The sequence below is a fragment of the Ursus arctos genome, unplaced genomic scaffold, assembly GCF_023065955.2.
Source record: "Ursus arctos isolate Adak ecotype North America unplaced genomic scaffold, UrsArc2.0 scaffold_16, whole genome shotgun sequence".
NCBI lineage: Eukaryota > Metazoa > Chordata > Mammalia > Carnivora > Ursidae > Ursus > Ursus arctos.
The window spans coordinates 7,114,402-7,186,490 of NW_026622830.1; the positions used below are offsets into that span (position 1 = coordinate 7,114,402).

The window sequence follows — 72,089 nt, forward strand, 5'->3', positions numbered from 1 at the left end:
CCCATCTCTCCAGTTTGCCAAGTCATTCATCTCCGCGTTGCTCTCAACACTCTGCTCTTTTTACTGCCAACATCTCATCGATCACTCTCGTCTGTGTGTGTCACTGCCACCGTGCCGCTCAGGTCATCTCTCTCCAGCTTGCTTTTTCATTTCTGATCCATGCCTCCAGCATAATTTCTATCTGGACTACTGCATTTATGTCCTAAATTCTCTCTCTCCCTTCCTTTCTCACTCAGCACTCGGCAGCCAGAAGGATCGTGATTTTCATAAACCTGACTCCGATCATGTCTCTCCCTGGCCTCGTATGCTTCAATGCTTGAGACCATCTTGGGCAGATGTCCAAAGTCTTTGTTATGGTCTTCTAGGCTCTGCACAATCTGTCCCCTGCCAAACCCGTACCACTGCTCCTCAGTCACTGTGCGAGGCCACACTGGCTCTCTCCAGATTCCATGGGCTCTTCCGATGCCTGTCACCTCCTGAACACCCTGCCCTGCAGCCAGGTAAACTGCTAAGGGGCCCATCTTCTAGGTTTCCATGCTCCTTTTTGGAGGAAGCCTTTCCTGCATCCCCATCCTGCACCTGGGTTCCCTATTACGCGCTCCCAGTGAACTGTGTGTTCCTCCTTCAGATCGCTTAGAACACTCTAATAGTCATGGATTTAAAGAAGACAGGGAAGAACAAAGAATCCATTGAACCCCCAACCAAAACCTTCCAATATCTGAACGAGTACGGTGTCTGCAGTATTTTGGGTGATGGTGTTGATGGGATAGTTGCTGTGGAAAATTGAATAAAGTTTACTTACTTGCAGATAGACTCATTTAGATTTATGAATTTAAAATGTATACCTTTTTATACAGTCTTCTATAATTACTGTGGTTTGGATTACAACTTGCCATTTGAGATTTTTATTTCAAGCACTCAAATAACAAAAGGCGACCGTTTCTTACATTATCTCCAACACTGCCAGGTGTTCCTCCATCATCAAATTGTTAAAGAAAACACACAAAACATATGTTTTCCATTGTTTCCTGCATAATCTGGAGCTATAGAAATGCAGGATGCTTACACTCTCAGCAGAAATGAGTGAGCATGAAATATTCATAAGGCTGGTGTTTGTGATTATTAAGTAAAGGCCAATTCTGGTGAGTTTGTCATTTTAAAAATATGTAGTTATTTATTAAACTGAATATGTGCTAGTTGATAGATCTCATTATAATAGAAGCTGAGATAGATTCCTCAGAAGTATAGTGAAGACTCCCAGAAAAAAAGGAGAGGAAACCCCAGGAGATGTGGATGCATTCAAGATTTAGCACATCCCACACATACCACCTTCAAGGTCTTAAAAGGGTACTGACATCGTATTTATTTCAATGCCCAGTAGAGAAGGAGCACTGGGGGCTTTGGTCTTTGGAGGTAGTCACATTGAATTTGAGTCCTCCCTTGTCACTTATTAGTTCCCATGATATCGGGCAAGTTACTAAATTTTGCTTAGCTTCTGTTTTCTTTCGCTAACCTGCAAAATACCAACAGCAATAGAAAGAGCCTCCCAGGGTGACAGTTAACGGTATATGAGAGGTAATGCAATGCCAAGTAGTCATCTCAAATGTCTCCCACCTAATAAGCACTTACGGCACGTTACGTATCGTTTGATTCTTACTGGTTATTGTGCCTAGCATTTCTCCTGCAATTGGCATTAATTCTATCCAAGTGGAAACAAAGTGGGGCAATCCCTGGGTCGAATCTGCTGAGGTCAGACCCAGAGGACATAATATATAGATTTGGATTCCCAAGAGCCGAAGTTCAGAGATGACTCTGCCACTTTTTATCTTTGGGACTTCAAATTACGGGATCCCACTTCCCTATCTACAGCCCGAGGATTATGGTTGATTGGCTTACATACATTTAATAAGATCTGATGAATCAAAATATTTTAGACACTGTGTATAATTGTTCAAAACATAGCAGCTCTTTTGTTATTTAAGTCTCTATTTAATGTTTATGGAGCAGTTGCACTTCAAAGGGACCATTTTGAATTGGCAGCGAGAGGAGGGATGCCTCAAATGTCCTCCATCCATAAGCCCTCTCCTTTTCTCTTCTCAGTAAGAAGAAAATAAGCTTTGGTGTTCAAAACCCAGCAAATCTACCATTATAACTTGATTACTTGATATTACAAGCACAAAGCACAAATGCAAAGATAGGTAGTGAAATATTCAAAGTTTGAAATACAGCTTGCAATAGAAAAATGTTGGAAAAAGACCTAAGGCATCATTAACAGTGGACAAGATACATTAACATGATATAGTCATTTGCAGGACTAGTATGCAGCTCTTAAAAAGGATGAATGAGAGGCAGTGATTTCATCCTGAGAGGTAACACTGCAGAGTGGTTTGGAGCACCGAGTCTAGTTCAAATCACATTCCAATTCCCACTGTGTGACTTTGGGCCAGTCACTAAACTGCTCCATACCTCAGTTTCCCTCTCTCTGAAACTGGGTGATGCTAGCACATCTCCCATAGGCTGTGATAAGGATCATGTAGAAAGAACTCAGAACAATGTCAGGATTAGAACATGGAGAATATATGTGTGTGTTCCTGTTGTCAGCACCACCATCATCATTACTGAAGTCACCAATCTCAGAGATGTAGTATTAAATAAAAAGTCAAGATGCATAATTACGTCCACATGCTACTATTGATATAAAAAAAAGCATATGGCGGAGGATGGAAAATAGATAACGTGTATGCATAACACATGTGTCTGACTGGGTGACATGGGATAAAGGGAAGAACTGTGATAAATTTGAAAAAAGACATTTAATCTGTTTGGGATTTTTACCAAACACACACATCATCTTTCCAAAAACAACAATAAAATCAACCTAATAAAATGAATACATACAACCATTAATTAAACGATTTCACATTTTTAGCATCTCTTCCATTTGGGCCACATCGATGAGCCCAATATTTGTTTGTCTGTGTGTGTATGTGTGTCTGTGGTGTGTGTGTGTATATGTGTGTCTGTGTGTGTGTGGTCTGTGTGTCTGTGGTGTGTATGGTCTGTGTGTATGTGTATCTGTGTGTGCGTATGTATGTCTCTGTGTGTGTCTTATGTCTCTGTGTGTGTGGTGTGTATGTGTCTCTGTTGTGTGTATGCATGTGTCTCTGTGTGTCTCTGTGTATGTGTGATCTGTGTGTGTGTCTGTGGTGTGTATGTGTCTGTGTGTGTCTGTATGTCTGTGTGTGTACCTCTGTGTGTGTGTGTGCGCATCTGTGGTGTGTATGGGTCTGTGTGTCTCTGTCGGTGTGTGTGTCTGTGTTTGTGTGTGTATATGTGTGTGTTTGTCGTATGCTGGCGTCTCAGTGTTCCAGGATCCATTTCCATGAAGGGAAGGCAGGGTAAAACCTGTAAGCTCTGCCCGGATCCTTGGCAAACCTGGAACACTCGTAGCAGCTGAATGTGCTGGCGTGAATGGGAGCCTCTCAGGTGCAGGAGGCATGAGTGGTGGAGGACGGGCTCCTCTGGCAGCACGGACTCCGAGGCCCCAGCGCTCAGGTGGCTGGATGTGCGAGGCCCCAGAGAGCTGCCTGAAATAGGGTCAATTGGAGTCTGTCTCAATAAATTTCCAAGTTGGTTTTATTAAAAAGAGTTGCTTCTTTGGGGCCTCCACACCTATTAAACTGAGGGGAAAAGAAAGTTGAAAAAAAAATTAAAACCACCCTCTCTACCCTCCTCGAACAGCACATCCATTTATGTAAATTGTTTTTATAAGTAGCCGAAAGTCACTTAAAGCATTTTATTTAATCCGTGTAGGCGAAGCCTCAAGGTTTCAAGCTTTTGTGTTCGTGCTGTATGGAAGCTTTTCAGCGTTGCATGGCTTTCAAAAGGTGCTTGCAAGCTTTTCCGAGAGGAACTGTCGGCACACAAGCCGTCCGGAGCCAGGGATCTCATCCTCGAGACAGGAGTCTGGACATGCTTATTTGCAGCTTTAGCAGCAAGGCAGGTGATCTGGAGGCCCGTGCTTCAAGGCACCGCACCCCCTCTCCACCATGGGTGATACATGTTTCTTGCCTATGCAGGTGGAAGACGCTGCCTGGATCCTGCTTCTGGGGAACAGGAGGATTTGCAGGTCCTTCCGGTCCGGGCTGTACGGGAAGGGCAGCAAACCCTTGAACTCTGCTCAAACCCGCCTTTGCACTAGCTGTGCCCCCTGATCTGAATGTACTCCCGCTTCCTACTGCGGTCTGGAGACACGGAGCTTGGTTCTAATAGTGGCTCTGCTTCTTACCACCTATACGGGCCGGATTTTCTAATCTGCACGATGGGAATAAATAAATTCGCCCAGTAAACATCTGAGTCATTATCCTGTTCAGGACTTGGACTGGTGCAGTAGCTCTAGGCACTGGTGACAGACGCACAAAAGAGAAGCTCAGGGAGCCTCTGTTCTAGAGGATCTTCACAGAATATTCTTTCCTAGGTTATTGATAATGATGAAAGCTTCTTCCTGAGGTTATAGATAATGGTGGGATTCTCTTCCTAGATCAATGAGGGTTTATTTTATTTTTTATTTATTTACTTATTTATTTTTAATGTTTTTTTTTTTTTATTATGTTAGTCACCATACAGTACATCCCCGGTTTCCGATGTAAAGTTCAATGAGGGTTTAAAAGGATAATGCTTACTTCCAAAATTTCATGTGTGAGAATTAACCAAGAAAATGTGATAAAGCTGTTGGTAGTGCCCAGCACTAAGCAAACATGGGTATTTCTCATCTCAGTCCAATTTTCAGTGTCTCAGAGAAGCCAACCCACTGGTTCAAATCCCTCTATTACAAGCTTTCAGAAAACCTGGTACCTCTCCTTCATGGTACGATCGCAGTGCTGATTTTATATTAATGCAGGTAATTATTTGATTAATTTCTGACTCTCCCATGGGACCTTGAGCTCTATCAGAGCAGGGAAACTGGATTTTTGTTGCTGTTATTATCCTCCATTCTCTTCCAACGGCATTGTCCAATGCTGGGAAATACTCATCTTTTCAATGAATAAATGACCATATTGACCCTCTCTCTCTCTTTCATTTTAGATCATCAGACCAAGTATTTCCCTTGGGCACCCAAGCCAGGATCGAAATATCTACATCTAAATGTCTAAATATTCAGCTTTACTACAAGATAACTCACTGTGCATCAACTGCAGGACTAAACCGGTATCATGCAGCTTGAATTTCTCAGGGTAGTGCTGGTATTTCTCTGACCTAGACCCACTGCCTGATCTCGTTGGGATTTTTAGTTCCTGCTACATCTTTTGTGTTGTTAACCATATTGGGAATATGTTCAGCTCCATGACTAGCTTTTGATGGCCTTAATAGGCTTGAAAGGGGTCTTAGGATGGAGAAATTGTCCCCCAAAGTCTTTTGGTGCCCCCCTCGACACATTCTTTCATAACATCTACCTGGCAGGTGCACTGGCCATACAATGGATTCAGCAATAATTACCTCTGAAATCCTAAACCACATACTGTTTTAGCACCTGGGAGGGATTTAGCTGAATGCCCAAGTTAGCTTGAAGCTCAGACTGGAGAAAAAAGAAACACCTGCTTTTGACATTTTAACAAATCCATGGGCATATTCTGTGTGCTGTGGGAGGGCACAGCCCTATCTTGCTACCCCTGTGTTCTATACTTCCTTTCCACTGTGACTTATTGTCTTCCCAGGGATTTGCCCACACTCAATTTTCACTGCCACTCCAAACAGCATTTTCATTCTGGTTCTATGGAAGACCAAGGTCGTGTCAGAGAATAAAATCAAATTAACAGGGTCAAGTATTCAGGACAATGAAGGCCAGACATGAATGTGAAATTGTTGACAAAGGGGAGACCTTCAAGGGTTTATGTAAACAGAAGGAAGAAAAATGCAGATGAGGACAGGCTAAAGGACTGGCTGACCAAACCTGAAGTCTCCATAAAAAAACATGCTGGCACATAGTAGGCACTTGAAGTTGTATTTGAATAATTTTGTAGGGACCAACTGTCCCCTTTGGCCCAGACATATGATTTTCAGTATTAAAATCAAGGAAGTCCCAGGAAAACTAGAACTTGTTGGTTACCTTGGATTAGCATACACTTGACTTTGGAATTTTCTGACAGCCTAGACTCATCCAGCTAGTACCCCAGGATAACCAACATCTTGTATAGGAACACACTTCCTTCACTCTTCCTCTCCTTCTGACTTAAATTTCAAAGCCCACGCCCATACTGTGTCCCTAGGGACAGCGCCCTTGGAGATGGGAATGATGGACCAGGGAAGAAAGAAGTGTCGCCCTTTGATCTATCCAACATCTTCTTTCTTTCCTTTTATTCCCTTTCTGGCAAAGCAATGTGGATCCAGACATCTAAGAGCTTTTAAAATATAATTTCAAAGATCAGACTGATTGTCTGAAAAGCCATCAAATGCACTGTCCAAGAGCTGTTCATGCCCAGAGAGCGAACGAGACGCCCATGACACCATGGTCTCACTACTATGGGATCTGGAGATGTAGGGAATCAGTGAGAGAAGGGACATACACATAACTCAAAACAGGAAACTGTGCAGCTTCGACCACTGTTTTGATCCTTGCAATTAGGAAACACTTGAGCCATCAAAGGCAGAAAGGAAAACTGAAGAAGGCAAAGAATGGAAGTCACAGGAAGAGATGAGTACAATTGCTACATGTATAGTCCAAAAGGGGGAAGAAAGGAAACTGCTCAAGGTAATGTGAGGAAACGGATCAGATTCCCTCAGGGCATGGGCAAAATGAAGCAGAGACTCCTACATAGGAAGATAATACAGACAGCAAGGGCCCGAAGCTAACCAGGTTCCGAGCCTGCTATCAAAGGTCCCGTGCAAAACAAAACAAAACAAAACAAAAACAAAAACAAAAAAAAAAAAACACCTGGGACCAAATCTTGTAGTTGGGTGGCTCAATCCACTCCAGGAAGTCAAAACAAAGTGGGTGTTCTGGAGGAAGCTGCAGATAAGAGTATGTGGCTCTCTTGCAAAAGTAAGCAAGGTCTCTGTGGCTGGCACACTTCTAACACTTTGCTTATCTTGTGTTTAACTGGACCTCAGCAGCATCACCAGAGGATCGGGAAAAGGGAAAATGGACTTAAGTTCAGGAGCACTGTCCCCCTGCCATGTTCCCCCAGGCTGCAGTGGACAGGATGTGAGACAGCCACTTTTTTTTTAATGATTTTATTTATTCTAGAAAGAGAGAAAGCAAGAGCAGGAGGGGCAGAAGGAGAGGGAGAGAGAGAGAATCGCAAGCAGACTGCACAGTGAGCACAGAGCCCGACGCGGGGCTTGATCCCAGGACCCTGAGATCATGACCTGAGCCGAAACCAAGAGTCAGACGCTTAACTGACTGTGCCACCCAGGTGCCCCCAGATGGCCACTTTCATAAGGGAAAAAACAGCAGCAGGAAAACCCTCACATGCTTTCTTAGGTAATAACCATTTACAGCTGAGAAACAGACCATGCATCAAATCCTCAATTCTTAGCAATCGCAGCCAGAGATCAAGGTGCATTTAAAGTGTTGTCTGAAGTTACCTGATGTGTCCTCAGTGAGTAGATGCCTGCACCGTGCCTTGCACTAGCCTGCTTAGTGATCGTAGGATATATATTCTGCCACAGTCATATGCAACATTCAACGTACATGTATTAACTACCTGCTGGGTATGGTGAACTACTCTAGGGACTGGACGTAGAGCAGTGAACAAAACAAAATTTCTGTCTTTGTGGAAATTACATTCTAATGGTCAGGACAGGTTAAACACAAACATACGATAGACGTTTTATATAAGTTCTGCAATAGAAGAAAGAATAAAGCAGGGTAAATTAAGTTTGGTGGGAGCAATATTTTAGGTAGGTCGGTCAGACAAAACCTTTCTGGGAGGGATTGAGCTAAGATGCAGATCCCAGGATATATAAAGATGATCTCAGGCAGAAGGAACAGTGAGTGCAAAACCCCTCTGTGCTTGTCATATTGAAGGAACTACGGGGAGACCACAGAGGCGGCAGAAGCTTGAACCAGAGGGAGGTTCATGGAAATGGTGACAAGTGCTCAGGGCTAAGGAAAATATATTTCGAAGGTAAAGTTGGCATGGTGAGACTTCTTTCTTTCTCACACAGAAAACCCATACACCAGATTTCCCTCCTCACGATGACATCAGTGACGCACACGCTGGTGTGGGTCCCCTCGAAAATTACCTGAAAATGAGCGTGATGCTTAAAAGAGTAAAGGTGGAGAATTACCTCGTGACATTATGTTTCTACTCTTTGATTCATTCATGCATTCCTTCTTCCCCTCATTCACTTTATAGCTATTTATTTAGCAACGAATGCGTCTCCCGCACTGTGCTGAGCCCTGGGGGAGAAGCATGTATGAGGCACAATCCCCGTGTTCAAAGACTGAATCTGGCTGAGGAAGGCACACAGATGATTACAGAACAATAAGGTAAGTGCCTAGTAGTTTATGCGAAATGCTCCATGTTATTTGAGGAGCGAAGGTCAATAGGGGAACTCTTTCACAGAAAGTGAGAATTGAACCCAATGATATCAATGAAAGGAGGAGGAGGAGCTTATCAGGCAAAGTCAGGGAGGGAACCAGGGTGGGGAGAGAGAGTGGGACATTGGATTAAGAGACTGAAGGGGTGGAGGGTGGCATTTGGGCATGGAGTAGCAAGTACAAGGAATATCAACAGTCTGGTGCCGCTAGAATGGCGTTTCTCAAAATCACTAATGACTGTATTCCTTGCCAACAATGCAGATTTTCAGGCCCCTCCCTGAGAGATGCTGATTCAGTAGCTGCATAGTGGGAAGTGGTGTGTGTATTTTCAGTACCACGAGGACTGGGACCCACTCTTCTAGAGGATAAAGAAGAGCCAGAGGTGGGCAACTCCAGAGATAGACAGGATGGAAAGAAGGGGCCGTGCATGGAATGTGTGTCTGGACAAAACACATGGACTTTGCATGCCAATAATTAAACTTCATGAGACAGTTTAAATGAGGAAGGAAAAAGAGAGGAAGAGATAGGGAACAGGGGGAAAGGAGAGGACTGACAAAGGATGATTATATTTTTATTTTGGCAAGAAAGAGAGTAAACCCTTTCAAACACCACACACACGCACACACACACTACCCTTTCCTATTATTTCAGAGAAAAAAAGAGAACATTTTAAATACCCAAAATTCAAAAGATACACTCTCACAAAAAATAATAAAAATATTACACTTGCTTTCTGTGCTGTCCTAACAACTCACCACAAACTTGGTAGTTGAATGTAATACAACGTTGTCATCTTATAGTTCTGTAGGTCAGAGGTCCGAAAGGACCTTAACTAGGCTAAAGTCAAGGTGTTGGCAGTGGTACATTCCTTTCAGAAAGCTCTAGAGGGAAATCTCTTTCCTCACCTTCTCCAGCTCAAGAGGATGTTCACATTCATCAGTTGATGGCCCCTCCCTGTGTCTTTAAGGCAGCAATTACGGGTTGAGTCCTTTCCTCCTCCTCCTTCTTTTTTTTTTAAGATTTTATTTGTTTATTTATTTAGAGATCACAAGCAGTGGGAGGAACAGAGGGAGAAGGAGAGAGAGAATCCTAAACAGGCTCCATACCCAGCGTGGAGCCCAATGCAGGGCTTGATCTCACAACCCTGAGATCATGACCTGAGCCCAATCAAGAGTCAGATGCTTAACAGACTGAGCCAGCCAGGCACCCTGAACCCTTTTCATATCAAAACTGAAGGAGGTTCTTAATTTTTAAAGATTGAAGTGATTACATTGGGCACACCTGGATAATTCAGGATCAATTCTTGGTCTCAATATCTTTCATTTCTGCAAAGTCCTTTTTGCCAGGTAAAGTAACATAATCACAGGTTCTGGGGATCAGGAAGTGGACACTTCCAGCAGCATTATTCTGCACTTCATAAACATGCTACATTGAACAAAAGATAGCTTTATGAGAAGGTCCTTCCATTGTCCTTAGAATCTTCATCTTATCCTGCACCAGCAATGGCTGCATTAGGAAGGAACCTTCCTGGTCTATAGGAGAGCACTGAGAGCAAGGGTTCATTAGCATCCTGCAAAGGACTTTAAAACTGAGAGTAACAGGGTCACATCTCTTTCAGTGAAAAGAATTCTGCTAACTCAGTTAGCTCAGATAACTTAGATACTATACAGTTATTAACCAAAAAGAAGTGACTTCCTTTTTTTTCTTCCCAATAAAGTTGGTAAATTCCTTCAGTGTTATTTTATTTTTTTAATAAAAAAAAAGGTTTATTTATTTGATATATATAGAGAGTGCACACATAGAGGGAGGGGCAGAGGGAGAGAGAGAGAAAATCTCAAGCAGACTCCCTGCTGAGCACAGAGCCCAATGCAGGGTGATTCCACAACCCTGAGATCATGACCTGAGCTGAAATCAAGAGTCAAACGCTTAACTGACTGAGTCACCCAGAGGCCCCTCCTTCGGTGTTATTTTATAGTCAATCTAAATTGATGTTCTTAAGAATTAAAGTTATCAGTAGTTCTGCCCCCAACTTAGTTGCTAAAATCTTTGCCTTAGACAGAATTTGGAATTCAAGTTTGTAACATGCAGTAGTTTTGTGAGTAAGTGTCCTGTCTGTAGATTTTGCCTTTTTGTGAGGAAGTCTCTGTAAGTTTGCACTGACGAAGACAAATAAACCCAGTTACCACAAAAGCTGGTCTGTGCAAGTAAGTTAGTCACTTCTTCCAAAGAATTTTTTTTTTAAATAACATCTCACTGCATAATAAATGAATCTGAAGGGAGTAACGGAAGTTCATTTAGAGGCAGGAAAACGAACACAGTGATACATGACAATATTTAATCGCAGAGAGAAATGACTGAGCTCAGCATAAAGTCTGGTGCCTCTCAATCACTCCAGAGTTTGCAAGCTTTGTTTTATTCCTTTGTGACAGATGGAGTTTAATAAAGTATATTTACTTTTATGGTTTCGTTTGACTTTGGTTCTAAGTCACATTCATTTGTAGAGGTTCAGAACAAGTCACCCCAAAATGTTCCACTTTGGCATGCATATTATTTTGAGTTGAAAATAATCAAGGCCCAGAGTCTCAGGAATAAACTTTGACCTGCTCCCTAACTGCCTAAAAGAACTTAGATAGAGGACCTACTCCAGGAAGAGAGCTATCACCATAGATAATTGCAGTAGACTATGAGCTAGGCGTTCAGCAAAATTTATTTATTAAAATTCTTCTCTATGTTCCATTGCTTCTACATGGCCCAGCCAACATGTGTTTACCAAACATTTGCTCTTTTTCATCTTCCTATGAATTCTTTTCCTTCTCTTTCAAGTCCCAAGCCCTCACTGCCTTCTTAGTTCAGGATGACATATATGCATTATTTTGCTGTCTTTGGAATCTCATGTTTATATGCATCGGATTTTCTCCTGTTAATCTGTCTCACGCCAATTGAATTCTTAAATCAGCAAGAAGAATCTTAAAGGGTATGAAAAGATGCTTCCTCCCCAACACCTTCAACACTTCGGTTGACTCTTGAACACTGTGGGGGTTAGGAGTACCAATCCCAACATGGTTGAAAATTTTCATATAACTTCTGACTCCCCTAAATTTAACTACTAATAGCCTACTGTGGACTAGAAGCCTTACTGATAACAGTCGATTAACACACATTTTGTCATATTATATGTATTATTTACTGTATTGTTACAATACAGTAAGCTAGAGAAAAGAAAATGTTAAGAAAATTATAAGAGAAAATACATTTACAGAAAAAAATACATTTTTTGTTTTAAAAAATCCGTGTATAAGTGAACCCACACTTCAAACCCGTGTTGTTCAAGGGTCAACCACATTTTTTCTTAGTCCAAGAGTTAAAGAGGGAGCACAATCATGGAAAATATTAATTCCCCAGGCTGATATCACTAAGAGTTACCTGTTTTGGATTTAGTCAAAGAGGAGACAACCAGGAATGTACAAGGTCTATGTTCAGTGCTTCCTTAATGTTTTCTGTTCTTAAGTTTGTCTTTCAGATGAATCAGAGAAGTCCTTCCTGTCTTTCTACATACAGACTGTAAAATGATCTACTGAAAATTTTCCCCTCTTGGAAAATTCGACTTTTTAAAATAAACTATACAAAAAAGTACAAGGGAGAATAGATCATTCATATCACTGCTACTCATAATTAACCACTGTTAATGTTTTGTCCTATATGTGCTCAAAATCTTTTTTAAGAAGTGATAGGGTTCCAGTTCTGAGTAAGATGGTATAAAAACATTCTACCACCTCTCTCTCCCTGGATGCAGTCATAAAACCTGGAAAGAACACATGGAATAGTTTTATAAGAACCCTGAAAAACGTCAATTACCAGTGGGAATATATATATAAAATAGAAAATACATATATGTATTTTTTTCTTCTAGTATATGTAAGACTTGAAACATTGGAGCCCAAAGCCCAGAAGTTGGCTCAGTCTCCAAAAAGAGGGCTTTAGGTAATGCCCTTCCCCCCCACCACCCTGTAATCTAGCTTGAGGATAGGAATAAGGTCCCAACACTCAAGAGCAGATTGCCCTCCCTAATGTAGGTGGCCCTCACCAATCAGCTAAAGACCTAAAGAAAACAAAAACAGAGCCCCTTCAGCTGGTAACAGGTAACTTCCCATGGCTGCCTGATTGGATCTGGGCTATTTGGTCTCTTCCAGCTTTCCAACTGGAACTACACCATTGACTCGCCTACATCTCCAGCTTACCACCTGCAGTCTTGGGATTTCTCATACTGTCAGCCTCTATAATCATGTGAGCCTATTCCTCTCTCTCTCTCTCTCTACACACACACACACACACACACACACACACGATTTGTTCTGTTCTCTGGAGAACTCCGATTAAACACTGGGATTCCATTCATTAGGCATTTGCTGAAAGACACAACTATAGTGATAAGATCAATTTTGAAAGGGCTCAGAGACTGGGGGGTGGTGGTGTTAATACAAATGGATAACACGAGGAAGTTTGGAGGGTTATGAAGCTGACATGCCTTCATCGTGATGGTGGTTACACAGATGTACATATGTGTTAACATTCACAGAATTGTACGCTAAAGAAAAAAAAAAACGATTTTACGACATTTAAAAAGTAAAGTTTTAACACACAGGATGGTGTAAGTTTAGGGTGAACAGCATCAATTTCATCTCAGTAAATTTAGAGGAAAAAAGTTAAGTTTTAAAAAGAGAATGTCATTCCACTGTTTTTCCTAAAAAAGGATGCTTATTATAAAGATATCATTGATGAAGAAAAATAAAAATGTGAATTTAAAATCAGGTCCAAATCCAACCACGCAGAGATAGCATAAGTGATCTGTATAAACATCATTCCAGGTATCTTCCTACAAACCTGCATGGATAGATGGATGAATGGGAAGATGGATGGCAGAAAGGGAAATACTCTAGAGAAATGTGATATTACAGATGCTTTAAAAATACAAAATATTAAATATTTTTTTAATTTAACTGAAGAAATAAATAAATATAAAATTAGTAAAATGCAAATTAGTGATTTTATTCCAAAATAATAGATCCTCTCAATATTCCTAAAATTTAGAAAAGATTGAAAACATTAAGGAGTCATATTTTTAACAAGATTTTATTTATTTATTTGAGAGAGAGAGAGAGAGATAGAGACAGAGAGAGTGGAGAAAGGAATAGAGGGAGCGGGACAAGCAGACTCTGTGCTGAGCTTGGAGCCTGATGTGGGGCTCCATCTCAAGACCCTGAGATTATTACCTGAGCAGAAATCAAGAGTGGGATGCTTAACCGACTGAGCCACCCAGGTGCCTCAGAAGTAATTTTTTTTAACCTGTACTTTTATAGTTTTGATGAGCTCAGTTGTATAAACAAGGACTCTCACACTTCTATTATTCGTGATAGTATTTTTACTTTTGCAGGTTTACTATATGTATACTCTAAATATGTGTGTAGTTGTTGATCATTAACTTGGTATTTGCATTTGAGTAAGCGCACACTTCTGTGTGCACGGTTAACCTATATGCACACACACACGTAACTGTCAGCGCTTGCCACCAGTCAGTCCCTCTGCCAGTCCTCTCTCTGAGGTTATTTATTTAGATGAAAATCTTAAATGGCGGATGGTATTGCCAAGTAATTTTTTCAAGGAGGAACTCATGGGAACTTCGGATGGAGAAAGTTGGCCCGTTACCTTTATATTTCCATAACTTCTTGATTGTGTAGAATGTCTTGCCTGATATCTTCAAAACTCTGGTAACATCTCAATTTTCTTCTTAACAACTGTTACCACTGTACCTTGCCTGCTTGCTAATGCCACAATCTTCCATTAAAGCTAGAACTGATGGATTCTGAAACATACCTTCCTTAAATGCAGAGTTTCCTCATGATCCTATTAGAGCCTATCCCCTACTATGATGAACTCACACAATCATTCAGGACAACCATTGGAGCATGTACTCTGTGCCCCACAATGTAAGCATGAGACACATAAAGAATGAAATGATCTTGGTCAGGCCCTCAGTGAGATCCCGTGTCGTGAGGGGCACCGTCACGCAAAAGGAAATTATACTGTAAAGAATAGCATGTTATAGGGCCTGCAATAGAGTTATTTGCAGACAGCCGGAGGAAAACATGGTTTAGTCTCATATTCATTTTTCTTATCACTTTTTATTACCCTTTTTCCTTCTGCATGGAAAAAAGTGTGATGGCAGACCAGTAAATTATAATGCCAATCAAGCAGATCAAATGTCCCTTAAAGGGTTTTCTCAGCCTTGACGCTACTGACGTTTTGGGATAGATGGTTCTTTGTCATGGAGGGCTGTTCTGTGCAGGTAGGATGTCAAGCAGCGCCCAGGTTTGTACCCAGTAGATGCCAGTAATACCCCTCCAGCATTGACACATGTCACCTGCGGATGCAAAATCAGCCCTAGACAAGAGCCACTGCCCCAAATCAGCCCTCCTTTGACTCTCTTCTGTTCGTTGTTTTGTTGTATTAATTGCCTTACAAAGTGGAGACATCTGCTGGTGAGTTCTTTTTATCTTTTTGACTCACTTATTCACATCTCATTATTCCTTTGAAACGTTAGGAGGGTAAGATTAATGAATTTATTATCTTTAAGTGTCCATTCTGCTGCCACTCTGAGAAATGATACTATTCTAAGTTGATAGTGAGGGGGTCCACATTCTCTGGTTATCAGCTGTGCTCTTCAGCAAATCACCAGGACTAATGTCATATCTAGAGCTATGAATAATTGTATGTATTATTATTTTTTATATCGTTATCCCATTTCCCTGGATAAATACAACATAGCCTATATTTTGATTGATATGCCCCAGGGAGTTACTGGTGCAGAAAGTGGTGCAGAGTGGGGGTCCTGGCAAATAGTCACATTATGCTCAGCAGATAGATCAAATCCAGGCAACCTCATTCTTGACACTGACAAAATAATTAAAATAAAATATAGCCTGCAGGGTTTCATCTTGAGATGTGTGGATTGAAACTAGAAAAAACAAAACAAAATTGCCAAATGTTTAAATGAAGAACAACATTTTGACACATCGATGCATTTAGATCATGTTTTAAAGGAGATATTATTTTTAACTTCATTTTTTTCTTGTAAAAGTATTCAAATTCTTTGTGATCATTTGCAGTTAGGCATATAATTCTGTAACTATGTCAGGCTAGAAGTTATAAAAAAGTGAAAGTGAGTTTTTTTCTTTCATTTCATAAACTAGAGGCAGAAGAAACTACACAAGAAATTTAGAGATTGAGTTTATTTTACAATCATGGTGGAGAACACTGTTCTGTGGACTTCACATTCATTCATTCATTCATTCATTCATTCATTCATTCATTCAACTCTCATACCAAGTTATGGAGGTAATATTTATTTTCATTCTTATGCTACAAATGAGGAAAGAAAGGGACAGAGAGGGTAAGTATCATGTTCCTAGTCACAAAGGTAGGCAATAGCCCCGCCAGGGACTGAATCACTCACTCTTGGGCTCAGACAGGTCTCTGCGGTTAATCACTCAATCACTTCATGCAATTTCTCAACAGAAAGAAGCTAAAGTTTGGGGCATCTGGGTGGCTTGGTTGGTTGAATGTCCAACTCTTGGTTTCGGCTCAGGTCATGATCTCATGGGTCTTAGGATCAGGTCCTGCCTCAGTCTCCGTGCTTAGCGGGGAGTCTGCTTGAAGATTCTCTCTCTCCCTCTGCCTCTGTCCCTCCCCCCACTCATGGGCACCCATGAGCTCTCTCTAAAAAATAAATAAATAAATCTTAAAAAAAAAAGAAGCTGAAGTTCACATATCCTTAATAACTAGAAATCATAATTCTATATAACCCTATCACCTATAACAAATCTATCTTGGGAAAGCTAGAAAAGGTCATTTCCACTTCAGGGATGTGACTGAGAGTAACCTAGAAGCACCTATAAATCTCACGGTGCATGGGAGTCTCCCTGACAGTGAGGCTGAGGCAGCAGCAGGGCTGAGGAAGGGACCAGAGTTCCCTCAGCTTTACCAGCACTTTACCACCAAGTCAATGCAACAGGTCCTCCATGCTATGCTCTTATAATTTTGTATCAATCAAACTGCACTCATACCATCGGGCCCCCTGCTGTGCTTAAAATAGTGCCAATAAATGTCAGTTATTTAAATTAATTTAATGCACAAATGATATATCAAGATTCCAGCTAGTGTAATTGTTTTCAAATTTAACTTTTTGTTTGCCATCATGGTGGATCTGTACATGGATGTAAGGAATGTTAGAAAGACATCTCCTGTACTCTCGGCCCAGTTTCTCCTACGGTGACTTCTCGTAGAACTCAAGTACAGCATCACAACCAGGATACTGACACTGATACAGTTAAGACACAGCACAGTCCCATCACGACCGCTGTCACTCCTGACACCCTTTCCTACATAGCCACACTCACTTTCTTCCCGCAACCAGAACCTTCTGGAACTCCTGGCAACCACTTGTCTATTATCTATTTCTATAATTTTCTCATTCATTTCAAGAAGGTTATATAATGGAAATCATAGAACGGATACCCCCCTAGGATTGGCATTTTTCACTCAGCATGTTTCTCTGGGAATTCATCTATGTGCTGTGTACACCAAAAGCTCATTCTTTTTTATTGCTGGGTAGTTTTCCATGGGCATACACAGTTTATTTAACCACTCGCCCATTAGAAGACATCTGGGCTATCTTCTGTTTCGGACTGTTATAAATAAAGCTGCTATAAACATTTACACACGGGTTTCTCTGTGAACATAGATTTTCTTTTCTCTGGGATAAATGCTCACAGGTGCAATTGCTGGATGGTTGTCTGGTAGTCACGTGTTTAGTTACTTAAGAAACATCCTGCCAGCAATATATGATGGATCTGATTTCTCTGCATCCTTGCCAGCATTTGGTTTTGTCACTATTTTTTATTTTAGCCATTCTAATACATGTGTGGTGATGTCACATTGTGGTTTTAATTTTTATTTTCTTGATGGATAATGTCAAACATCTTTTTTGTGTTTCTTTGCTATTTGTATATCCTCTTTGGTAAAATGTCTCTATGTCTTTTGCCCACTTTCTAAATGGATTTTTTTTTTTAAATGTTGAGATCTGGACATTGATTATATAGTCTTCAACTTTCATTCAGTTATATAGCTTGCAAATATTTTCTTCCAGTCTGTTGCTTGGCTTTTCATCCTTTGAAAGGATCCCTATCAAGAACACAGTTTTTGAATTTAGAGGAGGTCCAATTTATTGATTTTCCCTTTTATGGGTTGTGTTGTCAGTATAAAGGCTAACAACATATTGCTAGCTCCAGATCCTTAAGATTCTCTTTTTTTCCCCTAAGTTTTAGAGTTTCAAGTTATACATTTACAACCATGACCTATTCTGAGCTAATGTTTGTACAAGGTATACAACATAGGTCAAGGTTTTGTTTTTGTTTTTTGCCTGTGGATATTCAATTACTCCAGTACCATTTATTGAAAAGGTTTTCTTTCCTCTATTGAACTGGTTTTGCACTTTTGTTCAGAATCATTTGGGCACATGTAAGTGAGTCTGTTACTAGAGTCTATTCTGTTCCATTGATCTATGTGCCCATCTCTTTGCCAATACCATACAGTCTTGATTCCTGTAGCTATATAACTCTTGAAATGAGGTAACCCATTTATCTTACTTTATTCTTCTTTTTCAAGATTGTTTTAGCTATTCTAATTTCTTTGTCTTTCCATGCAAGTTTTAGAATAATTTTGTCTATGTCTACAAAAAACCTACTGGGATTTTGCCAGGACTTGCCCATGAATTTGGAGAGCACTAACATCTTTCCCATGTTGAATCTCCCAATACATGCGTACGGTATGAGTCTGTTTTAATGTTTGATTCTTTCATTAGTATATTGTATTTTTCAGTATACAAGTCCCATACATGTTTAGTTAGATGTACACCTAAGTTTTTGATGTTTGAACAATTATAAATGGCATTGTATTTTTAATTTCTGTGTCCGTATGCTCATTACTAGCATAAAGAAATACAATTGATTTATTGTGTATTTATCTTGTATCCTGTGATCTTGCTGCTGAACTTATATATTATAGAAGAGTTTTCTTTTTCTTTTCTTTCTTTTTTTTTGGGGGGGGAGAGAGAATAGGCAGGGGAAGGGGCAGAGCAAGAGGGAGACTTAAGTCGCCATTTTAGTTTTTGCTTTATGTTTGTTCTCTCTTTTTCGTTCCTCTGTTTTCTTTTTCTTGACTTCTGTGGCTTATTTGAACATGTGTTAGAGTTTCATTTTGATTTATCTGTAGTGTTTTTCAGTGTATCTTTTTGGATAGGACTTTAGCAATGTCTTTAGGTCTCACATTATATATACATAACAGTCTATAGCTGTCATCATTTTATCAGTTCGATTATATCTATCATCTATTTTTATACTTATTACCTTTATAACCCTTTGTCCTCCCCCATTTATAATATAGTTACCTAAAAGAGTTTCTCTATATACATTTAAAACCATATCAGACAGTGTTACTTTTGCTGTCATAATGAAACACAACTTAGAAAACTCAAAGGAGAAGGAAAGCCTACTGTATTTATGTATATTTTTGTTTATCATATTTTTTTCCTGGTGTGCTAAGATACTCTCTTTGATAATTTTCTTTCTGTTTGGAGAAATGCCTTTAGCCGTTATTTTAGGGTAGGTGTGCTGATGACAAATTCTCTTCATTTTTCTTCATCTGTGGACATCTTGATTTTCCCTTCATTTCTAAAGGATATTTTTGCTGGATATAGGATTCTGCAATGACAGTTCTTTATTTTCAGCAATAGAAAAATGTGTGACTTCCTTCTGACACCCATGGCTTCAAATGAAAAATCTGCTGTCATGTGTATTGTTCCCTTCTAGGTAAAGCGTTATTTCTCCCTCTCTGATCTAAATTTCTTTGTCTCTACTTTTTGGTAGATTTGTGTGGTATCTTGGTGTGGATTTCTGTTCATGGGGTTTGCTCAACTTATTGAATCTGTAAGTTAAGTCTTTAGCCAAACTGGGGAAGCTTGTAGTCATTATTTTAATACTTTTTCAGCCCTCCTCTCTCTCGCCTCTCCTTCGGTGACTCCTATGGCACCAATGTTAGGTCTTTTGTTATAGTCCCACAGCTCCATGAGGCTCTATTCATTTTTTTTTCAGTTTATTTTTTTCCTGTTGTTCAGACTGTACAATTTCTATTGTCATATTTTCCAGGTTTCTGATTCTTTCATCTGTCCCTCCCATTCTGCTATTGAGCTCAACTGAGCTCTGTTTGCTGAGATTTTCTATTTCTGTATTGAGGCTTTCTATTTTTTTCATTTGCTCCAAGCATGTTCACTGTTCTTCTTATCATTAGACTTGGGTTACAGGTTTTTAGGGAGGAAGACCAGAGGAGTAAAATGTCATTCTTATCCTATCCAATCAAGAGTACATACAATCAACATGATTTATCTCTGTTGATGCCGACCTTGATTATGTGGCTTACATAGTGTTTGTCAGTGTTCTCTGCTGTTAAGTTGCTTTTTATTTTCTTGCTTTCTGTACTGTATTCTTTGCAAAGCAGTCACTACAGGCAGCTCCCAGTTAAAGGTAGGGAGTTATGTTCCACCTCCTTGGTGGGGGGTAGAGGGAGAGAGCATCTGCATCACATATTTGGAATTCTGTGAATGTGCCAAGCATTTTAATTTCAATGTCTCCTAGTCCTCATTATAATTCTATTATCCCATTTAACATATGAGAAAATGAAGGCACTGAATAGATTAAGTTACTCACCCACAGTCACAAATCAAGGTGCATTTATATTATAGCCTGAGACTCCAATTCCCCTTTTAGTATATTTCTATATGCTCAAGTGAATTGCACCATGGAACATCCACTTTGGTTCTTTACTTCCATTAACTTGTCTGATTCCCGTCAGATAAAGAATGTCCCCCACCTCTGGCAGAGGCTGTGGTCACTGTGCATCTCCCTCTTAATCTAAGGTTGGCATTTCCATCATGGTTCCTGCATGAGCTCCTCAGGATGTTGCATAGCCCTTTATTACATTAGACCAACACTGGACCAAAGACCCAGTGACATGGTTTGGTGTTATAATTAACGAAGGGTAGAACCGAACGTACCTCAGAGACTAGTTGGTTTGGTTATGAATATTTAAAGCTAGAGGTCTAAAAATGATGGTGGAAACCACAGCTTTATTAAGCTGCTGCATTTTGGGGCTTCCTTGCTTTAATTGGCAAGAAATGCTCACCTATCTCACACGGTAGTATGACCTCCAGGTATGAGACAGAATACACAGGACAATACGAAGCATTTGTTGTCTCCAGATGTCCCATCCATGACCGCGAGTTCCCATTTCTTTTGGCAAGTATCCAGAGCTTCGCCACTTGTCCTGCTTACCTGGCATCTTTCCTCCCCCCTGAAACATCAATCCTTCTACACCATTGTGTTCACATTGAGGTACAAAACCTCTTAGATGGAGAATGTGGAAGCTGTAGATAAATAGTGAGAGTCACATCACTATGGCTAAAGTGACATAAAATGTCGATCTTGGTGTGAAATATGAGTAATCTCCGAAATTTATGGTCATATCAAGGGCTCATCCATTTTAATACCCTGAGTATAATTCTTATTTGCTGATCATCGAGGGCTATTGTATACAACACTCTGCCTGTGTAAAGCATTTTTTACTTTTCAAAGGACTTTTGTAAGCTTCTTTTTATTTGCTCACCTAACAGCCCCCCAAAACACGAGAATCGGGGATTAGTAAGAGCTTCTCAACCCTGAGTGAACACCCAAATCACCTGCAGAGTTGTAAATCTTTTTCTTTTGGCCCCACCTACAGAGAGTCTGATTCCATGGGACTTTTGCACATGCCATTTGTTTTCCTCGGAAGGTCCTTACCTTTTACCTCATTAATTTGCTTCTCTTTGGCCTCATTCTCACTCTAGGAATTTGTAAGTTGAAGGCCACTATTGTAAGTGCTCCTTTGAAATATTCATTTTTCTTATAATGATGATTTGTTATGTTTGTCTCCACTAATATCCTGTCAAGGACATTTAATTTTTACTTCCCCAATTCCTAGCACAGTATCTGGTACATATTAAGTAATTAATAAACAGGTGCTCAATGAAAATATGCTGAATTAATGAATGGACAAATAACAGGTCTGAGACAGGACTTGAACAGCTATATATTTTTTTAACAGTTCCACATGGGTGATTCTGAGTTGAGATTCTACCTATGTGTGTGTCTCTACTGTAGAGATGATGAGGAAAGAATTTGGGTTTTTGTCACCCAGGGGAAAGCAGAGGTGGAACGGAAGCCCAGAGCTGGCTGTCTCTCCCGGGATCCATGACTGGATTGTCCTCTGTCTACTGCATCCTTTTCAATTCAGGACTTAGTCTTCACACCTTGTGCTGTTTTCCCTATTCTCCTAGGGAGAGGGAAGAGACCCTCTTCTGTTATTTTGGGAGAATCCTCTACCCATCACCATTAAATATTTATCACATTACATTAGGTTGATGAACTCATCTGCAAATCTCACTAAACAGTGAGCTATAGGAGAATGAAAACCAGTTATATTACCCATGTCTGTATCCCTACCACTGAGCACAGGGCGTATGATGAATTTCTTAAGTAATGTTTACTCAGTAAATGGATAGAAAAGTGAATATATGGATGAATAATTACAGCAAATTGTAAAATGTATATACATGGGGATGTTTTGGACCTCTTTAATGACCACTTTTCCCCTATGAGAATAGAAGTTCAACGGAAATAAAAATGTAAGAGAAAATGCACAAATGCACCCACCATGGATAATGGCATATTTATGTGCCTGGTGTTCTGTCTCTAACTTGCATCGGATCAGTTAGGCGTCCACAATGCCTTAGCAAAGACAAGATGAGTGGGCCATCTGGATATACTTCACCAGAAGACGAAGAGCTGAGATAGTTCCAGCCTAGTAAGAATGTGATGTTCCCCTTCCAATTTTATGTACATGTTATATATTATTTATTTATACTTCAACCCAATTTTTAGAGGTCATGCTGGCTATAAAAGGTAAGCCACTCAAAAGCCTGTGTGACTCACATTCCACCAGGCTTCTATAAGGTTTAATGGGGTTCTATTTCAGGTGAGCAGGTAAACGAATACCCTCTTGCAGGATATCCCAGAACACTGCCCAAAGAACAGAGATGCCACAGTTACAGTCTGTAATCGGTAACAAGGGGAGTTCACATTCAAAAAGCAGTCACTGGCATGATCTCAGTTAATTCTCCCAGCAGATCTATGAGGCAGGTACTATAGTCACTATCACGGTATTGCAGAAAAGATATTGAGGTTCAGAGAATTTAACGATCTTGCCCATGATCACCAGCAAGGAGTGGGGGAGCTGGGTTTAAATGAAGCCAGTCTGATCTCCAAGCCCATTGACCTTAGCCACGACATTAACCAGTCTCTCTGAATATCGACCAATACATTATCATCTAAAACTATGAGTGAAAGTAGGAGCCCCAAATTACATCAGACACATAGAGATTACTCAACAAGATTTTTACAGGTAAGTAACCTACCAACTAGTAATTAGCATATTAAGTAAGAGAGGCAGGATTAAACCCAAGTGCACTGCTCTTTGAGGTCTGCATACTTCATTGTCTGATGCAGGCTTCATATAGGAATGGCCCTGAGATAGTTATTTCTTTCATGCATATCAAGTTGCCCCCCAATAACTGGTATGTTGGAGCTATAATGCAGACGTGGGCCATGTTAAAATACAGATTTGCCCCATCCCAGATCATGTTTGATATTCCAAATGTTTGCCTTTCCTCAACAAATCCACTCCTGCAGCAGTCCTCATGGCTCAAATACTATGACAGACTGACACAGCCATGAATAGAGTAACTGCCAAATTTACAGACCAACAAAGAGGGCCAGTATTTTGATTACTGGTGAACCAAAGAAAGTATCACCAATAAAATAATATACTGAAAGATGGCTGATGAAGGGAAAGGGTACGGGCTGGGGTTGAATGAGGGAATTTCACCCTCTTCTGGCCACATTAAGCATAGTAGAGCTAAGACTGTCACCATTGTCACGGCATCAACAAACACCTGGTCTCTCAGCCTAACGTGATCTGTCTTGGAGATGTACTTAGTTCACATTGTCATGCTTTTGAAGAATAGAAGCACTATGAAACAAGCACCTTTTTTCTTTGTTTTTAAAAGTTGGGAGAAAAAAATAAAAGATGTCATAAGGATTTAAGTGTCTTTACTGCCTAACCCTTAGCCCTTTGATCCCAGGAATCTGCCCTTCCTGGCCACTATAAAAGATATATCATGGGAGGACTGTGTCTCCATTCCTTGCCCTCAACTCCAAGATGAAGGTTGCACCCATATAGCCCTTAAAATATCCTGTTGATCAAGTCAGAGATATCCACTGGAACCTGATGACATTTAGAAGTCCTTTGACTTCATGTGGTGATGAACTCTCTAAATGCAATACCCTGTGGGACAAGGTGCGTGGGTTTAATCTATCCTAGCAGAAAATCCTTCTCAGGCTTCTAGGGGTGTTTCCTGAGATGCAGTGAACAGCTCCAAGTCTCTTCTCTGAATGCTCTGCCTCCCCTCCCCCATTTGCACTCCTCTGGAATCACAAAGACCTCTTAAACTGATTCTCTCACAAAGTGGGGGTTGGAGGGACAACCGTTTTATTTTAATACAAAGGAATTTCACGACCAGTCAATAGGATCAGAGACAAGGGACTTTCCCAAGGGACTTGAAAATAGTGAGAGCGCAGGAAAAATATAAGAGAGAAATAGTAACAGGGAGATAGGGGAAGAGGCAGTATATCTATCAGTCAAGATGACGTTAAGAAATTAATACAAAAGGAGCACCTGGGTGGCTCAGTCAGTTAAGGGTCCAACTCTTGATTTCGGCTCAGGTCATGATCTCGGGGTTGTGAGACTGAGCCCAGCATCGGGAGCTCTGCATGAGGCATGGAGCCTGTTTAAGATTCTCCCCTTCTACCTCTGCTCCTCCCACCACCCCCTTCTCTTTCTCTCTCTCTCTTTCCTTCTCTAAAGAAGAAAGAAAGAAAGAAAGAAAGAAAGAAAGAAAGAAAGAAAGAAAGAAAGAAAAAGAGAAATTAATTTTAAAAAATTAAGAGTAGTTTATAAAAGACAGAATTTACCTCTCATGTCATTATCCAGGAATTGGCACTGCAAGGTGGTTTCAGGGTCCCAGCCTACTACTCTCTTGTTCATTTACTATCTTACCCCAGGGTTCTTTCTACATCTGACTACCTTTCCCCATGCTACTCGTTACCCCATGGTTGCTAGAGTTCCAGTCACTCCTGCAACAAGGTGGAATGAAAAGGGTAAAGACTCTATCCCATGTGATTCCTTTTTAGAAGACTTCCTGCAGATTGAGTTGGTCCCTACTTCCTACATCCCATTGTCAGAACTTCGTCATACACCATAGGTGGCTGAGCAGAGGTGGGGGCGTGTAGGCACTTGAGTCAGCCATGTATCCTGATGCTATTTTGGGATCTATTACTGGGGAAGAAAGGGAGAACAACTAGCATGAAAGAGAAGCAGAGAAAGAGAGAGATTATCTCAGAAAAATACAGGGTATCAGTCTGGTACCCAACCTGTGGAGTCGGTTAGGGAAACAAAACTGAGTGAAAGTAATATGAGAAAAGGATCAGAAATGAAGAAATTAAAGATTATCTTGGAGACTACTTCCTGACCCTATCATCTACTTGATTCCCAGGTGTCTTATACTCTTGGTTCCTTGAGATAGCTCTACCACCATCTGGAAAAGATAGCTTTCAGCTTCAGCTAGCTCACATGGCATTTGCTGCTTGAAATCTGAAATCTTCAACAGACACAGTCTTTATGATCTGAGAGGTTGATCAGTACTTGAAAACTAATGTTGCCCTTTGACCTCCAAGAATACTTTGGCTTGGCTTATTCGTGAGAGGAGAGGAAGGAACGATGCGAAGAGAGCCTCAGGCAGCTGTTTGCATGACCTGCCAGAAAACTTCTGGTCTATGTCCCTGGAGAAATATCTGTGTCTTCAGCAGTCACTACAGAGACTGTCTGGGTCTCAAATCTCATCAGGAAGGGCGTGGCAACGTTATTTCCTTAAGTTTCTGGCTGGGGTGTATAAATCAATGACAATTATACAAGCTCCATACAACTTTTGAAAGCCATAAGTAGAATTTAAGTTCACAATGGCCCAATACAGAAGAGAAATTCTGATATTTCATTTTCAATGTCTGCTAATTGCAAACTTCTTTGTATAAGTACCACACGAATTATTACTTATTAACCATCTTTTAACTTAACTACATCAGACTGCTTAGTGATAAGCATATATCTACCCTATTGATATCACCAGTTGTCAGAGTAGTATATCCATTTAGTAAGTGCTTAATAGTTTAAAAAAATATTATAGCATTATTTGATCACCGAATCAGGACGCTTATCACAATACATCTTATCAAGGGAAAATATCAGTTGTATAAGAATTCTAAGAAATTAAACCAACGTATCAAAATAAGTTAAAATATTCATTTTATAGTTGCTGAATTTGTATTCAGTACCAGGCAAAGAAAATCCAGGGGAGACCAAACATAGTGCTGTACAAGGGAATCTGGAACGAGGGAACATTTCTCCCCTATTCCCCAACCTGCACATTTTCCAACTCTAACCCTATATTCTTTTAATTCTAACACACCGAAGTTTTAAAAGGGAAACCTACACAAGAGTTTTAATAGATACCTTTATAATGGACATTAAGAATTCTTACTTAGTCTTGAGAAAGCATACAAATATGTACACAATATACTTTGTTCAACATTTATGGTGATTTGCATAACCTTATATATATTCATGTATCGTTTACAAAACCCATTAGTTCAGCAATTATTCAAGGCCCTTCTGGGTACCAGGCACCAGGGGCCAGGGATATCAAGGAGATTAAGACAAGCCCACACCCATCAAAGGCTTGTTATCTCATGGGGAAGTCAAGCTTAAAAATGAATCACAGATGATAAAGTGTTAAAAAACATCATGATAGAATTGGTTCACAGGTGATGTAAAGAAGAAGGGATGTCCATTTATGTTGTTTTGTCCAAAGGTAAAGCAAGGGCCACTTCTAGATGATTAGGTGTTTAATGAATGAGTTTTAGTGGTGACAATACACTTGATGTGGAAAGCGCATGATGGATCACTCTTATTCTGGGCCTCTTGGTACTGTCAGTGCAGGAAGAATTTCCCAGCAAGAGCAAGATTCAATTGAAGAAAATTATTGTTCAGTGAACTGTTGCTCAAACTTGACCCACAATCTTGCAGCTGGGATAGACTCACTTCAATGTCAGACAGAAAGCTTCTTTTACAAAAGAGGAAAAAATAAACCTTTGGCACAGTGAGCCTTCTCTGTATGAACCCAAGGAAAGAATTTGACTGTATTTTAAAATTTCTTTGTATAACTGGAAAGAACTAGCAAGATTCATACCACTGAAAATATGTACAAGTCAGTGAGACATAAAGGTTAATCATGATCCTAGTACTCACGGAATCAAAATACATCTTGCAGCGTCTATATGCCATGTTTGTACTTAGGCTGCTATATAACCCAGAATGCTTCCTCTCTCGACCATGGCCCAATCCAGCTTCCATTTGAGCCTCACTGCAATGCCACCTTCTCTCCCAGCCTTCCCTGGTGCTCCAAGGAAAAAGTATAAAACACCAGCATACCTTACCATTGACTTTATCATAAAGTGATATTTTACCATTAATTTAGAATTATTCTCTCAACAGTAAACAGTTTTTTATTTTTTAAAAAATTTTTAAATGTTTTAATAATCTTTTTTTATTATATTATGTTAGTCACCATACAGTACATCCCCAGTTTTTGATGTAAAGTTCCACGACTCATTACTTGCGTTTAACACCCAGTGCACCATGCAACACGTACCCTCCTTAATACCCATCACCAGCCTATACTGTAAAACTACCATATCCCAGTTTGGGAGGATATAGTGGCAACCGAAACAGTGGGTTAAGGACTTATGGGGCTAACATGTTAGACCACCACATGTAATTTAATAAATTAAAATAAAATGAAATAAACAAGGTAACTCAGATCATTCATTGTGACAAATATAGCAAAGCAAATAGAATAAGGTGGTAGTAAGTGAGTGGGTGTAAATGGGGTCAGGGTTGAGGTCGATGTAGAAAAGTGAGGTCAAGAATGGCCTCGCTGCTGGGGCGCCTGGGTGGCACAGCGGTTAAGCGTCTGCCTTCAGCTCAGGGCGTGATCCCGGCGTTCTGGGATCGAGCCCCACATCAGGCTCCTCTGCTATGAGCCTGCTTCTTCCTCTCCCACTCCCCCTGCTTGTGTTCCCTCTCTCACTGGCTGTCTCTATCTCTGTCAAATAAATAAAATCTTTAAAAAAAAAAAAAAAAGAATGGTCTCGCTGTGAAGCTAAAACGGATTATGCTTTACTCACACAGGTCTGACCTCTTTACTGAACTATAAGATTTTTATATTTCAATAGCACCCAGCTCAAGACTTGGCCAATTGAACAGACTCAGTAACAACTGCTGAGATGAATCATGTTAGATAACCCATTTTCTCTGTGGTCTAAAGCAGAACTGTGGAATGCAAGGCAGGGAAGGAGGAAGCATTTAGGCCTCAAGGTCTCTCCTCTCAGAGCTCCGACACCAATTATTGATTAATTTGTATTGTGTGTTGAGATTTGAGAAATAAGCTGGAAGCTTGAATAAGCTCTGAATAAGCTGGAAGCAGACAGATGGAAATCAAAATTTCAGCCTTTTGATGAGGCTTTTACATGAATGGCCTTTAGTTTGGAGAGTTTCATATCAATTGCTGCTGTGGTTAAGCTCTGTAGCACTTCCTGAGCTGTGGTCCATTCCAAGAAGTTTGTGTCTCAAGAGCAGAGCAGACACTTCTGTAGTTACCGAGAGTCACCTTCTATGCCCTCAGTGGACACGCACAGACCTGACTGTTTACCCAAGAGTGCTTACAATATGGACGCAAAAATACAACCACACAGGCATGTCCAGAGAAGAAAGAAAAGTAGAATCACCCGTGCTCAGACCCGAACGGCGTCAATCCAATGAGTGCGGAATTAGGACACAGACCAGGTACTGTGATTCCTGCCACTTTGGAAAACAGTGTGGAGGTCCCTTAAAAAGTTAAAAATTGAGCTACCCTATGATCCAGCAATTGCAATCCTGGGTATTTACCCCAAAGATACAGAAGTAGTGAAGAGAAGGGCCTTATGCACCCCAATGTTCATAGCAGCATTGTCCACAATAGCTAAATCATGGAAGGAGCCGAGATGCCCTTCAACAGATGACTGGATTAAGAAGATGTGGTCCATATATACAATGGAATATTACTCAGCCATCAGAAAGAACGATTTCTCAACATTTGCTGCAACATGGATGGGACTGGAGGAGATAATGCTAAGTGAAATAAGTCAAGCAGAGAAAGACAATTATCATATGGTTTCACTCATTTACGGAACATAAGAAGTAGGAAGATCAGTAGGAGAAGAAAGGGAAGAAGAAAGGGGGGTAAACAGAAGGGGGAATGAACCATGAGAGACTATGGACTCTGGGAAACAAACTGAGGGCTTTGGGGTGGGAGGAATGGGATAGGCTGGTGATGGGTAGTAAGGAGGGCATGTATTGCATGGTGCACTGGGTGTTATACGCAAGTAATGAATCATGGAACTTTACATCAAAAACTAGGGATGTACTGTATGGTGACTAACACAATATAATAAAAAAAGATTATTAAAAAATGAAGTAATGGGACAGAGGACTAGCTAGGACACGTAATAAAGGGGATTCAGGGTCAAAGGTTTGCCTTTGGTGATAAAAGAAGCCTGGCAAATTAGTCAGTGAAGCACACTTCACCATTACTCATGCATTTCCTCTCTTGGGCATTCCTGCAAACCAATGGTCTTTTAAAATCCACTATTGAGCAACTGTCAATGTCTCACACGTGTGCTTTTAAATCCCTGTGACAGAATTTAGAGTGAATTTGTAACTGGCATCAGAAAATAAAATAGAGTAGGTTGTTAAGGAAATTGACATTTCCGTCATCGATTTTTTTTGTTGTTGTTAGATGTGTTTAGTTGAAGGTCTTCTGCAAATTCTATTAAATCTAACAGTTTTATCTTTTCTTAGGTATTTATTTGTTCCCCAAGTAAGATTGAGGGAGAATACAAACTGAGTCCTGGTGAGAACAGTGCTGATGTTTCCATTAGATATCAATTTCCCCTCCTTCATACTTTTGATACAGTTTATTCTTTTCTTATGACATTTATCACAGTCTTTTCTGAGATATAGTCATTGACTTAGCCTTTCTGCCAGAAGGCAGTCCTTCATTTTTGGTTGAAAACTGTGACATAGATTTTTATAACCCCTTCTGTCTACCTGAGCCTTTTCCAAACAAGGTGGTTGGCATGGTAGTTTCTAGAAGGAAGATACATGTAGCCATTGGCTAGGTTAGTGATGCTGATTTCCCAAAGACAGAAGAAGGAAATTCACTGGTTGACTAACAATTTTAGATAAAAGAGGCTGGATATGGTTTGTAAATGGAATGATGGTGAAATAAAATAAATTCAATAGAAATCATCTCACTGTGGGATCCCTAAATCCATTCATTAAATAGCAACAACTTAATATCTCCCTTTTTTCTTTTCTTCCTTTGTTGTTGTTGTTGTTGTTGTTGTTGTTTTCCCAGTCTGGTGGACAGTAGGTGTTCATCTGATGAGGGTATTGGAGTAAAATAAAAACAATAATCAATTAAAACCAAAAATACAATGAGAAGAAGAATGGGATTTTACTTAGTCTCAAATCATCTCCTCACAGAATATTATTTTGTGAATGGGGGGGGGGTACTTTGTAGGGGCAACAGTACTAGGTATATCCCATCTTAATCAGGTGATCAGAGTCAGTACCACCAGCAGTGGAACAAATCTGCATCACAAGCCATGAGGTAGGAAGCAAGTAGAAGAAAAAAAGCATCACAACTCTGATAACCTGTCCAGCAAAGGAGGAGGAAGAGGAGGAGGAGGTGGGGGAGGGGGAGAAGGAGAGGGAGGAAGAGGAGGAAGGGGAGGAGGAGGAGGAAAGGAAAAAAAAAAAGGAAAAAAGAAAAGAAAAAGAAAAGAGAAATGCATACCTGGGTCTGGTCATGAAGAAATATCAGAGAAACCCTATTCCACAAAATAACTGGCCTGTCTGAAAATGAATCTCAAGGGAGGATTAGGAGCCTATCCCAGACTGGATGAGATCAGAGAGCTGACAACTGGCACCATATCTAATCCTGATTGCATCCTTTTTCTTCAAAAGATATATGGGAGTTCTGTACACTCTTCTCTCAACTTGCCTGTCAGTTTGAAATTTTTCTCTTTTACAGGTTCATACATCTGTTCTCACCTATTGTTCTGATCCCTACACAGCAAAGTATTTTGGGGTCTATTATAGTCAGCCATTAATAGTATAGTTCTAAGTAAACATCAAGCGTGTTAGCGTGTCTTAAGGCCCACCTCATTTAGCCCTCTTCCTGCTCCCCGTCTTGTTTTACCACGTTATCCATGCTCAGCTCCTTTCCATACCGCCATTCATGTAATGGGGTCTTTGCAGACCCCAGGATGGTTTTCCCATCTTTTCATATGGCTGTCTTGTCCCTGTGTTTCAGTTCCTTCATTCTCAGACTACATATGACCTTTACAGAGGTCTTCTCTAACTACCCCATCTACTGAAAATGACCACCAACTACCTTCTATCACATTACCCCATGTACGATTCTATAGAAATTACTGATTGATTACGGTCATTTACCAGTTGATTCAGGTGCTTGTTTCTGTCTCATTATCCTTTAAGTACTATAAGGATGTCACTTCTTTCTCATTTATATCTACATCTCCAGAGTCTAGCATAATACTGCCGATCAGGAGAAGCTCAAGAAATATTTGCTGAATTAATCAAGTCTGCCCCAGCATGCTTGAGATCTGACATTGCTTTTCCTCATTGGTTTCATTCAGCTCTATACCTCCAGTACCTCATCTCATGCTCAAGTGCATATCTGTTAAATGAATGAATGAACAAAGAGATAAATGAAAGAAGGTAGGCTTGGAATGAAGAGGCTGTGTTTAACTTGAAGAAATCACTGCTAGTGGTTATAATTTTAGTCGATTAATAACTCAAAATTTTAGATATTTTGAGATAAATTTTAGGGCAAATACTGCCCTTTGTTTTTCTCAAATTATCCCCTACAAATGATATACAACTCTGTACTGGAGGAGAAAGGATACAAAGAAAATGTTTCTCATCTTTCAGTTACCGTAAAGTTCAGACATACAAAAATATCGTAACTTTAAAGTTCTGAAAACTTCAATGTTCTCACTCTGAAATGAGGCCAGGATGTCTAAAATATCTGATCAGAAAGGCTGAGAATGTATTTTTTATTTTGTTCGGTACTTTTACAATGAAGAATAAATTCCCAGGGCTTAACAGAACATATTTTAACAAAAGAAAGAAAAGTAATTTTCTAAAGCATAAAAAAAACCTAGATAGACATCTTATCCAGATTTTAAAATATTCATACTCTTTAGAAAATATGTCAGAAGACATGTAGTAGATTAAACCGTCACTCAAGAATTACTCATTGAGAACTTACTATGTTGAAGACATCGTGAAGGCACTTTGGATAATGGGAAATGCATGTGGGAGAGACATGACAGTATGCCCTGATTTCCTGGATCCAACCCCTGGATGTTCCAATTACATGAGTGAGTGAGTGCTTACTTAGCTTGCTTAAAATGAGTTTCTGTCATTGACTATTTTGAAATCATCCTAAGGCAGTCTTGGCTATTACCTAATTTCCAAGTTTGGGTTGTGGGGTATTGGTTCACAAATGTAGGGTGAAAGGGTCTTAAGTGGAATGTCAGAGAGGTCAACTTGGCACCAGTGCTGATGTCTGGAATGCACACCACAGAGGACAGTAACATTGCAGATGGAGCATTCTAACCACCCCCATATCTATAGCTCTTTATATATTTTCTTTTAATCTTCAGTCTTAATGGAGAGGAGGCAGAAAGATATGGCAGAAAGGTCAAGGTTTTTACTCAACTTTGCCTATTGTGTAAAGGATATTTCCAGAATTCTAACCTAGGCCAATTAATCTACAGGTGGAATGTTCAACTCTGACACCACATAACCCTCCCACTGATTTACACAACCCAGATAATCTCTATGTGATGAAATGCTGACTGAATTTGGATTAACCTTGGTGTTATTTTTGGAATATTGGCCATGACTCTGAGAACCCAGCTTCTGTGAGTCAGACTGAGGTTAACACATCCTGAATGCTTCTGGGTGGGTATGGTGACATGTTCTCAACTGGCAAAACCAACTGGAATCACTGACTCTTAAAAAAAAAAAAAGGTAGGGGTCATTCATTTATATTATATCCCTTGTGGTTGAGGCTTAAACATGTAGATGTCCCAGAATTCTATAGACTATTCCACACAAGCATCTAAGTTTGACATCTGGTCTAGAGTGACCTGGTCTACACTCGCTGCATCATGAAAATACCAGGTAGGTTGGAGAGGGGAACCTCAGGATCATACAACTGTACACTCCTGTCATCTCCCTAGACGGGCTGAATCAAATTATCAACAGCAAGGACCTGAGGATCCATGTTTTTTTAATAGACACTCTTGGGTGATTCTTAGGACTGGGCAAGTCCTCAGGATTAAATTATTAAAATGGAAACAGGATGGAATCAGGAGTCAGACCTGGCTTCAACAAGAATGAGACACAATGTTGAATCAGCCCTGATGGTGTGCCAAGCTCTGTTCCCAGCAGTTTGCTAGTATTCACGCATTAAATACACATCTCCTAACAATCCTATGAGCCCATTTTACAGATGAGGAGACTGAGCCTAGGAGAGGTTGAACACTTGCCCCAAGTCACACAGCCAATACATAGCAGTGTTGGGATTTGATTCTACACTTTTTAGTTACAAAAGTCTAAGCTTTTAATCATGATGAACAGCCTTTGACATTCATCAGATGTGTGACTGTAGGCAGTTTATTTAAAAGTTTTGGACATCCAATTCTTCTTTCATTCACACCCATTTTCTAGAAATTTTTGAGGATTAAATGTGAACAGGATTGGCAATATACTAATGATAATAATAGCTAAAATATTGCTGGCAATAGCCAAAAATCTCTTGGTATTCTTACGTCTTTCCTCACTTAATCCTTTATATAACTCCATGAGGTAGACACTATTAGACTCTAATTTTAAAGAGTAGGAAACTGAGGCACACAGTGGTCAATAGGTCCAAGGTTACACAGCTAGCAAGCAACAGAACCGGGTTAGTAGGTATCTCATGACAGGAAAAGAACTATACGAATTGTTACAGGAAAAGAACTATGCGAATTGTTGCAGCAATTTGTAAAATGTCAAGTTCACAGAGGCTAGGGCCCCTGATTCTCACAGTTCTTCCCATGTTACACTTTCTGAAAATTCTAACAGTGCAGTAGTAGCTCCTTTAACTCTCAGCCTGCACCTGAGCTTAGTGATAAGCTTGCCCTGCTGTTGGTTCACCTGCTTTAATCTCCCACTTTCCACACCTATTTTAACTTTAAAAAAAAAATCAAAAGAATAAGTATGACCCTTGTTGGTGGAAGGCGGTTGCATGAGCTTAAAAATTAGCCTCTGCAGCTGGATTTGGACTTGGAGGAACGCCAGAGCCGCAGGTAGCAGACACCAGCAACGCCTGCCTGCGTTTGCGTCATTTTGTGAAATGTGAAATCACTCCCTTCACACCAACAACAGAGATATTCTTAGTGTGTGGATTTTGTTTTTTAAGGGGAGGAGGGGATGAGTGTTATTTCCAGCTGGAGCTGTGCAGCGATCCCAGAGTCAGACCACCTCTCCTTTGTTTCACCCACAGCTGGACAACCAGCTCCTGCTCACCAAGGAGCCGGGGTGTGGAGCCAGCGCTTAGGATCAGAAGTCGGGAGACCCCGGACCCCTGACCTGCGGTGACCACAACAGGTCTCTAGGGCCTTGAGGGTCCATTTTGCCGTCTGAAAAATGAGTGATTTGGACTTCGTTGTTTCTCGAGCCCTATTTGTGGCTGTGGAGAAAGTCTTGACTCACCTTACATCGCAAATGCACTTAATGCGCCCAACATTACTTGTGCTTCTAATTTTCATTATAGTTGGTACATTGCTATTTTCAAAAACATATTTCTGTATGTACAATGAACTAAAAATGGTTTTGCATATGTATTTATATATATATGATATGTATTTACATATATTAAGTACACAAATATATTTTATAATATGATGCTTTGTGCATATTATTGAGATTTTTTTTGTTGCAATAACCCTGTCAAAGGCTACAACGAGAACACTTGTTTGTACTCAGGTTCCCAGCATCAAATAATATGTTGCTCTGTTTATCTTGTCATAAACTGTTACTACCCCTCAATACATTTATCGTTAATGAGAATTTTACTAGGAATTAAATTCCTTAACAAATGATTTTTACCTTTTTCTTACGAGTTCATTTTCTACCTGTGTTTGAAAGATGGTTATAGCTTTTGTCCCTCTGGAGGAATTTAATGATTAAGAGTAATTTTACAAAGTAAAAGGCGAGATAAGTCTAACCGAGAAAAAGCTCAGGCTTAATGTGTGTGCCGATAATCTTTTAAGGGGTCACTCAAGTTCTACTTCCATTCTTATCTTCTTAGATATTTTCTCTCTTTTCATGCCAAGTTCCTGATGAAGATGGTGCCAGAGGGTCACGGTGTATGTTGATTTCCATGCACCCGTGTCTTTGAGATTGAAAACTTTGTACAACTGCCCCCCCCCAAAAAAAGGGAAAAAAAAATCAAGTTGCCCTTGCACGTGCATTAGGGATTTATTAAAGAGGCAGCCATCTAAAAATAATGTGATAAAAGCTCCACATCCAATCTTCTGAGAAACAGATACGCTTTAGCTTTTTAAAACTTTAGACTCTAACCTTTTGTACAGATCCTTTGTATGTAACAAAGGTGGGAAAAGATAGAGGCAGACAGTGCTGTAAAAGGGGGGTAAAGAAGGAGAAGTAGGATCACTTTTGTCAGGAGAATGAGCTTTCCCTTTGTTAAAATGGTCTCTTCAGATTTGAAGAGTGAGGGAAACAGTTGCATAAGTATACACACCTTTAAAAGACTCACTGAAAGGTAATCTCGGCAGGAGCCCCTGTGACGACGTGGCAGGCTGATGGCACTTCAGTCTTTGGTCTGTTGGTGCCTAGTGACAGCATATCAGGATTCAGAGAAGCAGAACTCTAGATCGGAAATACAGATAGATAGACAGACAAACAGATGATAGACAGATGATACATAGATAGATAGATGATAGATGATAGATAGATAGATAGATAGATAGATAGATAGATAGATGATACATAGATAGATAGATGATAGATAGATAGATAGATAGATAGATAGATAGATAGATAGATAGATGATAGATGATACATAGATAGATAGATGATAGATAGATGATAGATAGATAGATAGATAGATAGATAGATGATAGATGATACATAGACAGATAGATGATAGATATGTATGGCTTTACTACAGATTTGGCCATACCTAATTGTGGAAGCTGGGTACGTAAACTCTGTAAGGTTATTGTCATCATTCCTGATGCCGGAGCTGCTATCTGCAGGACCAGAGGTTGCGGTTGGCAGGGGCACTAAGACCCAGTGTGGGGGAGCTGGACATACAAGAATGGACAGAAGTCCTCATCAGCTCTCCTTTCCTCTGATCATAATGAGCAGGGTGTCCTCCCGAAGCAGTACCCTTCACCCCAGAATAGAACACACACCTGGCCCAGAAGTGGGAGAAGCTAAAAGTGGGCCAGAAGCTAAAAGTGGGTCATTAACGGACCCAGACGCTGCCTCAAGCAAATGAGGTGTCCCAGCAGATAGGCGAAAATAGGTGTAAACCACAAAAGTGCTGGGGCTTCACTTCACCCTCTGAGTCTCACAGCAGAATGTCCCTGACCACACAGCTCCAGGAAAGGGATTCTGAGAGGATGTAGTTCAGCCTGGCCAGCTGGCACACACTGGCACACACGAAGTCCCCGCAGATACCCGGCTGCCCAATCTTTGCACCAGAAATGTATTGAGAAGTTCAAACATGTTGAACCAACTCGAGAAAAGGCATAAATGTTCTTTAACATAAGTCTATTGTGGTTTTTTTCAACTTTAAAAACAGTACAACTACTCAGCTCACTCAATTAGAAGATAAAACACTTAAAGTCCTTATAAATTATATCACCACATAGTATCTGTTCTCAAGCTTACATTATTCAATAGATACACAGTTACTCTCACGATGGTACAACTTAACGATTTTTCAACTTTACGATGGTTCAAAAGCAATATGCATTCAGTAAAACGGTACTTCGGAATTTCGAATTTGGATCTTTCCCCGGGCTAGTGCCATGTGGTCGAATCCCCTCTTGTGATGCTGGGCAGCTGCAGTTTCGGCCAGCCAAGTGATCACGAGGGTCAACAACACATACACTGACAAACATCCTACCCATACAGCCATTCTGTCTTTCAATGCAGTATTCAGTAGATTACATGAGATACTCAAAACTTTATTATCAAGTAAGCTTGTGTTAGATGATTTTGCCTAACTGCGGGTTAATGGAAGTGCTCTGAGCATGGGGAAGGTAGGCTAGGTGAAGCTATGGTGGTCGGTAGGTAAGGTGTATTAAATGCATTTTCAACTTACAATATTTTCAACTTACGATGGGTTTATGGAGAGGTAACCCCAATTTAAGTCAAGGAAGATCTGTACTCAGATTAAATGCCTTTTGAGTCCTCCTCCCACTGATTTGGGGAAGTCTACTCTTTGTTTCTTGAGGACTCACTTTTAGGACCCAGCAGCTTTGGCACGATAACAGGAAGGAAAATGAGACTCTAGTCTTCATTATCGCTGTAACTGTCTCTGTGTGTGTCATTGTTCCCCAACCAGGAAGGACAGCAATCTGGTATTAGATGTAAAACAGATGATACAGAGGTCTTCTCCCACCCACATTCATGGTGCCTGAGTAATTGGGTCAAGAAGGAACAAGTATAACTCACCTATTATATGTCCTGATAGAAAAACTTAAGGGTTGGTGTTTTGTCTGGGACACTAGATCTAATCCCTCTATTCATTATGGTTAGCACCCTTTTGGGATTTGTGTTTTGTCTCCTGCCAGTGGGTCCTAGTCATAGTTCCTTCTGACATGGTTTAAGAACATGGAAATTCAAAGGGAAGAAATCTGGATCATTATTCTTTCCCTGGGCTCCATATGCAAATTTGCCTACTTTCTCCTTAAAACACAAGGCGGGGGGAAAAAAGAAATTTTACACCAAGATAAATGGATGGTACTTTCTCTAGAAATGGAAACAAGCAAGGACTTTTTAAGTGTTAGTTCTCTTATAGAAGAAAGAAAGAAAGAAAGAAAGAAAGAAAGAAAGAAAGAAAGAAAGAAAGGAAGAAAGAGAAAGAAAAGGAAAAGAGAAAAGAAAAGAAAAGAAAAGAAAAGAAAAGAAAAAAGAAAAGAAAAGAAAAAGATAAAGTTCTACCTTACTGGGCATCATGCTTCAAATGATACCAGGAAAAAAAAAAAAAAAGACACGACTTGAAAAGGTTATTTTGTTAGTAATTCCAGCTGAGCATTTTGTAGTTAAGGTTTACTTCAGGCAAAAGCAACTGCAGTGGGAAGAAAATTATTCATTGCATACAGGATTTTATAAAATACCTTTCTGTTAGCACATATATAGCACACCCTCACCTATCATTATCAAATCTGGGCACTGCCAGAGATATCTAAATTTAACATGGCAAACAACAGATGGAGAGAAACATCACCCCACTTAGGCTCTCCTGGTGTGAACTGTGATTCATTGAGGGGAAATTAAGGGTCATAAACAAATTGGTAACACAGTGCCAAGCTGTGCCAAAGATGGATGATGGATGGATGGATGGATGGATGGATGGATGGATGGATGAATGAATGGATGGAGAGATGGAGGGAGGGAGGGAGAAAAGAAGGAAGGAAAGTAGAAGGAAGGAGGGAAGGAAGGAAGGAAGGAAGGAAGGAAGGAAGGAAGGAAGGAAGGAAGGAAGGAAGGAAGGTTATCAAAATCACCTGTGTGCTGTTATTAGGAAAGACATAAAATAATTTTGTAGGATTAAAATTCAGATGACATGGAGGAGGTAGACACCGAATGAAGAAAATTGAAGTAAGATTTCCCCTTGGAAAATTCGTACCCATTTGGCATGCTATTAACAGGTGTAGGATTAAAGTGGCCGTGGGGGCAGTATAAAAGAAAGGAAAAGCTGGTTTGTTACTCCAGAACTTTTTTTTTTTTTTTGTCTATTCAATGGACAGAAAACCAGGAGATATGCTTAGAAAAATTACTATAGTCTTCCCTCACAACTTATCTTTCCAGAAAGTCTGGAGACTGCAGGGCAATCTTTTTTGCATTTAAAATTCTCCTATTCTTGATCAAATCATATTTTGTAACAGTTCATAGCCAATTCTATTCTTTTCATTTTCTTTTGTTTCAGAAAAAAAAAGGATTTGTAGTAACTTAATATCTTGAAAATTAGCTCAGAAAATGTTGCTATAACTCAGAAGTACTTATTGTACTATTTTAGCAGTTTAATTCAATACCTTTGGGACCATTGAAGGAGAATTCTCCCTGCACTTTCAAATATAATGTGGTACTGTGTTTGTATCACCACTGGCAATTCAAGAAGAGAAAATGATTCAAGCAAACATTAAGAGTGGTTTTAATATACTGGAAGCCTAATTAAATGATTATGACTGTTCTTCACACATATCTGTGGAAATTTCTACGGAATGGTAAATTAATTTAACAGAAATCATACATGTTTCTCTTGTTTATTTAAGTAAAACTGATATAAGTGATAAATCATAGCTCTTCAAATTATAATTCTTTAGTAATCTCTGAGCCTCAAGAGACTGTGATAATCTGCATCATAATGGTTATGAGATATAGTAATTTTATTAAGTTTGGGGAAATCAACAGTCAGAGTGATTCACCAGTGTGAATGAGCAAAAAATCTAATCAAAATTATGACTATGGCTAGTTTCTCATGATGAGTCAGGAAATCTGGAACAAAAAGGAAGTGGTTGGGGGTGGGGAAAAGATTTCCCACCTTCACCCCCCAACCTATCAACTTAGTATTAAGGGATTTGTTTGTTTATTTTCTTTATATTTTCCACCAGAAACTGGACAAAGTGTGGAACATATTTGGCTGTGAACATTTGTGCAGTCAGAAAATGCACAAAGTCCATTCATTTAACAAATTCAATAAATATTTATTAAGAACTTACTTTGTAACAGATATTATGCAGAAGAATACAAGGAAGGTGGGATGCCCACCCATTTAATGGTTTTTACATTTCATGGTAATGACAGGCATGCAAATGGCCAGTTGCAATGTTCTGCAGAATATGGTAAGTCAAGATGGAAAACCATGCAGTGTCACAGTATCACTGAGGAACGGCTTCCCACCCAGGTTAGGGGTTCAAGAACCACTTCTAGGAGGAAGGAGTATCGATACTGAGACCTTTAAGAAGAAGAAGATATAGACGGTAAAGAAAGCATGTTCTAGAAATAAAGGAATAGCTAGAGATAAGAGAAAGCTTGATGCATTGGAAGAAGCAAAAGAATTTTATGGCCAGAGCTTATGCAGTGAGGTTGGGAGATGCTGAAGAATTAGACCAGTGAGGTATATGGTAGTCAGACCACAAAGAACCTGGTAAGCCCTGTAATGGAGTTTGGGCTTTATTGAGGGGTTTAAGCAATACCAACAACAACAACAACAACTAACATCTATATAGTTCTTAAATAGTATACTTTTCATGTATTAACTCATTCAGTCTTATAACAATTGCATGAGGTAGGTATGATTATTATTATTCCCATTTTATAGAAAAAACTGATGCACAGAGAGGTTAACTAACTTCAAGGTTATGAATGACAGAGCCAGGGTCAAACCCAACTAGTCTGGCTCCCTAGTCCCTGCCATAAACCCTATACCACACCAACAGCAAGGGAGTGGCATGCTCAGATTTTCATTTTTGAACACTCCCTTGCTTTACAGCACGGAGCTTGGTTGGAAGGAGTGGGCAAGAAAAAAATAGAAACCCCTTTAGAAAGCTTGTGGATTGATTCCTGAAGATAGATGCCAGAAACCGTACATTCATGGCAAAAACAATGGGGAAAATGATAAATATCTGAGAAACATATAGAATGTAAAGTCAATGGGTCTTGGTGATTAACTGGCTACATGGAATGAGAAGTAGTCAAATGTGGTGCTCTGGTATCTGGTTGGCCACATGACGGCTGATGGTGCCCTTCATTGAAAAGAGAAACATGGAGTGTAAAATTGGTCCCTCCTCCCTCACTCCGCCTTCCCTTCCACCTTCTCTTCCCTTCCCCTCCCTTCCTTCTCTCCCCTCTCTGCTTCCCTATTGTCTTTTTATTCTTTCTTGACCAAATTTATATCATTTATCTTGCAGAGAGGCAACTGAGTTCATTTGTGGACTTGTTGAATTCTAGACACCGATACCATTTCTACAGGCAGAAGAAATGGCTGGAGTCAGGGAACTGGAGCACCAAGAAGACAAACGGGCTGGCGGTGGGATTGAAAACAAGCAGCTTGTACATAATAACACAGCCCATGTGAGGTCACCCAGGGAAAGCAGATAGAGGGAATTAGGGACTACACTGGAATCTCGATGTCCAACAATCCAAATGTGAAAAACTAGAGTTTAATGTTGAATTCCATTAGTAACAGCTTCTATTTTGTCAGTAGGATTTTTCAACTCATCGAATGGAAGTTAAGAACACAAAGCTGTGGACGAAAAGAATCATAGGGTTAACTAGATTTAACCATTCTGGCTGCTTGGTGTGCATTTTATTCTCCTTTCCGTGTTTAAGAGGAATATTCTGTGAGGAAGAATAAAAGGTCAACAGGTTAATATCGAATAATTCTTAAACTTGTGAGAGAATAGCAATCAAGGGAATTTGTTAAAATATTTTAAATGGCTAAATATACAAACCCAGGACATGGGCTCAAAATGACGTAAGTTCAAATCCTAATTTCACCTCTTGGCGTCTGAGTGACTTTGTGCAGATATAATCTACTGAGCCCCAACTGTATGAACTGATTAGATGATACCTATTCCCGGTCCCAATGCACGATAAATGGGGTGGTGTTTGTGAAAGGCTCAATGATTAATGATTGCTGTTTTTCTTTTCTTTTCTAATTAATTAATTAATTTTAGTAGTACTGCTATTTTATTAATGCTGCCTTTTCTGGTATTTCAAAAGAAGAATTTTCCTGTCATCTTTTGGAAAAAAACGACCAGGGGTCCATCCTCTTGGGAAAGCCATAAAGAGTTGCTTATGGTCATAATCTGAACCCAGGAAGCGGACAAACGAGTGCGTGACTTTATAAAGAAAAACATTATCTTTGTCACTTCAGACGTTGCATTCAGAGGAAACAATGGCTAATTCCTCTTTTTCAAAGAAGGCAAGCTAGGGGAAAGGGCCACACAGTGGCTAAGATCTTCACGCAGCAAACAATACCTTCTCTGAGGTTAGACTTTAGGTGTAGACATTTTAATAAGGGCTGAGGGGAAAACACTAGGGCTTCTATATACCATCTTTCCATGTTTCAATTTTGAGTTTTTAATGTACTCGTTAATTTAAGTTTCAAGAGGGTGATACAAAGGAACTCGGCACTGGAAGAAAGTTTTTGCCGTAATGATAGGGCGGCTGTTAACGGTGTCTTCAAGAGTAGAAACACAGACTCTTCTGGTCTTAAAAACCTAACCCTCTGTTTTCCAAGAAGTTGAGAACACAGCCGTCCTTCATTCCATGGCCACAGGCCTTGGAAAACAACAATCTGTGTATATTTAAGCCCTCCTGAATTCGATGAGCTCATTTAGCTTTTAGTAACTAGCCACTTAGATGTGTAAGTGGGTACTGAGAACCAGCTAAGTCATATATGCAGTCTCTGCACAGCCCAGTGGTTAAGGGTGCCAATTACCTCATTTGCAAAATGGCAGGGGTTGGGGGTGTGGCTAATATTGTAAATCCACAGCGTTACTGGGCACGGAGGCACTGAAGTCATCACCTGGCACTTAGTGTGAGTATTCTAAATACGAGTTAATAAAAAACATATTTTGGCACATTTAAAGGTAAACTTAATATTATCGTGAAAAATCATTTAGGTGAAAGAACTCTTTCTCGTGTATATATTTCGGAGTAAATACTTTTTAAAAATTTTTTGTTATTTCTATTAACATTTCTATTAAATCCATCATTCTAGCAATATTTACACTTAGCTTTTCCTAGAGAACATAGTAATATAGGATAAATGCAATGAATACCCACAGCGGGCTACTCTCTATTTTCTTTTTTAAAAAATTTTATTTATTTATTTGGCAGAGAGAGAGACAGCCAGCGAGAGCAGGAACACAAGCAGGGGGAGTGGGAGAGAAAGAAGCAGGCTCCCAGCAGAGGAGCCTGATGCGGGGCTCAATCCCAGAACACTGGGATCACAGCCTGAGCCAAAGGCAGACGCTTAACGACTGAGCCACCGAGGTGCTCCTACTCTCTATTTTCATACCAAAGACAAACAGAATAATAACAGACCTCAGGTGTGATCTCTGGCCTTTTAACAGAATACATGAACTATAAAGACACCTGAAATCCACGAGTAACTATAAAATGTAAACATAACTCTCTTCCTCTATATGGACAATGCTATACCATTTTAGGATGGTGTATAAAATGTCTTATTTGGAATTAAATTATAATATGTAAGTAATAATGCCAAGTATAATACTTTTATACCCATTTTTAGATGCAAATTTACGGAGTGAAATACACAAATTTGACACATATAATTCTAAGAGTTCTGAACCCAATTCCATCTTGTTGGTGTGAGGAGGTTTTCCCCCACCTCCAACAATTATTTGGACACCAGCTCAGTGTCATAGCATCATATCCCCCAGGTTAAGGACTCAGTCTTGCAAAACTGACTCTCCCCACCCCTCTCCACTTCAGACACCAGTTCTAAGTCCAGATTATTATCTGTGTTTCTGACCAACCAGCTATAGATCAGATGTTCCAATGACCCTCACCTTGGGTTTGATTACTTTGCTAGAGCGGCTCATGGAACTCAGAGAAACATTTTACTCACTATATTACCAGTTTATAATAAAAGAATATAATCCAGGAAAGCCAGATGAAAGAGATACATAAGGCAAAGTAAGAGGAAAGGTCACAGAGCTTCTATGCTCTCTCCATGCCTGCCACTCTCCCCAAATCTCCAAGTGTTCACCCACACAGAAACCTCAGTCCTTTTGAATTTTAATGGAGGCTTCCTCGCATAGGCGTGATTGATTAACTCATTGGATAGAGGTTGGCTGATCAACCTCTATCCCCTCTCTCCTCCACAGAAGTCTGGAGGTGAGTCTGAAAGTTCCAACCCTCTATTCACAGAATTAGTTCCCCTGGCAACCAGCTACTGTTCTCTATTGCAGTCCAAAAGCTATCATTAACATAACAAAAGACACCTTTATTGCTCTCAGAACCCGGACAAAGACTAAATATGTATTTCTTACCATAACTCACATACCACAAATTCAGGAAGATTTGACAAATGCATATACTATGTAATGGATATCTCTATAGAGATACAGAACATTTTTGTCATCCTAATGGATTCCCTTGTGCCTTTCCAGCCCATCCTGACCACTAATTCAAAAGCAGCCCTTGTTCTAATTTTTTATAAAATTGGACTAATTTTCAACTATTCTAGCACTTTATATACTGGAATTATCTAGTATATATATTCACTTTGATCTGGCATTTTTCATTCAACACTCAATTTGGGGGGATATATCCATGTTGTAACATACATTACTTTGCTGCTTTTATTGCTAAGTGGTATCCATTGAATGGATATACCACTTCAAAAAAATTCTACTCATGGAATGCATGTTAAATTTTCTTAATAATGTCTAATGAATGTAAGTCAGTTTATTAAATTTTTGCTTATATGCTTAGTGTTTCCTGTGACCTAAGAAATCTTTGCCTAACTCAAGGTCATAAAGATATTTTCTTATGCTTTCTTTTAAAAATGTTACCGTTTGAGCTCCTATATTTAGGTCTATGTTTATCTTGATTTAAACTTTTCATTGGGAGTGAAGAAGGCATTGAGATTCATCTTTTGTTTCATGTGTATCTCTAATTGTTCTAGCATCATTTGTTGAACAGACTTTCTTTTCCCCATTGAAATGTTTTGGCAACTGCAAAAATAATTGATTATATACATATGTGTCTATTTCTGGATTCTGTATGTATTCAGGTCATTTATTTTTATGCCAATGCTTGATTAGTGTAGAATTATGGCAAATCTTAAAATCAGGTAAGGGAAAGTCTTTGCTATTTTTTTAAAGATTTTATTTATTTGAGAGAGAGAGAGAGGGCACACAAGTGCTGTCCCCCCCCCTCCCCGGCCCCGCAAGCATGAGTGGAGGAGGGGCTGTGAGACAAGCAGACCCCTTAGGCTCCCTGCTGAGCAGGAGTTCCAAACAGGGGCTCCACATGGGGCTGAATGTGGGGCTTGATCCCAAGACCCAGATATCATGACCTGAGTCAAAGTCAGAAGCTTAACCAACTGAGCTGCCCAGGTGCCCCTGCAATTTTTTAAAATATTGCTTTTGCCTCAGTTAAGGTCTAAATCTTTGCATTTCTATATAAATCTATAGAATCTGTCAAATTAACAACCCTAAAAATAGTCACTGAGATTATGATTAGGATTGTGTCGATTCTATAAACTTGACAGTTAACAATACAGAAATTTAAAAAACATACAGTTTTATCTATTTACTTAGATCCTCTTAATTTTATTCTCAGCAATACTGTGTGTTTTCAGTAGGGTGGTCTTGCACATGTTTCATAAAATCTATCACTATTTTATGTATACGCATGCTACTGGTATTTAAAAAATAAATTCCAATTTTTGGCAAGTATATAGAAATAAAATTTCTTTTCATACATTGACATTAGCTCTTGCAACCTTGTTAAATCACCTTATTAGATTTAGTAGCCTTAGAAAAATCTACATAAACAATTATGTAATCTGTAAATAAAAATACTTTTGGGTGTCCGGGTGCTGTAGTCGGTTAAGTGCCTGACTTCAGCTCAGGTCATGATCTTGAGGTCCTCAGATCAAGCCTGCCCTCTGGCTCCACACTCAGAGGGGAGTCTGCTTCTCCTTCTGCCTCTCCCCCCACTCTTGCATGCCCTCCTCCTCTTTCAAATAAATAAAATCCTGTAAAAAAGAATACTTTTATTTATTTATTTTAATGTTTATAGCTTTTAATTTTTTTTTCCTGTATTTGCATGTGTGTTTATTGATTTTGGTGTTATCACACTTGCTGGTGCCCGTGGTACCATGCTGAATAAAATTTAGTGTTCCCAATCTTAAGGAAAACTTGTTTTGTCTTTCATGACAGATCTTCAAGAGGTATCTTTCAGATACACTGGTACCTGTGTGTTTTTCAGAGATTCCCATCAGAAAATTTTACAGTTTGAGGAAGCCTCTGATTTTGTTCCGTGCTTTTCCTCATCTGTTGTGATGATTATATGATTTTTCCTTTTTCTGTGAATGGTTGAATTGGATTGAAGCCTTCATATATTTTATTCAGTTTTATGGTTCTGTTTGGTGGGGAAGAGATGGTAAGTCACTCATTATTCTGTTATGGTTGAATTGGAAATCTGTTACCCATTCTTCTGTGTAGAATATGATGTGTATGATTGAATTGATGACCATTTAATAATAAAAATAACAATGATTGGGGCGCCTGTGTGGCTCAGTCAGTTGAGCAACCAACTCTTGATCTTGGCTCAGGTCATGATCTCAGGGTCCTGGGATCCAGCCCTGCATAGGGCTATGCGCTCAGCAGGGAGTCTTCTTGAGGATTCTCTCTCTCCTCTCTCTCTGCCCCTTCCCCCACTCTCTCTCTGAAATAAATGAATCTTAAAAAAAAAATAACAATGACGACAATGGCAGAACCAACAAGTAATGCATGGTGGAATACTTACTGTGTGCTATACACATTCTCTCATGCAACACGAACAGCCCCATAAGAGAAGTCTTTCTGGTGATGTATGTGGACCCTGAGATTTCACTCAGAATAAGTAATTTGCTCAAGGAAACATAGCTTGGAACACAAATAGTCTGAATTTGAATTATCTTATTCCCAAAACATACCTGTTTTAACACTATATAATACTATTGTTTATAATCTGTGTCACCAAGGTTCTTTTAATGGATACCTACTATGTGTAAGACATTGTTGAGTTACGGACTTGCTTTCCAAAGATACCTTTGAACTGTTGCTATGTCTACCTCATTCTGGGTACATTAATTCTCTTTGCAGACAGATTTTGTATCAAAATGTCTGCCCAAATTCTGAGTTTGATAGTACAACCTTCATTTTTCATTTCTAAGCCTTGGCTTGTAGATAACATGAAATATGCATGGATACTTTACACAACTCAGCCATGGCTCTGTAGCAGATGCTTTCCATCAAAACTATATCGTCTCACTCAGATAGATACAAAATCTATACACAAGCTACAGCCTCCCTTTCACCCTGAGGCTTCTCATTCATAGAATGTTCAAATTTGGTACAAACAATACTGGTTTAATTCAAAGGGCCTTTAAAAGATTGTCATCTAATTGAGAATAAATATGGAAGGACATATCATATCTGGGTTACAGATCATTGGAAATCAGCAGGTAAACGGTTCAGCTGAGCTGATTACATACTGAGAATCTGCTTCTTTTAGTAATTTAACAAGTATTTATTGATGGCCTACTGTGTGCAAAACACTTGGCCCAGCCCTGGGGGAAAAAAAAAACACAACAAACCAGTGATAAATGTTAAATATGGTCCCTATCATGCCCCAGAGAATCTAGATTTGCAAGTACCATGTGCAAAGCTCTCTGCCATGATAGATTCTATAGGTCGATGATAATGGTGGGAGGTTATAAAAATCACTAACATTTAATATGTTTGAAGCTATGAGGTAACGGCATATCTTAGGTATTTCTTATTTTAGAGACTGGGAAACTGAAGCCTAAATATAACTTGCCCAAGGCCACGCTCCGTTACATGACAGAGCTGAGGTTATTACCTGGTCCTTCAATTCTGGATTCTTTGCTCCTAACCACTGTGCTTTACAACCTCCATCAATGATGTATGTTAGACCCATGCAGGCAACTGAATTGTTTGAAAAATTTGTAACAACGTATAAGGTTAAACCTCCCTAGAAAGAAGTCCTTCCTTTGGAATCTTGATTTTTTTTTTCTCTCCTTAAGCTCTCTTATTTTCCTTTCCTTCACCTGAAAACCATTCAAATACCTTTCATTGCATGAAGAATTATTTCCAACCCATGTCAAATGTGACCCCCCCCCCAGGTCTTCCATAATTTGATTCCTCACTAACTCTGAATTAATTGCATGCTAGCCTACCATGTGCTCCCTGGACGTAAGTCACAGGAGACTTCTATCCGTCCTCCTAAGTCCCACGCTCTTTCTCCCCTGGCACTAGCTGCCTCCCTGCCTGCTACACATGGCTTCTGATATTAGCATTGCTCATTTCTCCTCACCAGGTCTCGGCTCAGAGGTCACCTCTTCCGAGGATTAAGACTTCAACACAACCTTTTTGGGGAACATAGTGCAACCCATAACACACTCATTCATACTAGCTTACATATGAGAAAACAGAGAATGGAGTAGAGTAATTTGCCTGAAATTATAGAGCCAGCAGATGGGGCGGCCTAAATCCCCATCCTGTGTATCTGACTGAAGAATCTGTTCTCCCACAATGAGGCTCACAACTTTTATAGAAAGCACATGAAATTGGGTAGAAGTGGAGGGAACACACAGCCCAAAACATCCAAAGATAGACTGTAGACCTGTGGCAGTTCTCAGCTGGGGCAGTATCACCCTCTAGGGAGCACTTGAGAAGATGTATGTAGTTCCTGGTTATAATGACTGGATGTTTTTCAGGGTCATGGAGAAACAGAATAAATGGGTAAAAATTGCTGGGCCCCAATGTCTCAAAGGGTGTCTATGGCTTGTGTACAATTGCCTTTGCTGAGAATGCTTCTACAACCGGGGCCAAAGGTATACAAAGCTCTGGTAATGTCGGGAACATTTCTCCTTAACAGAGGATTGTCCCTCCCAAGATGCCAGTTGCATCTCTGTTGGTAGGTGGTGCTTACACCTGTTTCAATGAGATCAGCATCTTCGATGCCTTCTACCTGTACTCATTTTTTCTCTTTGTGCCCTTATTCAAAGTATTTGCCTCTTCTCCCCACACTGCATGCTCTTTCCCATCCTCCTTTTAACTGAGCGTACTCATGCTTGGTAACTCAACTGAAGTCCCATCTTCTCCAGGGCACTAATTCTTTGAGACCTCTCCTCCATGAAATCCTAAAGCAGGGTTCACAGCACACAGTTTAACATCTCATTATATATTGTTTCATTTTGTTTCGATGGTATCCTGTGTCTAGGTCTTATTTCCCCAATTAGATTCTGAACTTTTTCCTGGGTCTCCATGGTACCCAGGACAACGCGGGGCACACAGATAGTGATTTTTAGAAACAGGCAATATCTAGAGCAGCTCTCTCAGAGAACAGTTTATTCCCCTCAGGTCAGACACCTAGTGTGTTTTAGTGTTCAGAAACCTTGTTTATGCAGAATTTAGAATTAGAAAAGGACTTTCTGTGGTGTGTTTGGCCTACCCTGCTCTTTATTATGTCTTCTGTAAACTAACAACCAAACTTTGTATTATAAAAATATTGTACATAATAAAGTATAATTAAGCATAAGAAGAAAATTAAAATAGTCTGCGATCCTGCCACCTAGTATAGCCACAATTTTTGCATGTACTTCAAGATACATATTTTTTCATACCACAGAATGGGAATAAATTAGACATACCTTGTATCTGGCTTTTTTCACTTAATATTTCATGAGCACCCAACCACATTAACAAACATATTAAAACGCTCACTTTGAAGTATCTGGATAGTATTCTCTTTTATGAAGGGAGCATCATTCGTGTTGGATGTTTCAATTATTCATTCATTTCACAAATATTTACTGATTTCTTGCTATATAGCAGGCACTATTCTAAATACCAGGGATATGGTCTAGACAAAATAGACAAATCCTTTGTCCACCAGACACTATTGTTCTAGTGAGGAAGTATTTCCAGGCCATGCTTTTGTCAAGACTATGTCAGTGATTCTCAGGGTGGTCTGCCCTACAGGAGTGATGTGACCCCAGCAGACATTTTTGTTGTTACAGCTTACCAAGAGGGTAACCAGGGAGGGTTGCTACTGATAACTAGTGGGTAGAGGCCAGGGATGCTCCTAACATCCTCCAAGGTCCAGGATAGACTCCCAAGACAAAAAAGTATCTGGTCCATACTATCAATAGTGCCAAGGTTTAGAAACATGGCTCTACTTTGAGATAACATACTTCTAGTCAAACACAGTTATAATTTAGTCTCCCTGTGTAGAAGCCTTAATACGCTTAGTCACTTTGCTAAGAACTCTGTTCCCCTTTGCTGCTTTTGCCAAGAGTTGAGGTCCAAAGGCTGCCAGTTACAACCCATTCGTTGATCGAAAGCAAGAATATTAAATAATAGAATTTCAGGCACCGAAGAAAAAATTAGGGAAGGGCGAAGGGATATAGGAGGACTCCAGTTATCTTAGTAGTCATCATTTGATTTCCAATTACCACCCTGGTGATGATCCTGGTAGCGGGGATGTTGTTCAAAGATTATGGTGGGCTAAGGATAGTTTCACTACAGAAAAACTAGCTCAAGACCTCTTTCTCCTTATTGCTGTGACTTTTTAAAGATTTCCTTCAGAAAAAGAGCAAGTATTGACCTGAATGCAAAAAATCAATGTTTTAAATTTTTCTTTTTTTTATGAAGGAAGGTTATTTCATACATACTTTGAAAATACATTTTGTTTGACCTAGAAAGGGAATGGATAATTTACAGAGGACATGGTGAAAATTAAGCAGGTGGCTGTGAACCACATATACGGTGCCAGAAGTGAACCTTTTATTAATATATGGCTTGGTAGGCATATGTACCCAAACCGCACCCTGAAAATTCCTTTGTGGAAGGAAGAGGGGGAGAGTAGGAAGGAAACATCAACACAATCAAAACAAAATTATACTACAATCTCTTAAATTTATGCTTTGAGGAATTACTCATTTTTATTTATTTTGCTGTCACAGTGGTCATTTCTTAAATTGGCTTTATTGATTATAAAACATTTTATCCTACACAATTTAGACAAGCGAATTGCTAAAAGGTGAGTATGATGAACACACAAACCCACCACCAAAATGTATTAATGGGTGATATTTGGGGGTGGGAGCAGTTGCTATATTATGTTCTTTTGTGTTAAATAAAGCAGATTTTTAAATGGTGAATGATGCCCCTTAATTATGGGCCCGGATACATAGGATCATTAACTTACATGCAGACAACCAATTTGAATTTTCATAGGGTGGAACAGTCAAGTAATACCCTCTCTTTTCCACTTTACTTTGTGTATAATATTGCCATGATGGAGTTCTTATATGCAACATAAACCAATAGAGTCTTTCTGAGTCTCTAAACCTGAAAACTTCAGTGTGTGAAATGGGAATTCCTAATATTCAACTATAGGAAATCATTTCTTCTGTTTCCTAGAAAAATAGAAGTATTTATTTGGTCCATTTTGTAAGTAACAGAACAGCACATATTTATCCTCCCAAACTGAGTATATTCTTGAATATTTGCACTTGTTATGTTGCTTGGTATTATGTCATATGAACTAAGCAACTTGTTCATATTCTGTAAGACTCATTTTTTTCCAAATGTGCAAGAAAAGAAAATAGGAAAGATAAGATCAATTTCTCAAGCTCATTGTAAGTTTATAACAAACTAGACAAAAGTAAAATGGCTTGGCACAGACTCGTATACAGACAGCTGGTACAGAGATATGAATGACTCTCTTTCTTAAAAAAAATCACAGGTTGTTTGGGTAAAGCTATATGTATTAAGATGAATAAATCTTGGAAACACTATGTTGAGTCAAGGGCAAGGACAGGGAGAGGGTTTAATTGGACAGGACAACCCAAGGTGATTTTATCCACGTGGGTAATGAGGTGGGATGGTAGAATCCATAAGTACTATTGCATTATTCTTTATAATTTGTTGCATGCCTTCATTAAAAATATAATATATGAGTATAAAATTGAGCCTATTCCCTGTTTAGTGATCACCAGAAAATGTGGTTAATATTAGCCATACTGCACAGAGCCTCTCACTTCATCTGTCCCCCAGTGAGCAAAATTTGAGCTCAGTGTAAATATTTCTATAGCACAGTGGATAGAAGCTTGGAGTATTACTCATCTATTGTTCCCTGTGCGTATTTAACTCAGTGATTTTTATACCCAACGAGATGGTTTTCTTTGTTGACTGCCATTATAAGGTTTTTTTTTTTTTTTTTTTTTTTTTTTTTTGCCTTGTGTAAATCTCTGTAGCCAGGTGTTTATCTATCTGTTTATGTTTTGTAGCTCTCCACAAAAGCTCATGTCAAACAAGAGAAATATTATGTATTTTTAATATAGCTAGTGAGAACAGTGAGATTTGATGTTAATCATGTAACAATTGATGGGATGTTTCCAGGATTCTAAGTCCATAAGTTACCTCTAACTCACCTATGCTTGAAATCTTTACGAGGCTATGTTTATGAGTTTCAGAAAGGTCTGTTTTAGGTTTGCCATGGTCCTGGGTTAAAAAAGCAAGATTTTTGTATTATTTAAGTATAATGCTCATACTAAAAGAAAGGCCTCACTTCAAGCTAGTATTTTTAATCTCTATTTTTTCTTTCTCACCAAATCCTCAAATGAACACTTGACTGGCAGTTAGTAGGTGTTACCCTCTAATTTGAAAATGAATTTTAATTTAACCATCACATTGTTGAAGAAAAGTATTACTATTCACTCAATAATTAGACTTAATTGGTCTGAGAATTTAAATGCTGCCTTGACACCAAACATTTCAAACTGTGTATATTTCACAACTTTAAATGGACTCTGGAGACCACAGCTACCAGATAGATTTTATCAGCTTGTGGTATACTTCTGTTAGCAAGCAAATGTAAAAACCCAATTGCTGATATTTGAAAATCAAAATCAAAATGAAGTAAAAACAATGGTTTTCTGATTTCTGGATTGCATATGATACTGGTTTTTTTTTCCCAGAGCACAGATTGTCTATACTGTTTTCTTATCTGTCTTTTAATTGGCATAATCATTAAATATCTACCAATCAATATGACAACAAAAACACAAGCAACAAAAGCAAAATTAGACAAGTGGGATTACATTAAACTGAAAAGTGTCTGTGAAGCAAAGGAAACAATCAACAGAGCAAAAAGGCAACCTATAGAATGAGAGAAAATATTTGCAAACCATAATCTGATAAAGGATTAATATCCAAAACATGTAAGGAAACTCCCACAACTCAAGAGCAAAACATCAAGTGCCCACTAAAAAATGGATAGAGTTTAAATAGGTAATTCTCCAAAGAAGAAATACAAATGGCCAATAAGAATGTGAAAAGCTGCCCCACATAACTAATCATGGGAGAAACGCTGACCAAAACCACAATGAGATGTCACCTCACAGATGTTAGAATGGGTGTTTCCAAGGCAAAACGAAACCAAATCAAACAACCCCTGTGGGAGAGGATGTGGAGAAATTGGAACCCTTGTGCCCTGTTGCTGGGAATGCAAACTGGTGGAGCCACTGTGGAAAACTGTGTGGAGGTTCCCCCAAAATTCAAAATAGAATTAGCATATGAACCAGCAATCTTGCTTTTGAGCATATATCCAAAAAAAACCCTGAAATCAGGATCTAGAAGAAACCTACGCACTCTGATGTTCATTGTAGCTATCATTCACAATAGCCAAGATACAGAAACAACCTAATGTTCATTGGCAGATAAGTAAAGAAAATGTGGTATATAAATAAATAGAATATTATTCAGGCTTAAGAACAAAGGAAATCCTGATGAGAAGGATGAACCTGGGCGATATTATGCTAAGAAAAATAAGCCAGACACAGAATAACAAATACTATATGAGTTTATTTATATGAGGTCTTTAAAACAGTCACACTTATAAAAACAGAGAATAGATGGTGGTTACTAGAGCTGAGGGAAGAGGGGAACAGGGAGTTGCTGTTCAAAGGACATCAAATCTCAGTCATGCAAGATGAATAAATTCTCGAGATCTGCTATACAACATTGTGCCTATAGGAAACAATATTGCATCATGTGCTTAAAAATGTGTTGAGAGGGTAGATCTCATGTTAAGTGTTCTTGCCATAATAAAAATATTTAAAAAGTCTGTCTGCTGATCATAATATCTACCATTAAACATGTCCCTTACTTCAAATGTTCTGTCAGACTTTTTACATGCATTAAAAATAAGCCTCATAATATTTTATGAGATAAATTATTGTTTCTATTTTAAAATAAGAAAGTGAATTCCAAGGAAGCACGATAAATGTTGCTTTTGTCTAATACAGTTTTGCTATCCTCACCCCAAAGATGGGGACATGCTGGGATCATTGTAACATCTATAGGGAGTGATTTTGTAATGATCATGTGATCAAACTTGGATCAATCAAATGAACTCTCTGGTATTTTTCTTACTGAAACCAGTGAGGAAGACTTTTCTTCTACTAGGTCGTAGAACTGGATATAAGTGGATCTGATGAAGACAGCAGCCATATTTCCTGCTATTCAAAGATAAAACCCAACTTTGACAGAAGACATGAGAGAATACCAAAGAATTCCTAATGACTTTGAGTATTTAGACCTAATTATAATCACAGTTTTTCGATTTTGGCACTGCTGACATTTTGGACTAAGTAGTTCCTCACTAGGGAAGGGGACTCTTTTGTGCTGACCTCCATAGGCCACTCAATGCCAGAAGCACCCACTTTTCTGCAGTTGTGACAAGGATGTCTTCAGACATTGTCAAATTTCTCCTGGGGAGTGGGATGAGGAGGGGCACAATCACCCTCTATCGAAAACTACTGAGGGATAACTAAGAATATCATCACCACTGTCTTTGCCAAATATTCAAGCTATGAAATCTTCTCCATTTGCTTAAACTAATCTGAATTTGGTCTCTGTAAATTACAACCAAAGGAATCTTGACTAGTTTGAAAATGATCAGTAACTTGCCCAAGGTCATAGAATGTCTTGGAGTGCTTTGCTAAGTGTATGCCATAAGGAAAACAAAAGCATTTACATATTTATATATATATGAGGGTACATAAGAGGCAAAGAGCTTTAAGAGTAAGTTTTCCATGTGAGTGAGTGAGTGACGTGCACTCCAGGCCTAGGGTGGAGAAGGATGTGATGCACTGTGGGATCCGGGGCTGGGCAGATAGTGGGCAGGATAGAGGTGACCTTGGAGCAGCACTTGAAGGACACAATGAAGAATCCATCCATTGTTGGAGTCTTATGCACAGATTCACAAGGACTTAATCTGGGTTGCTGTGGGACCCCCATCAAGTGAGCATGCTGGGGTGATATCTGTTCTAGTTCAGCAAGCTGCTAAGCTAACCTCAGACCCCACTGATTTTCCTGCAGTGTCTGTAGAATCAGATAACGGTAACATTAGGATGCAGAACTATGATGGCATCACAGTGGCAGTTCACCAAATGGCCTCTTGACATCTCCTATCAGTTCTCCAGCAGCCTGTCACAGGGGCTCAATCTGACCTGTACCAATTATCTTGTAGAATTAATAAAGTTCCAGAAGTGAGGTCATTTATCTAGTGTGCACTGGGTACTTTTCTATTAATTATAGAGTAAGCTGCTTTTTGACCCTCAATGGACTGACTTATCAAAATATTAGTAAGAAAGGCTCATGTTTTGAAGCAGCAGGCCCACGTCTCTTTGTATACAGAATTTGATTATGTTCAATAAATCTGGCTGGGGGGGAAGTAAATTTTCCAGATTGTTGACCCATGAAACACATTAATTGAGAGGTGCTTCCCAAAAAAATGTATTCTGAGTTCAGCTATGTTTGGGAAATGATTTGTTAAACTAGCCAAACTGCTTTCTTTTTTATAATAGGATAGCTCAGAGATTCTAGTATGATAGTGTGCTTTAATAATCTCTACCATTTTCTCAAGTTTCTTCGACCAATTTTTTTTTTAACAGCCCAGATAACATCTTTCAAGACTTACAGTCTGCAGAACTCAATATGCTAAGTGCAATGGCCCACCGATGCGAAAGGCAGAAAAAGTAGGGTGGACAGAAGTCTGGGGATAAAGAATGACGTGTTCTCTGTCCATGGCAAAGTAGACCGAAACTCGGCTATGTGAAAACTCGTAGGCCCCCTTGCTGAGTAGATTTATCTGCATTTGGAGAGAAGTGGGGAATTATGATAGAGCCTCTAGTCTACAACAGAGTTTGAATACTTCCCTCCGAAGGCAACTAGATAGAGTTAATGGGAGTCATCTGACCCCCTGTGACCTTGGGAAATCTCTCTGCCATGTGGTCGAGGGCAAACAGTGGGTAAGACAGCAGGCGAGGCAACCATTTACAATCCACTAGAATAAATCACAATGGAAGTGGCAAGAGTTTCTAACTCTTGAATGAATGAAAATGAATGAAATAGAGTCATTGGAGAAATAGCAATGCAAATGATTGCATATTGCTAATCTTCCATTTTATAATGCCATTTTTAACCACTTTGGTAGGCCGTCTTAATCTCAAAGATTACATTGTTGTCATAGTAGTGAAGAAAATTCTATACGAAGTTAATGAACCTAAGTATTGTAGCTTTCTTAAAATCTGGCCTCACTAGAAGGGGAATTTTTTTTAAAGAAATGTTTCTAGAAGTCAATTCTATGAACTCCATAATAGACTCCATTTTCATCCGTAAAACATAAGAATACTAATGTATCCTACCCTGATATTCCAATTCATAGGTGTCATGTCTGCTTTGAGCCCCTTGTGTGTAGTTTTCTTAGCGAATTTGCAAGTGGAAAGCATCAAGTCCTCCCCCTCTCCGGCCCCTCCGTGTGTTAAAACCATTGGGGTAGTAATGGGCATCTTTGGATCAGATACCTTCTGGCTCTTGCTGTTTTTGTTGCCTGCATGCTGGAAGATAAGGATTTGGCCAACCAGCAAGGGCTTGCACAGGGGAGCTCGCAGGGTCTCACTCATGCCTGGCAGCATGTGAACACTCAGTGTCATTATGCAAGTTATCATCAATCAGCAGGCAGCTGCTTTCAGGACTTCCAGCCGGCAAGGCAAACATTTGTGCTCCTGGCTTCCTCCCTGAGCGTGCTGGACCTAGGGCCCATCAGACAAGAGAACTGCGCACACAATCACTGCCCGCTGCTCTGGACCACCTGAACAGATGTTCCAGGTTGGTGTCGGGATGCTCACCTGGCAGCCCTGTTGGAGCTCAGAGGAAGATGTGCAGATTAGAGTCTGTTTGCTCAACACAAAGGGCTTTCTATGAAAGGGCTGGGGAGGAAGAGGCAAAGCCGAGGAGAAATCTAACAAAACATTTTTCAGTAAAATAGACTGGATGCTATAGACACAGGAGGGCACAAGAAGAGCCTAAAACAAAATGCAAAAGGTGACAAAAACCATTTGGATCCTGATGCAATGAGGCTGGCCAGGTGTGTTAAAGGAAGAGGAAGAAAGAACACTGATTCCAGAACCAATAAATACTTCTTAGGCACAAACCACGGGCCCAGCCATCTGAGGGATACAAGATGAGAAGCTAGGACCTAACAGTCCAAGAATTTGCAATCTTCTTGGGCAGAGAAGACAAACCCAGGGGAACGAAGTCAGTAGGAACAGAGCTTGCTGTCTAAAGCTTGATTTCACCATATGGACCGCACAGGAGGGGTGTGAACCAGAGAATTCGAACTCTGCAATTTTCTGTGAGAGAAGTCCTTTAGGCCTCTCAGCAGATATAGGCCTGCAACACCCCTCCTTTAAAAGAGGGGGGTCAAAGTGAGTCCAAATAAATAGGAAATGCCCTGGGGTGTAGGGCATATATACCAGAATCTCCCAGGAACAATTAAGATTTCATTGCACAAAACAGAGGATCATAGGGGAAGACAGGAAAAAATAAAACAAGAGGAAACCAGATTAAGAGATTCTTAATCATAGGAAACAAACTGAGGGTTGCTGGAGGGGAGAGGGATGGAGGGATGGGGTGACTGGGGGATGGACATTAAGGAGGGCACATGATGCAATGAGCAGTGGGTATTAATATAAGACTGATGAATAACAGACCTGTAGCCCTGAAACCAATAATACATTATATGTTAATTAACTGAAATAAAATAATTTTTGAAAAAGGATCTCATTGCACAGAATCACACAAATGCGGTTGTTAAAAAGCAGATTCCTGGACCTCACACTAGAGCAACTTTTTAAAAATAGATCTGACATGGAGCCCTAGAAATCTGCATTTTAAACAAATATCTCATGTGTTTCTAATGCAGTTGGCTCAAGCCTTTACTTTCAGAAACATTGCTTTCTAGGTAAAGGAAATAAAGGCAGTTTATCCTAAAGTTGTCCTAGATATCAACCTGCCCTGATGTAGAGCCTTCTATAATCTCTTTGGAGCTGCATTAAAGAAGTCATGTGTTTGCTTATGGACGTTATATTCTTGAGGGAGAAAGTCTATAGATTTCATTACATTCGTCAAAGGGTCTGCCCACAACTCCACCTAGAGCTATTAATCTTTAACGATATTTCTCTTTGTTTTGAAAACAATTCCTTGTTTAATTCCTCCATCTCCAACCTAGACCTGGAAATCTCATTCTCTTTAACTTCTACAGTTTCCAGCTTTAAGTCCTCCTCTCCCAAACTGAAGGCCATAAATTCCTCCAACATTTGAGCCTTCCAATCCTTGGTATCTATCTGTCTTATTGGAGTCATCACACTACATCATAATTATTGGCTTATGTGTGTTTCCCAGTGGAAATTTGAGGCAGCTGATGGCGGGGACCATGCCACTGAATTGCTGTAGGCAGTTTGCCTAACCAAGACCTAAGATGGATCTGGTGCACAGAAAGAGTTCAATTCATAGTTTCTAATAATTGAATGAATATGTGTGTATATGTCAATGTGGAGAGATATGGGGAACAGAGGAAATTTATTCCTATTTTTAATTCCTACTTAAAGCCGTAATTGAGGAACAGTTTGGTGTTGAAGACAATCCAAGATAGATTGCAGTAACCCTGCTAAGGTCCTTATGTCCCTGGATATTGGACCAGAATCCTGGCACCACCAGTTTCAATGGTGGGTGGTCCAGGTTTTCAAGGAGTCAGGGAAAACAGAACCCTTACATCAAATAAGATACAATTACCAATTATAGCCAAACTCAACCAAGAGGGGTTTGTTTCTCCAACAGCAGAACTAATCCCATCTCATATTGAGAGAAAAGCTAAATCTCAGTGCTCCCGGCCTTGGCTGATCTCAGCCCAGGACCTCCCTGGTTTGAGGAACTACTGCTAGTTATCACTCCCCATGCCTTCCCCAGGCCTGCAAGCCATGCTCCCTGCCACAAGTCCTGCCTAGGATTTCCTCAAAACACATTTATTTTCAGCTGTGGAAGATATTTACTTTCCTTCAAACAGAGAACTGTTTCTGGCCAGAGGCTTTTAGCAGATGAGCAAGGGTTATAAACAACTCTTCATCCCCTTCTGCTTGTAATCTGGAATTTTCAATCACTCGACCTCGGCATCCGTAGACTTTAGCTTGGCAGGAGCAGCAACTTCAAACCATGTTTGCAGTTACCAGTAATGAGGCTGTTTGTGAGGCTGACAAGAATAGACTTTATTGGCACTGCTTCTATTGTGTGCCTGAGATTGCATTCCCATCTTCGAAAAGGAAAAACGATACCATCTTGGAAATACTGGGGCCCCTTGTGAGAGCACGGTTCATCTTAATATTAGATTCTTATAATATTTGTTCTGTGTGTCACAGACAAGTCTACTGGAAGCTTGTGGTGGTAGAATGCTGGGGAGAGTCTTACTCTGGATGGAAGAAACAGCTAAATGGATCATGTGAGAAAAGCTAGTGGTGGCAGAAAGAGTTGAAGATGGCCCTCAGTCCCGGAAATGCTTGGGTCTTGCAACAAAAAAAGCAAACAGTAATTAAATTAGATAAAATCAATGACTATTGATATTTGGTGTTTATTTGATTTTTTTTTTAGGTGTGTATTTATCTGCAGTAGTAAGCTAAAACACTTTCAATTATTTCTTGTTTTGTTTGACTTTTGTTTGATTGGTTTTATTGTTTGTCATTTATTAACCAACCAGTGACTCAGAAGGAAATTCTCTCAGGGCTAAGGATCTGGGAGTGCCCATCTATCTCAGGTTACTGTTCTTTTATTAGTTATTTCAGTTTAAATATCCAACACATACTTACTGAGCACCTACTCTGTGGTGAGTTCTCTCTTCTAGATACTGAAGATTATAGATAGGAATGAGATAGGTATGGCCTCATCTCTAAAGACACAACATTCTGATCAGCAAAGGCAGACAACATGAAAGTTACCATTGTAATCATCGGGATTCATGATAGTGACTAGAGTTGAGGGGGCACTTTAGACTGAGTGTCAATGAAGCTGTCTCTTAGAAGAGCTGAGGTTTGAGAGAGAAGGAGATAGCCACATAATGACCTAAGGGAAAGATTTAAAATCAGAGAAGATCATAGCAAATTCAAAGTCTGTAAGATGATTAGGAACATGAAAAACTCAAGGAAGAGTAAAGTGTCCAGTATGGTTGGAACAGAATGACCTAAAGAATAAGTAGTATGTGGGTGTTCTTTTGTATTATTCCTCAACTTTTCTGCTTATTTTATAATAAAAACAGAACAAAAGAAACAAAAAAAGGTATGGAATAAGGATGAGAGCTAGGGAGAAGCTAGTTCTTTTTTTTTTTTTTTTAAAAGATTTTATTTTATTTATGTGACAGAGAGACAGCCAGCGAGAGAGGGAACACAGCAGGGGGGGTGGGAGAGGAAGAAGCAGGCTCCCAGCCGAGGAGCCCGATGTGGGACTCGATCCCGGAACGCCACGATCACGCCCTGAGCCGAAGGCAGACGCTTAATGACTGCGCTACCCAGGCGCCCCGGGAGAAGCTAGTTCTTACAGGCTTTATAGGTCATGAAAAAAGGCTTGAGTTGTGTAATGAGTATAAGGAAATGAAAAACCAATGAAGAATTTGATGCAGGAAAGTTGCAGGATCGAATTTAGATTACCATATGATTATTCTTACAACTTTGTGGGAAAGGGCTGTAGAGGGACAGAGCAGGAGAGCAGGCAGATCACTGAGGACACAACTGTAGTTGTCCACAGTGGAGATGATGGTGGCTTGGACAAGAATGGTGGTGGTGTAGATGAAGAAAAGAAGGTGGATTCAGAATATATTTAAGGGTATATCTAAAAGGACTTGTTGATAGATTTGATGTTGAGTGTGTGAGAGAAGAATCAAAGATAAATTTTAGATTTCCAAGCTTTTAGATTTAGCAAACTTGAATATTGCAAATTTACTCTTTTCCTAGTCGACATTTCTATGATGTTCTTTGGTATATTTAGGGGTGACTTTGGTGATCACAATTATTTCAGACATATACAACTTACTGATGTGAAGGAGAAGAGAGGCATAAGCAGATGGGTAACTTATGCATGTAGAGGTGGCAGGAAATTAAATAAATCAAAATGTAGATGGAAACAGATTGAGAGAAAATGGATTCTACATAATCAACTTTGGAGACAATGCTTCCAAATATACCTCTGTGTCCATTCACTGAAAACCATGAACTAGTGATTTGAAGATCTTCTCCACCTTGAAGAGTTCATGATTTCATGAACAATGAAGAGTGTCAGGAAGTAGTCATGCAGGACAAGAGTATGTAAGTCAGTTAGGGTATGTTCGACTGCATGTTGGAAATTCAAGATACTGCTAGCTTAAATAAGAAACTATTTCTCCCACATGTAATTGTACAGGAGAAAGCAATCACAAGATGATACAGTCTCCCTGTCAGGGAACCAGGCTCCTTCAATCTTAGGGTTTTACTGTCATGCCCATAATCCAAAATGATGCACCACTATGTCCACATTCCAGAACACAAGAAGGAAATACATTTTCCCTTTGAAGGAATGACTGATCATTTTGACACATCAGTCTGACTTAAGAGTCATCATGGTTTTTTGGTTGGTTCTGGCCATGACAGTGACACCAGTCAGTTAAGCAACATTTGTAATCTTCTGACCACATTATGGTGCTGATGGGAAGCCTCTTGCCCCTGTTAACATACACATACTCACTTGATGGCTACAGTGTGGCTTCTCTGAGAGCCGTGAGATCTTCTCTTGGGTTTCCAAGAATTCCCATCACTTATGTTGTCAGCCCAGGTGACTGGACATGGTGGACCTGATCATGGACATGAAGTACCCCCGCTCCTCTTGCTATTCTTTCTTTAAATATTTGCCTTCATCTTCTCCATGTTGGAACCTCCATGTTCCATGCTTCTGCTTATGAACACTGAGATGACTACAACCCTGCTTTCAGTGAGTACACGGTCTAATGAGCAGAAGGGAACACAGAAATAAGCACTTAAAGTGGCTGGGCAAGGAGATATTAGCAGGAAATCAGAATTCAACCAGATCTGAAAACAACATTCTCCAGGACCTGTGTCTGAGCTTCGTCTAGTTCATGATACAAATAGAATTAAGGAGAGGTGATAAAAAGGAAACAGTGCTAATCAATCATCTTTGTGCAAGACTTCAATTGTATTAAAATGAACTTGTCCTCAGAAAAAGCTGAGTCCATATTTATTTTTCTAATCCTGATATGAAGCAAGGTCCACAGAATTCTTCAAACATGGGTTAACAGGCTGTCTTCGCAATGAACATCTTTACCAGTACTTCTTGCTGCTTGCTCTAAATAATTTGTGATCTCCAGGAGATGCTCTCTCTTCCCTTCCTTATCATTTTCTACTGGAGCAATTTCCCTAAAATGCACATTAAATCCTAAATGAGGAATGGCAAACTGCTCATGCTTTGAATAGGAAGAAATCTGCCCACTCTCTTGCTTTAATCCTGCAAACAGCCAACAGATGGGTGGCATAGGTGAGTGCCAAATCAGACCCATTATCATAACAGCAGTGTCTAATACTGACAGTTGTGTCCCAGCACAGTGCTGAGACTTCTACATTCAGTGGGCATCTGGGTTCCTCCCACTACTTTTTCGTTAACGTTATCTGACGATTCTCTATGTCTAAAGATCTAAGAAGTGAATTGCAGCTATTGGGAAAAATTGCTTCCCTGCCTGCATCTGGCTCCATACCCTATAGTGCTATAGGCAATGCTAACACACTGGCTCTTTCCTTTCTCCTCCCTTTCAAAAACAAGGTGCATCATTTGAAAGAAACATTTTAAAAATGCAGTTCATGAGAGACTATGGACTCTGGGAAACAAACTGAGGGCTTCAGAGGGGACGGGGGTGGGGGAATGGGATAGACTGGTGATGGGTATTAAGGAGGGCACACATTACATGGTGCACTGGGTGTTATATGCAAGTAATGAATCATGGAACTTTACATCAAAAACAGGGATGTACTGTATGGTGACTAACATAATAAAAAATATTATAAAAAAACAAAAAACAAAAAACAAAACAAAAAAACCAAGGTGCTGGCTCCCTACCAGTGGGGTTTCTTTGTCATTATTATTGTGATCATTAGTAACAATAAGTTGGTGTCCTAGAGTGCTTTCCTTAACAGCTTAAAGCACTTCCCTTTGATATTAACTCAATTACTCTCCCAAACTATTTCTTCCTTTTTTAATGAAAAGATGTCTTAATGATGGGGTGGGTAAGGGAAGCAATGGAAGATGCCTATAGGCTCCTTAAAATTTTGAAATTGCACTATTTACAATAAAATCCATTCTCCTCTTTGCATTGCTGCTCCATAGCCAATTTTCTGTTTCAATCAGATTCTATTCATGTCTTTACACATCACATTTCAAGAACTGTTAACGTAAAATGTAAGTATAGAAATAAATATTCCTATCTTGTTCCAATTGTACCTATTTTTCTGCCACTTCTTCATAAGTGGGGATTATCTTCCTTATACTTAATAGTCGCAATTTCAGAAATGATCTTTTGTGATAATGCTTTCTCTAGGTTCACTGTACATCTAAAATGATTATTTTCACTTATCCTTTTTAGCCTTACAAGATCCAACAGAAATCTCATTAAGACCATTTTAACTTTTATAATGGTCTTCACTAGTAATGTTTTTCCTTGTTTTCTTAAGATTCGCAGTCACCATGACTTTATCCTTCTGTAATTTGACCCCAATCAATTTCAATTTTCCTATGTTTTTCATTTAATATTCTTTCCTGTGCTCTGCTGCCCTCCTGTTACTGCATGACTTAACTGTCTTCCCCTTACTAAAATATTCTGTGTCCCCTATTCCCAACTTGTTCATTTATCTTTGAAGACCCAACTAAAAGTCAGCTTTTTTCTTCAATTCTTTCTGGACACCAACAATTATGAGAAACGTAATTCTTCTATGAACACCTGTGTCATTTTATTTGTAGTTCTCCTATATTATACACAGTATGACATTCACTTTTATTTATGGATGTGTCCGTAAGTATACCAAGACTAAATGTACCTTGAGGGTGAGAAATAGTTCTGGTCACTATTGTATCTAACGTGTAATGATGATCAACAGATACTTGTTCCAAGTATTAATGCCAAACACGTATTACTCACTCAACATATATATGCTGAGTATAAGATAAGTGAATGGTTTAATCAAAAAAGTTCTCAAAATTAGACGTTGTCAGGAATATGTTAGTTGATAAGGAAAGAGAAGGACATTATGGAGAGGGGCAGTTGAGCCTTGCCTTATCTCCCCCCCCCCAACTCTTGTTTCTGAAGTTTCATCATCTCTTTGTGGATAGAACACCCTACGTTGGCTCATGGTGGCACTTTTCCCAGTCCAAATTTAGAATCATAAATATCTGTTTAGCTTCAGTACCAGGCTGGGCCATATCACCAAACCATTATGAAAACTTCCAATTTGATGAAAAAATATGTTAATTTTTTTTGCATGTGTGTATTTTAAGACTATTATTATTTTTTTTTAGTTTTAAGTTCATAGCAAAATTGAGAGGAAAGAAGAGAGATTTTCCATATACCCACTGCCTTTACACATTCTTAGCCTCCCCAATGGTCAACATCACCCACCAGAATGGATATTTGTTGCACGTGATGAACCTACATTGACACATCACTGTCACTCGAAGTCCACAGTTTACATTAGGGTTCACTCTTGGTGTTGTACATTCTATGGGTTTGGACAGATGTATAATGACATGTACCCATCATTAAAGTATCACACAGATAGTTTCACTGCCCTAAAAATCCTCTGTGCTCAACCTGCTCATCCTTCCCACTGATCTTTTCACTGTCTCCATAGTTTTGCCTTTTCCAGACTGTTATATAGTTGTAATCATACAGTGTGTATGTATGTATGTGTATATATATATATGTGTGTGTGTGTATGTGTGTGTGTGTATATATATATATATCCTTTTCAAATTGGCTTCTTTACCTAGTGATATACATTAAAGTTTCCTCCATGTTGTTTCATGGCTTGATAGCTCATTTCTTTTTAGCATTCAGTAATATTCCATTAGTTGGATAGACTATAGCTTATTTATTCACCTACTGGAGGATATCTTGGTTACTTCCAAATTTTGGCAATTTTGAGTAAAGCCGCTATAGACATCCACTTTTTGTATGGACATAAGTTTTCAGCTCCTTTGACTAAGTAACAAGCAGCATGATTGCTAATCGTATGGTAAAAGAGGTTTAGTTTTGTAAAAAAACACCCAACTCTTCCAAAGTGGCCATGCCAGTTCACCTTCCCCAGCGATGAATGAGAATTCCTTATTGTTCCATATCCTTGCCAGCATTTGGTGTTGTGAGTGTTCTGGATTTTGGCCATTAAAGAGGTATGTAGTTGTATCTCACTGTTGTTTTGTTTTTCCCTAATGATATATGATGTGGAGCATCTTTTCATATGTTCATTTGTCATCTCTATACATTCTTTGATGAGGTATCTATTAAGGGGTTTGACCTATTTTTAAATTGGGTTAAAAACTTTCTTGTTAAGTTTTAAGAATTCCTTGCATATTTTGGATAATAGTTCTTTGCCAGATACATCTTTTGCAAACATTCTCTCCTGGTTTGTGACTTTTTTATTCCCCTGATATTGGTTTTTGCAGCCCTGAAGTTTTTAATTTTAATAAAGTCAATCTTTTCAATTATTTATTTTATGGATTGTGCCTTTGGCAATATATCTAAAAAGTCCTGGCCATACCCAAGGCGAGATTTTCTCTGTTTATCTTCTAGGAATTTTATAGTTTTGCATTTTATATTTAGATCTGTAATCAATTCTGATTTAATTTTTCTGAAGAGTGTAAGGTCTGTCTATAGATTTTTTTTGCATGTATATGTCCAGTTATTCTAGCACTATTTATTGAAAAAACTATCTTTTCTGCATTGTATTACCTGTGCTCCTTTGTCAAAGATCAGTTGACTGTATCTATGTGGATCATTCTCCAGGCTCTCTATTCGGTCTCACTGATCTACTTGTTTATTCTTTTACCAATGTTACATTGTCTTGAGTGCTGTAGCTTTACAGTAAGTCTTGAAGTCAGGGGCCATCAGTCCTCCAGCTTTGTTTCTCTCCTTTAATACTGGATTGCTATTCTAGGTTTTTGCCTCTCCCTATAAATTTTATGATCAGTTTAACAATATCCATAAAATAACCTACTGAGATTTTTTTTTTAAGATTTTATTTATTTATGTGACAGAGAGACAGCCAGCGAGAGAGAGAACACAGCAGGGGGAGTGGGAGAGGAAGAAGCAGGCTCACACCGGAGGAGCCCGATGTGGGACTCGATCCCGGTACGCCGGGATCACGCCCTCAGCTGAAGGCAGACGATTTAACGACTGCGCTACCCAGGCGCCCCAACCTACTGAGATTTTGACTGGGATTGTATTGAATCTACAGAGCAAGTCAGGAAGAACTGATACCTTGGCAATACTGAATCTTCCTATCCATCAACATGGACTATATCTCCATTTAATTTAGTTCTTTGATTTCTTTCATCAGGGTTTTGTAACTTCCCTCATATAGATCTTGTACATATTTTGTTGGATTTATATCTAAGTATTTCATTTTTGGCAGTGTTAGTATAATGGTGTTCTGTTTTTAAATTTAAATTGCTGGTACATTGTGAAGTAATTGACTTTCATGTATTAACTCTGAATCCTACAACCTTGATATAATTGCTTATTAGTTCCTGTTCTTGCTGATTCTTTCTGATTTTTTAAATAGGTGATCGCGTAATCGACCAACAAAGACAGTTTTATTTCTTCTTCCTCAATTAGCACACTTCTGATTTTCTTTTCTTTTCCTATTGTATTAGCTAAGACTTCCAGTACAATGTTGAGTAGAAGAGGAGAGAAGGAACATCCTTGACTTGTTCCTGATCTTAGTGGGAATGCTTCTAGTTTCTCACCATTAAAGATGATGACAGCTGTATGTTTTTTGTAGATACTCTTTATAAAGTTGACGAAGGCTCAGTTTGTTCCTAGTTTACTGAGAGTTTTTATCCCAAATGGGTATTTGATTTTGTCAAGTGCTTTTTTTCTGCATCTATTGATATGGTCAAGTGGTTTTTCCTTTTTATTCTATTGATGTGATGGATTAAATTAACTGATTTTTAATGTGATTTAGCCTTGGAACAAATACCTGGAACAAATCCTACCTAATCATCATGAATGCTTTTTTAATAGACTGTGGATTCAACTTGCTAACATTTTATTGAGAATTTTTGCATCTATGTTCATGAGAGATACTGGTCTGTAGTTTTCTTATGACAGCTGTCTCATTTTGGTATTAGTGTAATGCTGGCATTATAGAATGAATCAGGAAGTATTCCCTCTGCTTCTAGCCTCTGAAAGAGATGATAGAGAATTGGTATAATTTCTTCCTTAGATGTTTGGTGGAATTCACCAGTGAAACCATCTGGGTCTGGTACTTTCTGCTTTGGAAGGTTATTAGTAACTGATTTAATTTTTAAATATATATAGGCCTATTCAGACTGTTTATATCTATCTTCTCATGTGAGTTTTGGAAGATTGTGTCTTTTAAGGAGTTGGTCCATTTCATCTAGGTTATCAAATTTGTGGATATTGCATTGTTTATAATAGTCCTTTATTTTCCTTTTAATGTCCATGGGAGCTATATCGATGTCCCTTCTTTCATTTTTGATATTAACAATTTGTGTCCTCTCCCTTTTTTTCATAGCTAGTCTGGCTAGAGGCTTATTAATTTTATTGATCTTTTCAAAGAACCAGTTCTGGGTTTCATTGATTTCTCCATTGACTTCCTGTTTTCAATTTTATTGATTTTTCCTCTAACAGTTTATCTTTTTTAAGCTCACAGTCACAGACTCCTGTTTCCCTGACAATCTCCCCACCTAAAGAAATTTCCTGCTATCACTTGGGAATACGTCTCAAAGTACAGACCTATGAGAACAAAACCACAGGAAAAAAGGGGGCTTGCCTTTCAAGTTACACTGTCTACTTTGAACACCTGACTTTCTCTCCCTGGGAGACCGATAGTGGGAATTTTTCCCTTTCTGCAAGGAAGATATCATCTCCTATTCACAGGGGTGTTCTGGGATTTTATTCTGGGAAAGATAGCCAGATCACAACAAAACAATACAGTATCCATAGGAAAAAAAATGTTCATGTATAGGAAAATTAATCAGTTTTCAATTTCAATTCAATTACTAATTGAATTATAATATTGTAATTCACTTATTCAGTAGAGGTATTCGGTAAATATCAGTTAACTAAAGACATGTTTAGATGACTGAGATTTTACATAGTTTTCCTATCCCTTTTATCATTGGCTCCTAATGTGTACCTGAACTCTTTATCTGAGAAATCTCACCTACTATCATTATCTCTGACCTATTCACCCAATTTTGGTTCTCTCTCTTCACCAGACACTTTAATATTGTAAACATTATCTCCTTCACCTTGTTTCCTCTTGCCTCTCCTAAACAGCATTTATGATCTCAAGTAGAGGGAAACATTATATTCATATAAGCAATGGGAAGGTTTAGGAATAAAAAAATAACTATATGGTTTACAAAGAACATCTTCTTATCCCCCAAGTTTTATATAGATATAGATATAGATACAGATGATATAGATATATAGAGAGAGATATATAGATATTTTTTTACGACAGATAAACTATTCTGCCTTTCCTATCCTTAATGTTACATTTCAGCTGTGAATGGCTCCACGTTTGGAGTTTTAATGGTATTAAAGAGTAGGGATTGTCAAATTGATAAACCCCATCCTGAAGTTGCTGGACGAGTCTCCTGAATGCCTCCAGTGGCACCAGGTAATTCTGGATGACTGAGGCCTGCATATGAAGAAAGGCAGAAATACAGAGATCCAAGGAAGAGAGAAGAGTTTGAAATAAGTGAATAGGGAAGATGGAAAATGTACAGAAAAAAGAAAAGTAGTTGGGGAAGGAATAATAATATAGGCTTTGACAACTATCATAGGTTCACCATGGCATTTAAACACTTAGGACTTCCCTAGAATGAAGGCTTTAGCCTCACCAAGACATAGATCTTGTATTCTGTTCACTTTCTTTTATCTCCAGAGCTATAATTCTGTTCCCATTTAGATATATAGATGCCTTCTGAAAGACATTCAATGCAAGGCTAGTATGGTTCTTAAATAGTTCACTTCTGAATGAGTAATTGAATAAACAAATGATATAAATATCATAGGCACACTTGTATTTGTATTTACATACTTCATAAGTAGGTATTTTCTGTAAGATTTATCCAAAAGATTATTTGGTTTTTCAGGTTTCTGAATTTTATTTGTTGAAAGAAAACGCTATCATTTCTTAAATTAACATTTTTCCCTCCATTTTAAGGGAAAGATCCTAATATTTCTGTATCAGTCTTTTAACCTTGATTTGTATCCAAAAGTGAAAACATACATGTAGAAACTCCAAAACTAATAAGAGGAAGTTACATTATTCAGTTTTCAAGATCCAGGGGAAATAAGATGGCTCTCTTATACAACAATATATTTATATTTTTAAACCGGAAATGTTAGATACGAATATTTTTTTTAGATCCAAAGATTTTTAAGAGCAAAATAAGGTATCACATCGAGTTTTCTCCACCTACTCCTTAGGACACAGACCAAGAGACAGATATATAATTTTTTAAAAAATATTTTGTTTACTTATTTGTCAGAGAGAGAGAGAGAAACCCCACAAGCAGGGGGAGTGGCAGGCTCCCCGCTGAGCAGGGAGCCCCATGCGGACTAGATCTCAGGACACCGGGACCATGACCTGAGCCGAAGGCAGATGCTATACCGACTGAGCCACCCAGGTGTCCCAAGACAGATATACAAATTTATTGCATTCCCCTAGCATTTGCTATTATAAACACACTTTTGCACATACACCCTCTGGCCTGTTTACTCTTCCTCTTCCGCCAGCCAAGAGCTCAGCCAACTTTCCATCACTTTTCTATATTTATGTCAGGTGCACCCCCACAGCAACTCCAGAAATTTTTCTAAGGAATATGTACAATCCTATCCCTCATCTTAAGATTCAGTAGTATTCTATTGTGAACTATAATTATATCAGGGTGGGGTGGGGAAGGAGAATCCATACAGTTGCCAATTTGCAAATACTGCTCTTAGAGGCAAGCATGAGGAAGTAGAATTATGGTGACACACAAACTATAAAAGCAATGGGACATGTTTATGGCAAGTAAACTTCTAAGAAAACATTTATCCTTCTGAGTTACTAGAGAAATAAAAATGAAAATAATAATAATACAACCATCAAATAGGCAAAAACAATTTTTCCTCACTATTAGCTGAAGTTTAGTGTAAAGAACACCCAATACTGCTTGGCAAATATTAATTAGAAAGCTGCTTTTGTTTGTGTGTGTTTTAGCATAACTTTATTTTTTTACAGTATTATATTAGTTTCAGGTGTACACTATAGCGACTCAACACTTCCATACAACACCCAGAGCTCATCATAACAAGTGCACCCCTTAATACCAACAGTATTTTTCACAGAACTAGAATAAACAATTCCAAAATTTGTATGGAACCACAAAAGACCCCAAATAGCTAAAGAAAACCCTACCTAAAAAGACATTTTACTCATGTATCATGTGCCTCAATTTACGTGTGTGTATAAAGTGAGTAAATAGTTCTCCACCAAGGTACCCTAAGGAAATAATCAAATTCATACATATATATGTATTTTATGCAATTATTAATTACACGTGTGAAAAAATTAGAAAACTATGTACACTGAGTGATAAAAAGTTTTTTAAGTGGCAGAATAGTCATATCAGAATATGATATAGAAATATCTTATTAATGGATATCACCTGCCCATTAATACCATATTTAAGAGAATTTTTAATGACTTAGGAAATACTCACATATACGGCTTAATTAAAAAAAGTACTGAACACAGAATGATCCAAACTTGAAAAATAGAAACCATATCTCTAGGTACAGAGAATGTCTGCAATGATATAAACCATGTTTAACAGTTAGAGGTCATATATTTTTCATTATCTTAATTATTCCTTCCCTCAGTTATATATCTCCTTAATTATTCAACAAATGTCCATTGAGCTTCTTGCTCTGTCTTATAGAGTGCACCAGACACAGACAATCATCATCAGTGAACAAGAGAGCTGTATTTTAGGTCCTCATAGAGTTTAAAAATTTTAAAGAATGTTCATCTCATGTTTATTCTCCTGTCTCTTCTGATAAGCCTCCTTGGGGCATGTCCCACCCTGTAGAGAAACTGAACCATCATAAGTATATGCATTTGTGGGTATTATGTGTGATTCACAATGACATTCACACCAATTAAAAAATAAGTAATTAAAACATTTGAAATGTTTTAAGTTTATTTATTCATTCCCTTAACAAACTGATAATGCCTACTACATATTAGACCCTATTCTAGGTCAGTGAAAAAGACCCAATTCTGCATATTGGGAGT

At 39.1% G+C, this 72,089-nt stretch overlaps 1 pseudogene; it reads left to right on the forward strand.

Moving 5' to 3' along the window:
- Nucleotides 1-4,060: 4,060 nt before the first annotated feature.
- Nucleotides 4,061-55,601, forward strand: LOC123001273 (ragulator complex protein LAMTOR5-like; annotated as a pseudogene).
- Nucleotides 55,602-72,089: the final 16,488 nt, after the last annotated feature.